Source organism: Bubalus bubalis, chromosome 1 (genome assembly GCF_019923935.1).
Source record: "Bubalus bubalis isolate 160015118507 breed Murrah chromosome 1, NDDB_SH_1, whole genome shotgun sequence".
NCBI classification, from domain to species: domain Eukaryota; kingdom Metazoa; phylum Chordata; class Mammalia; order Artiodactyla; family Bovidae; genus Bubalus; species Bubalus bubalis.
Window position 1 is genome coordinate 162,694,909 of NC_059157.1, and position 72,089 is coordinate 162,766,997.

Sequence of the window (72,089 nt, forward strand, 5' to 3'; positions counted from 1 at the left end):
CCGGATTCAATCCCTGGTCGGGAACTAAGATCCTGTAAGCCAAGTGGGCTGCCTTCCACCATACCCAAAAGATAGATTGGGTTAAAAAAATTCAACTTTGTATACACACACACACACACACACACACACACACACATATGTTACAAGAGAAACCCCTAAAAAATGAAAAGGAGGAAAATGAAGAGATAGAAAACTATCTGCTAGGCTAAACAAATGATAAAAAGCTGAAATTAGGTAAAACAGTTCAAAAGATAAGAATGAAATGCACTGAAAGGAATTAGTAGCAAAGTGACCACTGGGGATCGTGACAAAAATGGTCTGGGGTCACAGTAGGGACTCAATCAGATTGTGTGTGACATGCAGTGAATGGGAGAGAAAGAAGTAGAAAGGCAGAAGGAAAGGCAAGTGGAGGAGGCACATTCCTAGTTGGGGAAGAGGAGTTACTTATCGTTTGTTTATCAATTTGAGCCTGTGTAAATATTGATGCCATGAAGCCAGAGCAGAGCGCCAAGGAAAAGAAATGGGAGAGAACTGAGGGGAAAGCAATTGTGGGGAGCAAGGCTGAGCATAAGATCCAAAGCACCAGGAGAGACTTTAGCAACAGACAAGAAGAAAACATCTTCTATTTTATTTTATTTCTAATTTATTAATTGGTCCATTACACAAACAATACATGAATGCATACTCAAAAACATCAAACATTACAGGTAAAGCTAATGCACTCCACCAAACTACTGTGAACAGTTTGGTTAGTACCCTTCCAGACCTTCTCTATACATTTTTATAATACACAATTAGGTACTTAAGATGTACACTATACAGTATTTGTGTGAATGGGTGTGGTATGTGTTTTAACATCAGTGGTACCATGTGTATTTCATGTATTATCCATTTTCCCCTAAACTTTTAAAAAACTTAACATTGTATCTTAAGAGATCTTTCCATGTCAGTGCATGTAGGACTCTCGATTCTTTTTCACTGACTCCTAGTGATCTATAACATGTACCATGTATAACACGTACCATGCTCCATTCCCTAGATGCATATTTTGGTTTTTCCAGTTTTATAGTTACAACCAAAGGAACAACAGACATCACCGTAGAAGCTACATTATGAATAAACGTATGTAAAATGTGTTTCACTAAAAATTAGAAATATTGGCATGTGAATTTAAAATTGTAATGGATACCATTCGGTTGTCTTTAGAAGTGGCTGTGCTAATTTATATGCTCTGTAGTAAGGTAGGAATTCTGTTTCCTCACACTCTTGATTTATATTTTAAATATTTTGCCAACTGGATCTGAGATAGTCTCTCGTGTTTTAATGTGCATTCCCCTTATTTGTCTAAAGTTGGGCATCTCTTCACAACCTACTTGCAAAACTTCTTATGTACATTTTCACAGGGATATTTCTAAATATGTGTATGTGACCAAAGAGCGTGAGTCCTGCTGGAATTAATTTTTGTGAGTTAGAGATCTAAAATTATTTTTTACCAAAAGGTTATGCTGTCTTAGTACTATTTGCTGAATAATCCATTCTTCGCTTATTGATTTGAAATGTCACTTTTATCATTTACTCAATATGTGTTTCTTTCTGGATTCTCAGCTTTATCAGATTTAATTTTGGTATTAGGTACCTGAGTTATTATTAACTTGGTTCACTGAATGGTAGCTGATTTTGCCAGCGAAAATAATGAATGTGTTGTTTATGAGACAATAGATGATATAATTCATGATGCAAGAATTATTTTTATTTAAATCAATTGTTATCTACAAACTAGAGTATTAAGAAATGTGTAAACTTCTCTTTCAGACTAGTTCCTTTCTTAGGGGATACCTTGCAGGCTAAATATAGAGATGGAAGATCTTTTCGCCAGGCCCCCTTTTTCTAGAAGTATTTGATGTTAAAGCTTTTTGGTGATTTCAAGTTGTTTGCTGGTAATGTCAAAGGGTTTCACATGGCATGGCACTATTACTGTTCATTTATAAGAATGTTTCATTCCACAAATGAAATGAGGTCCACAAATCATGAGATATACTTTGAAAAACAACATGATGCTCTAGCTTTTTACATTGGACCATGAACTCCTGAAGTGTTTAAATCATGCCTCATTTTTCTACTCCCAAACGTTCCATTCAGGTTGCAGGCAGTGCCTGACTTGAACTAGAATTGAATTGCATTTCAAGAGTGTTCCTATAAAATAAAAAAACAAAACTCAAGTTTCTAAAAAAAAATTTAGGGGCGTAACAAAGTTATGCATATTTTTTTCTGTCCATCTGCCACCTGATTAAATTATATATATTTTGTGAATTTTTATTGTTTTCTTAACGTAGGAACACTAGAATTAAACACTGACCTGACAGTTCACACCCAAGCGTGAGAAAAATGTTCCCTTGCTGTTCATGGACTGCCTCAGGTATGATCTATCTATAGATACACTGCTTGTCTGCTAAATGACAGCAAGAACTGAGCTTTGGAAAACATTCTGAATTAAAGTGGGCAAGCATACTTTATGGTTGTTATACAGAAATATATCAGGCATGCAAAAGAATGAATTAAAAAGGTAAATTCAACTTTTTATGAGAAAGCAAAAGTGTTACATTTGCTATATTTTAAAATTCAGCTATTTTTATGATCAAAGTTAGCACACCTTTTCCTTCTTTCAGAGGAGTAACTTTGGCTCTCATGGGTAATACCTTAGTTCATAAACTTCAATGCTCTATTTAATAGCTCAACGTAAGACATTAGACCTTGGGAAAATTCCCCAAACTATTTAATCTATCAGTTTCCCTGATGAGGAGAAGGAAAAATAAATCTAACTCACACGATCCAAGAATTTTGAACAAGTTCTATGAGTCAAGTAGATTGTGCCAGTGCAAAATAGCAGCTTACTTTACCATTATCAATCCTGAAAGGCTGTCTTACTTTTATTTTTGATGATTCTGTTAAAAACAAAAAGGACATCTAAGGCCTTTAACTTTCTTTGTATAGTGCCCCGCTTAGCATTTTTATTTGTGAACACGTCAGTCCAATTGCAGACTACTAAGGAAATCATTAAGAAGCACTTTTATAAGAATCTCTCTACTGATGAAAGGAATACATGCTTATAAAGAGCTGATCTTACCATAAAAATTCTGAGACCTGCTAGAGAAATAAATGAAACTGGAATGCATTCTGGAAAGTCAAAAAGGGAAAAAATAGGATGCAAATATACATCTCTAAATAATAAACTATTAGTATTGCTAGAATATAGAAACACGGATTACTAGCCAGGAGGAAGTGGAAGAAAATGTCCAGTTTTGCTTAGGCAGGGGCTCATTGGGCAGAAAGAAACCTGAACTGAACTGTGTCAAAGAACGAAAGGCTACAGCCTAGCAGAACCCATTCTGATTTGGGTTGTCAAATGTCTGCAATGGAGGTAGAACCCATATTATCCTTTCTGGGGAGGAAAAGAGAGCTCTGAGGGGCAGACCTTGAATTCATCCTTCTGGGCCACTCTAATCCCTAGTCACTATAAAAGGGCTAAATCTGGCTTACCTTTAGGACTGGATTTACACAAAGGCATGAAAAGACAGCCAAGGCTCGTCTAGTCCCCCCTACCCTTTACTTAAATTCTTGAAATTCCTTAAACAGGAAACAAAGCCTTTCATTTCATAGAGATATAGGGAAGCAAAAGTCTTACTCAAACTTTCTAAGACTTAGAGTTCTCTTTGATCTTTCCTTGGAGCAAGAAGCACCTGATGCTGGGAATGGAATGTTCATCATGGAGGAAAAGATGACACAGAAAGACTCACGACCAACTTCCTTCACGAATGTCAGAAGATTGCCTATGTAATTTTGCCTATCCATCATTTCTTTTACATAATACTATTGTCCTTCCTAAATTATCTGTCAGCTTCTAGTTTTACCCCTCAATGACCTCTTATGTACTGCTGGAATGATTAATTTTCCTGAAATGAAATTCTAATTACAATCGCATTGCTTAAATTCACTAAATCATTCCTGCTTTCCTAATCAATGCCAGACTACCCAGGTGAGTGAGGCAGTCATTGACTGCCTGCCTCCTAGGAAACAACAGTTCTGTAGCTACCCAAGCCTTGCTTATACTCTCCTTTGAACACTGTTTTTCTTTTGTGAACTTCAAGACTCAGGTGTCACCTGTATGAGGAAATCTTCCCTAACAAAGCCATCCTTGATGGTGCATAACAGATCTTTATTATTGTCATTTTATCTCTTGGTTTGTCTATATCCTTAAACTCTGAATGTTGAGGGGTGGGCTTTGTCCTTTTCAATTGAATTCAGTTATTAAAGAGAATTGAGTCACATCATAAAGTGCCTGCCATTGAGCTGTAACTTCCTTAAAAAAAAAAAACAAAAAACTTCATCTTAAAAATTTGCTTCCAGAAAACCCAGTGATATTTTAATTCTGGTTCTACAAAGAATTTTCATGAACAGATATTTTGGTTACTATAATCTTAAGTACACTGCACCCCTTTTCCCCCTTCCATGTTTTTTTTTTTTTTAAAGGTCCAGAAGTGACTAGTGTTTGGAACTTGGAGAAATACCCTCATCTCTGACCCATGACAGAATAATGAGTTTTAATTATCCATCATTGAGGGCTTGATGATAAAGCATTTGTGTCTTTATACTTGTTATGCTTAGTTCAGAACACTGGAAATAGAAATGGCAATATCCAGCTATTTTTGGACAAAAAATTATGAGTTAAAATAACCATGTATTTTATATTTCACAACCCCTTTTTTTGGGGGTGGTATAGTAAGCTATAAAATCACATTGTAGCTACCTAATTTTGGGGGGGGGGGGGCAATAAAGTTTGTACACACTGCCGTATCAGAAACAAAATGTCCTGATTTTGCAGTTGACTAAATAAACAGAAAACGTCTGTGGTACCCTGGCCTATGAGCATTTCACTGAGAAAATTACAGATGGCATTCATACAAAGAATGTGCTTCTAAACTGGCATCTTAGTAAATTAATATTCCAGCTATGTTTAACTGGAGACCCTAAATATCAGAGGTAACACTGAAATTTAAAGATTTAATCAACTGGAGGAATGGCTGATGTTGCTTTAAAATACAGTCTATCTGATGCAAACAAGCATATAGCTTTTCCACCCTAAGTTGTCCCTGACTTTGCAGTGAGGGACTCATGAGACTAGGTATGGATGGTACAGGCTTCCTTCACAGGTCCAAAGGGAAGGCAGGGAGTTGGGAAGCGAACGACAGGCACTACTATAGTTTCGCATTTTTGAACATGGCACCATTAGTTATCTTCTCACGTCATTAAACTGAAAAGTTTGTTAAGGCTCACTACATTTTTGCCAACTTACTTTTTAGACATTCACAGGAAGCTTGCCTTTCTACATTAGGTCCTGCTACTTAAAGACAAATAATTTTGTTAAATATTAATTTGTATTTCTTAGATTACTAGAGGTTGAACACTTAGAAACTGCCATTTATTTCTTCTGTGAACTATACATGTATTTTACTGTGATTTTTAAAAAATGTAATAGTAATAATTGCTTTTAATTACCATTTTAAACATATGAATCATTTCCTTTGTGACTATTACTTAGGAATTATAGTGTTTTTCTACTCCCAACACCAAAATCGACATTTTCCGAAAAATCCCAACTTTTTCTAATGCTAGTTTTTCTCCACCTGTATTAAATATACTGTTCGCACTTCAGGGGCACACCCAGAGAGCCTTTTGGTAAACATTCCAACAAGGAAGTTTCACTTTCTAGCTCATCTGATACAGCTCTACTTAGCAATCTTACTCCATATCTTCGGGTTGCTTCAAGCCTAAGGACTTAAGTTCCTTTAGTTATTTCTATTAACATTAAAATTCTGTTTTTAGTGAATATATCCTGCAGCATAACTAGAATATAAAATAATTGGAAGTACCATGTACACTCTGATTTTATGCATTTAGTTTGTGGCTTAAGTTTTTATTTTAAATAAAGAACATTTATCTTCTTTTAATGCAGAGAGCTAATTATTGATTCTCAGTAACTCCTGATTAGCTAGTTGGCTATAGATATAGAGCATCTTAATTTCTACAGGCACCTTTCTGAATTCAAGTAAAAGTTTTGGTAGACAAGGATTTCCTACTTAAATGTCATTGACATGAGTATCGAGTACAGATATTGCTCACTGTTCTTGCATTCTTTAAGTTATTTTACCTTGAAGATTTAAGAACCATCCTTAAGTCATTAGTAACAGGTTTTCATTGAAGGAATATTTGGAACTGTGAAAATACAAATCTAATCAAATTAAATTTTGAACACATATAGAGCCAAATATTTCAACAAAACTGCAGTTTAATTTCAGAAAATGTGTTAAAATATATATTTATACATCAATTTCTGACATACTTAATGTGTTAGTATACACAAAATGATGCTTTCTCTTGAAACTGTATTTATGAAATGTACATTTTAATTTAAATACTCAGTATACACTGCACTTAATCTGCATGTTGCATTTATTAAATACATTAAAATCTGCAATGTAACAAAACGTTTTCTGCATACGAAATTCAAAACACCATTTTAAATGAACAAAAGATGGCTCACTTCATTTTTATTTTTACAACTAGTGTATAATACACTAGCTCAGCTCCACCACACTACCTGTTCGTTCTTTTTTATTTGACATTGTTCACAGACTAGTACATATTACAATAAGAGTGCTGGATAAAAACATGAGGTACGAAAGTGGTTCAAAGATTATAGGTCATGCAGATCATGCTAGACAGCAAAGAAAATTGTGACCGAGAAAACACTAAATAAAAATACATAAAGAATGTGCATTATAAAAAAAAAAAAAAAAAAACTCCATTACACAGCTTTGCTTCTTTGGTTACAAAGTAGGTTGAACAATTTCACAGCTTTTTATTCCCACCCGAAAAAAGTCATACGAAATGTCAAAAAGCAGAGGAATCGTGGCAATTTCTCTATTAGAAAGTAGAAACAAATGAACAAAGTTTTCTTCATCAAAATAGCCCAATTATTTATTATATCACAATAACTGGTGACTACCTGTACAGTTGCACTATGTTCTTCATACTTACACTATACAAAATTTACATTCAAGCTGGGTCTTTACTACTGAAAATAAATACCGAAGGTAAATTGCCATTAGTGTTAGAAATATGCCAGGATTCTTTTGTTCAATTATTGCCTAAACATTTTATCTATTAAATGCAATCCTGTCTTTCAATTCCTTTACTGATACTTATAATTATTCCAAAAAATTAAAAAAGTTCTGTGACATTGTTCATGTACATTATGAAAATAGCAGCCCTGTAATAAATAAAACACAAATAAATGAAAACTTACGTAGGCAAATGTTACTGATATTGAAAGAAAAGTGGCTCTTTAGATGAACTGTTATTTATAATGTGATAGGAAGGCTCAGGGAAAATCCATGGGTAATAGGAAACACGGGAGAGCCACCAAAGCTCTGAAAAGACCCCACTCGTGCGCACCAGGTAAAATGCAAACTCTGCTCACTTTAATACACCTCATCTATTACTCTCCTTGTGTACTGATGACAGAAATTGGACACCAACAGCGCTGCATGACATCTCAAAGAGAGGAAAAGCTCTTGTAGAATGATTGTCTAATACTGAAAGGGCCAAACACACAACTGAAGCATGGCTACTTGCTTTCGTATAAAGTGGAAAGAACACCAGTGGCACACAAGGATAGATTGCTTTCAGTTTTTTTCTTAATGAGGCAAGAAAGCTTTATGCTGAGGAGACATTCGGCTGCTGTGGAGGTTGCGTTGGCTGCGGAGGCTGTGCTATCACTGCTTGCTGTTGAGAAGTGCTACCAGGATTGGCCTGTTGGGCTGGGAGTTGGGATAACTGATCATTGTTTGAAAGAGATTTTAACAGTGCATTTTCTCGTTCAAGTAAAGAGTTTCTTTCAACTAATTCTTTTATTTGTTCCTTTAGAACTTCCACTTCTTCTCTTACTGCATACATCAAATGGCTTTTCACCAGATCCTGTGAAAAACAAAATCAGGAATATCAAAAAGAGTGAAAGGGGAAGGAGTTGCTATCTGGTTCTCCTTATAAACACAAGACGATTGTGTTGTGCCTTATAAACACAAGACAATTTTATGCTAATTTTTATGCTAATTTTCCTGCTCTTGCTTTTTATGTTTCTACTGTTTCCTGACTGATCCTGAGAAGATGGGGTGGAAAAAATCCAGTTCCCAACTGGGGCAGCAAGTCCAGAATTTTCTTTTCAAAGTCTGGAGTGATTAAAAAAAAAATACCAGCTCCTTAAATTGTCTATTAATAAAGCTTAGAAAAAATCATATACTTAGATGTCAGATGAAGAGAACAAAGGAAACTAAATTGCTATTAAACTAGTTATAGTAATGCTTTAAGAAATAAAGTGACCTGCAATTTCCAACTTCAAAATCTTAGGATTAAAAAAAAAGCAGATTAATGGCCTTTATTTACAACCTATTTATGGTTTTAATAACTTGAATCAAAATATTTTTAATAATGTTGAGTATAAATCTTTAAGAAAAAGTGAAACAGCAGAAATCAGAACCAGAGTCAATAGAAACAAGTCTATTTATAAAAGCTGAGTAATACACTCTCTGTCCACTGGAGCACCAGAGAAGTCCAGGTCTCTAAATTATTCTTGATGCTGAGATATTTAGGGGATCAAATGCATGTTGATTATATATATCCCCCAAAATGGTCCTTATCAATAGCATAACATGAAATGTAAGATGTTCAACTAGGACAAGTATTTACTCCAGTGGTATTTCTAGACTAAAAATTCTCAATGTTTTAGCATTTTCAACTAAATCTTATTATCGAAAAATATACTTTGGTCATCTTGGTTTAAAGAAATTAGACACTTGTTTTTTAGGACTGATAAAACCCAAGAATGTATGAAATGAGAAGACTATAAATTTTTACTTACCATTGCTTGTTCTATTTTGTTGTCAATGGCTACACCACCTCCCCCAGATGCACTGGAAAAAATTAGAATATTTCATTAAATTATTCTAAAAAAATGTAAGCTCCCTTCCAACTCTTGAATAAAAACATTTGTGTTTTACTTAAAACCAAAATAGTAATTTAAAATAGACTATTAGTCTATTTTCAGAATTTCATACTCAGAGCTCTCACTTTGAAAATTGAGGATCTCAGCAAATAGGTGACTTCTAAAAATCCTTTGTAGTTTCACTATTTCCAACTTGCCTATGAAATATATATGCTACTTTAAAAATTAACTCCCAGTTCTATTCAGGAGTTCTCAATTCAGTGACCTTAAGATATATTTCAAATGAGCAGTATTTGTTCCACATCTCTTCATTTACTAACTATATATTCTGATTAACTTTCATGCAAAAATTTCAGTGGTTACTTATTGTAGTAAATTCAGATGATTACTCCTCTTCTATAGATTTTTATGTTTTTAATATCTCATTTTTAAATTTTAAAAACTGGCTTGTAAAAATGATTCAGAGGGCTTTTGGGCAAACAGTACTTGGAGGGTTAGTTAACAAGGAACTCAACCGTCTGGCAGACCCACATGCTTTGACTGTAGCTTGCAAAAATCTTGTACCTGGCAAAAATCACCAACTAAGATATGTGGTTTAGCCCAGTTTTTTCCTAGAAACAAATTGGAAACAGTCTAGCTGGTAAGTACATCTCAAGTTCAAGCATCATTGTAGCATGTATATGATAATGACACAGAAGGCTGAATAATTATCCTCTTTGGCAGTTTATATTGTCCTATGTATATAGCAAGGACCTATATCATTTTCTTGGTGTTTTTGTAAATTTTAAAGAACAGTTATTAGATTTTTCTTGTAAGTATAAATCCGATATATTAATCTACTGTATCAATACAGAAAAATGTCTTTAAATTATTTTTATGTAAAACTTTACTACACATTCTTCATTTAGTATTTAGTGATAAATTTAGGTGCTAATATATCTGAAGACTATTTTACTTTAGATGATGGGGACCCTCAATGTTATGAGGCTCAGAAATACCCTATCTGATGTAGTGGTGCATTTTATATTGTAATCTAAGTAGATATGGTTACAATCCTGGTTTTGTTACTCACTACCTACATCAGTAAATCATCTATTTAGCTTCCTCTGGCCTCAGTTTTCTCATCTGTAAAATGAAGGGGTTGGTATCTATGCCTCAGTGATCTTTGAACTTTTTAATCCTCTAAACTCTGTGTCAATGCATGGAAAACACTAAGCTTGTTTATCTGAGCATTTACAATATTAATTACAGCATACTACTTCACTTCCTGGTATTGCTAAGATGAAAAGGAGCTTCTGTATACCTAATAACTGGAAAGGATATATAGATCATTAATACTTATATATGTTAGGCTTTAAATGCTTGTAGAGACTAAGTATGGCTTCATGTAACTATAAACTACAGAACTATATAAACTTTAGTGTAAAGTTTAGTTCAGACACCATATGGATAAAGTCACCAATACTGGCCATAATTTGGCAAAAAAGATGGTAATAGGCATTTAGATTAGAATTTGCCTGAGAATCCTAGATTATACTTTTTTATTCTGTATCAAGGGATAACTGAAATCATTTCATGACTTAAATACAATCAATTCTTTTAATATATCAGTTTAAAATAGAATATTGTAAATGCTAACTTTAATACCAGTTTTACATACTAATGAGCAAACAAAAAATCTAAATAAATCTCAAACTCTTAAAAGATTTCTTCTTTTCTGATAATTAAAATAAAACCTAATCAGTTTTCAAGCCATTTCCTCAGCTAAAGAATAGTAATTAGCATCCTCCTCTTTGTTGATAAAATAACCTCCAGTCCTGATGTATATATCTTCACATATTTCTAATTCACCTGGCTTTCTTCTACTTGTTTCTTAAGATGCTCACTGCCATCTCTTCTGGAATGCCTTCTAGTTTCCTAAGGTGAACCAATATTCCATCCCTTTTGTGGTTTCACTAAAATAATCACAAACTTTTTACAGTGCATAACCATGAAATTCTGGCCCCTCTATATACTCACTGTGAATTCTAGGAAATTATTTAACCTTCCTAGATCTCAGATTTTTTTTTTTTTTTTAAATCTAAAATAAGGATGGTATCTTCAGGATTCTTGCCTGGGAAATCCCATGGACAGAGGAGCCTGGCGGGCTACTGTCCACAGGGTTGCAGAGTCGGAGGTGACTAAGCAAGGAGCAAGGATTATAAACCCCAATTCACAAAACTCCTGTGAGGATTAAGTGACTTTAAATACTACCACTGTTAACTCTATCAGACTTGAGCTCTTTGAGTGAGGTTCATTATCATCTTCACCTCTGTGAAGAGAACAGTGCTTGGCACATAGGAGCTCAGATGTGTACAGAAAGAGTCAATATGACAAGTTACTGAGTATATTAGAAACAATTACTGGTTCATATTAGGAAACCATTATATTTTTTTGAGTTTAAATAAATCAGCAGTTCTCCATGTGGTCCCTGGACCAGGAGCATCATCAGCATAATCTGGGAACTTGTTAGAAATGTAAATATTCGGGTCCACTCAGACCTACTTTTGAGGTGGGATTCAAAAAATCTATTTTAATAACTCCTCCAGCTGATATGCGGAGAAGGCAATGGCACCCCACTCCAGTACTCTTGCCTGGAGAATCCCAGGGACGGGGGAGCCTGGTGGGCTGCTGTCTATGGGGTCGCACAGAGTCGGACACGACTGAAGTGACTTAGCAGCAGCAGCAGCTGATATGAAAGAAACTAAAGTTTTGAGAACTACTGCTTTAAAAACAAAGATACAAAATGGGCTTCCCAAGTGGCTCAGTGGTAAAGAATCTGCCTGCACGACAGGAGACTTGGGTTTAATCCCCTGGACATGGAAATGGCAACTCGCTCCAGTATTCTTGCCTGGGAAATCTTGTGGACAGAGGAGCCTGGTGGCTCAGAAGAGTTGGACATAGCGACTAAGCAAGCAAGCACCAATATGGTAGTTTTAAATAAAAACAAATAGGAGGGTATTCTATTTGATGATCCCAGAACATGGGATCAATGAGGGTAATAAGGTGTTTTCTATTGTGTTCAAAGTCAACATAGTGGTTTGGGGTTTACGATCTTTTAAAATGAGAATGATTAGCTGCAGCAGAATGAGTAATTTTCTTTTATTTGCTTCCTTGACCTAACGTTACAGTATTAGGCCTTGTTTTCTTTCTTATTGCATTCACTACACTATAACTGGATGATTAATAACCAGTTTCCGAACTTAAGTTCCTTAAGAGAAGGCTTCCTAACACTTTGTAACTATTCTGATAAACTATACAGTGCTACAAAAGGGGATAATTTTCATAAAGAAACTTTCTGTTTCCTATGGGTCACTCTTTTAGAATCAAGTCATACGTGGATTAGCATTTATTAGATGAATAAAAAATTGTAGGTACTGAGGGAATGGACAGAAATATAGAACTGTGAGAAAAAACACAAGAATGACTATTACTTTTTTATATAATGAATGTTCATTTCTTGGAATTGTGGCTCCCAAAGGAATCAAAAGGAGCTTGATAATGCTCTAAATAAAGTAAATTACAATCACATTCATAAGAAAAGTAAAACTTAAGAAAAAATTAAAACTTAAGTATCAGTGTAGGACAGACTTCCACGCTGTTCATCTTTTAATTCACCCCAATTGGTTCCCCACCATAGTTTTTCTCCCCAGGCCTGCTTACTCTTATCACATTAGATTACTTGCAACCTCACTGAGAAGATAAGGGGCCAGATAGGAGACTCCGCTCCGTCTTCACAAGTGTCTTATATTTGCATCCTTCTTAAACAGGCTAACTCTTTCATCCATGCTCTCAGCTCAGTGACTGCAAATCATCCCGTCTTTCCTCTCTAAAAATTAAAACCAGTGAAGGCAAAGTTAGGCTTAACTTGATCTCATATTTAAGAAAAATTCCTTATGAGAAATCAAAATTTTTCTTTATTAATGTGAAGAGAGACATCATGACTACTGTTTAAGACAAAAATAGTGCAAATTTCTTCACTATTACACTTTGACTACTGTTGTCTTTCTTCTCAACAGAAATGCCATTTAAAAAATTAATTATTTTTTGGCCACACTGTGCAGCATGTGGGATCTTAACTCCCCCACTAGGAACTGAACCCGTGACCCCTGTAGTGGAAGAGCATAGTCTAAACCACTGGACTGCCAGGGAAGTCCCACAAATGCTTATTAACAAAGCAACAAGGTAGAGAAAAGGAACACAAATGACTTCTCACTTCATGGCAGCACACACATTTTAGTGAGTTCTTACTCCAAGCCTGAGTAATACTCTCATTTTCCAGTTGAGGAAACTGAAGCCTAGTAACTTACTCAGACACAACCCTGCTGCTGCTGCTGCTGCTAAGTTGCTTCAGTCGTGTCCGACTCTGTGCAACCCCATAGACGGAAGCCCACCAGGCTCCCCCATCCCTGGGATTCTCCAGGCAAGAACACTGGAGTGGGTTGCCATTTCCTCCAATGCATGAAAGTGAAAAGTGAAAGTGAAGTCGCTCAGTCGTGTCCAACTCTTAGCGACCCCATGGACTGCAGCTTACCAGGCTCTTCCGTCCGTGGGATTTTCCAGGCAAGAGTACTGGAGTGGGGTGCTATTGCCTTCTCCAGACACAACCCTAGGGACAGGATTAAAACCTAACCTAATTAATGTCAAAACACATGCTTTTCCTATCACAACATTAAGACTGTGAAAGGAAGAAAGGAACTATCTATAATGACCTAAAAGAAATACAGAGTTGTGTGCATTGTGAAAAGTGCTTAAACTTAGTTGTGAAACCATTAAGCATGGATCCAACTATGTTCATAACATGGCATTCATCTTAGCATATTCCTAGAAGAAGTTCAGGTCTGCAAACAAGGTAGGTAGCTTCTAGGAAAAGGCACTTGCTCAGTGATCTTTAGACAACCAGCATAGTTTGATTCTCTGCTAAGGATTAAAATGTTCTTTTGTTAGAAAGTTGAAGGTACCTTAAGACTATATAGATCCATATGCAGAATATTATTTAAAAAATTACCTTGCTTTACTCAAAGACCCTCCTAATCTTCTCTGTTGAATCACAATACAATTAAAACAGGAATTCCACAAATCACAAAATAAAATGATGTGTGATAAGAACTTATTTGACTGAACTGGCAATCTCACACACTAAGGTTCAAGCACCTTTACCCAAACCAGGTAAAATCAATTCTTTTTAAACTTAAAAGTAGAAGCTATAGTCTTTCTTGGAGGCCAGTCCTCAGGAATCACATACTGTTTCCAATACATCATTTACAATCTTCATCCCCTTGCCTGCCCCTCATAATAAACACTATATCATTAGTGCTAGGAATGCTTTAATTCTAACCTGGATTACACTTTGCCTCCTCTCAAAGAAATGTGTGTTTTATTTTTAGAAAGTAATTGTTAAGTAGCTGATTGCAAAAGAAGAAATCCAATGAATCTACAGCTCAGCAAGCTTATCAAGGTCAAAAAACAACAACAACAACAAACTATCACCCTTTCTGTAAAAGGAATTTTAAAAATATTTACATTTTCTCACAATTAAGAGCAAATAACAATCCTCCTTCCAAAAAAGAGCCTATGTAGATAAAAATTCATATAGTCAGTCTCTGGCTAAATGCAAACCTCTGTGGTTAAGAATAAAACTGTTAGACAAAATTAACAGAAAATTAAGCTAAGAACTCAAATTGTATGTATCCTAATTATTAACCGTAAGTTCTACCAATGTAAAAACAATCTGTTTAATTTCATGGTTTAAAAAACATAGACAAAAGACCCCATGGAAATTTTTATTCTCAGTAACACAAAATAAGTGATTTCTGTGGACCATAAAAGCTATTATCATGCTAAGCAAGCAGGTAAAATGGCTATTCACAAAACTAAACGTTATCAAGTACTCAATCTTACTGTGAAAAAAGCTTTTTACCAAGGAAATATTAAAAACCCAGCTAAATATACAAAGATTGATATTTGTTTTTAACATCTATAAATACCTTGCTCACCAATGCCCTTAGCATATTTTACATTCATCTAATTAATTTCAGGTCAAAATCCTGAAATTTTCTTCCAGAAGAGAATATTTAAAAAGAGGAAAAAAGGATACACACTGTGGATTATACCAATGTCAGTTTCTGACTTCAGGTGTTTTATATTATAGTCATGCAAAATTTTACCACTGGGGGAAGAACTGGGTGAAGGGTTACATGAGACCTCCCTGCACTTCTTTTTTTTTTTTTTGAGCAACTTATCTATAAGTATTCCAAATAAAAGTTTTAAAGGAGATACTAGTACATGGTAAAGAATAAATTCAGTGAAAGGAAAGTGAAAGTGAAGTCGCTCAGTCATGTCCGACTCTTTGCGACACCCCCACCAGGTTCCTCCATCCATGGGATTCTACAGGCAAGAGTACTGGAATGGGTTGCCATTTTCTTTCCGGGGGATCTTCCCCACCCAGGGATCGAACCCGGGTCTTCCACATTGTAGGCAGATGCTTTACCATCTGAGCCACCAGGGAAGTCAAATAAATTCAGCGAGTACACACAAAAAGGTATACCATCAATATAAAGTCCCTCTCCTACCTCAGATTCCCTTTGTCCAAGTCAACCACATATATGTATCAGTGACCTTAAAAAAGTCCATTTAGGAAGGAATTCTTTACTGTTTTGGAGTGGGAGAGGCCTTTCTAACTATATGCCTCAAAATATATGAAGTACTTCTATAAATCTGTAAGACAAGAAGCCCCAGTAGAAAAATGGGTAAAATACACATGAACGTTCAACAAGACATTAAAAATACTCTATATCTCATAATAAAAATATAGACTAAATCTATAATATGTGATATTATTTCCCTAAACACACTGGCAAACATATTAAAATTTAACACAAAATTAGTGAGGCTGTGGGAAAATGGGCCTTCTCTTACTGTGCTGGTGAAAAATGGTATAATGGTATAATCCTTACAGAGAGCAATTTCGTTACATCTAATCAATTTTGCACATACATACACACCCTCACTCTTCAAGTCAGCAATACTACAAGTAGGTATTTATCCAACAGATATTTTTACATACATAGGAAAAATGTACTGACAAAACTACTCATTACAACGTTGTTCGTAACAGCAAAGTTTCTGACTAGCAATAGGGAAGGGCTTAAATAAATCATGGTATAGCCATTCATTTAATACTAGTCATTTAGTAAGAGAAAAAAAAAAAACCCACAAAGATGCTGTTCTGTGTACTGAGATGGAAACTGTATGATGTATATGCATTATCATTTAAGTGAAGAGGGAGATTATGTACTTGCTTGTATATGCAGACAGACCGGAAACACACACAAAGCAAGTTATCTGTTTGTAAAGGCGGGCACAAGGGGAACAGGGATTGAAGGCTACTTTCACGCACTTGGAAGAATACTGAAAAACATTTTCCAAAATGAAAATGACTCATAAAGGAGTTATTACAGTGTGAACGTAAGACATGACCAAATGGCAGACAGGAAACAAGAAAGGAAGAAAGGAGGGAAGAGGACCAACAACTCCACTTGCTTTTGGAACTTTTTCTTTCTGAAAGATTAGGTACTATGTTTAACACAGGAAACTATTAATATACATGATACTTGTGATTTGCAAAATTTATTTCCTTGGCTTAGGGTGAACTAAAATCACTTAAAAACATAACTCCCAGTATAGTTATTTCTGTTTAAAAGTGATGCTGGTAACTAAATTGTAAAAGTCTCTCGGATAAGTATGTAAGATACAACGGGCTACATAAACTTACACAGTGTTGCATTAAAAAATGAATTCCAAATAAAGTATTGGTAAGATCTTTTTTACTTTTTACACTTCAAAGTTATGATATTCTGGAGGAATTATTATTTGATAGTAAAATTCTGATATAATTAGATACATATTTTTCTTGAGCTACTCTAAGGAAACAACTTAAAAACTAGCCAAACTATTTTTCTGTAAAAACAGTCAAGATGGAAGATATAAAGATTTAGTCAGGAGACTTATATAAAAGGAAGACAGCATAGCAATTTTACCATTACAGTCCAAACATTCCAATACACTAAGAAAGTTTAACATTCTATTACTTCAAGTTAAATACTTAAATGTAATAAGTACATGAAAAAATCATATCTACATAAGATAAATTACATAAGATAAATGAGCTTATGCACTAACTGTTATTTCTTAATAGACTAGCATAAGGCAAGGTTTGACACAATGAAAAAGTTATTTCCTTCCTCTGAGTCAGACTGAAAAAAGAAGGGTGTGAGAAAGGGGTAGGAGGAGGGTAGCATTTTCCCCAATGTTGGAGTGCTTACATTTAAAGGAGACTCTCTTGAAAGAGATTTCATTTTACTGTTTACAAAGCAGCAACTGGCAATTTGGTGATAGCATAATTACAGCGGACACATAACGGAGGTGTTTAAGCCCAAATTTAAAATTTGACACTACAGTCCTGGCTAACTTTACTTCCTGGAGACTGGGAAAACAGTATATGACCGACAATTACCTAGACTGAGATGTACGCTGGTATCTGAGAGTAAAAAAAGAAGGAGAGAGATTAGGAAGGTATTTTTCCCAATTTATGTTCAGAATAACTAACAAAAACCTATTTAACGTAGTTATGCTGAAAAATAACATAGTGGATATAGTTCCATATATTCATTTTAGATATTCTAAAGCCATTCCTTTTAGTCTGCCGGGATAGAAGCTGATAGTTAATCAACATCTAAAAATATCAGAATTTGGTGATTAAAGTACCATATAGGTTATCCTAGTAAAAGTTCTATGGTTTCTGATACTGATTTTAAGACCTATCTTTCCTACAAAAAACAAAACTTCAGTAGAAGAGAAAAAGTCAATAAAAATTCTTAATATGAATGAAGACATTACAAACACATAAAAGCTCAAATTTTTCCAGCTGTGTTAGGAGAAGGATAAAGATTAAGAAAAAGACTTTCAGGGAAAGGACTACGTTTAACAGCCATTTTGTAGTTAAGATCAATTCTCCTTTAAATGGTTAACAATATGACATTCCTTCCCTTTGACTATGAGTAAATAATAACACCGTCACCAACTAAGGCAATTTTCATGGTGTAAGTATATGAAAATGAACAAAACTGGAGAAAGAACATAATAAAAAACAATGTCAAGGGCAATAAAAGCAAAAATGTAAAGCTCTTTAAGATTTACATTTCATTTCAGAGGCCAAGAAGCATTGAATAAATTTTTACCTAGCAGTGGGCCTATTATAAAACAATCTTTTTATGTAGCTAAATTCATCTACAATTTTTAAAGTAACTTCGAATTCTTTGGCAATCACATACAAATGGGCCAAAGTGTGTGTGGCAGGAAAAGTGGGGGAAGAATCAGGAACTAGCTTACTATATGTATCTCTAATGCTAACCTTTACATTATCCCACCTCACCTCCCCCCAACTCCAAATGCCTGTAGCTTTTGAACTGAAAAGCCTAAACTCCTCAAGATGCTCCGCGGTTTACTTTTATTCTCTTTGTTGATACTGCTTTTCACTCTCTAAATACTCTACCATTCTTTTAGAGCTTTCTGTGCAAATATTTTCTCTTCTGGAAAGCCTTCTGTAACTCGTCCAGAAGTAATAACAGTAAGTCATGCTTCACACTACACTTGCAGCACTCTGCATCTAGGGTGTGTTCTACCAGTTTCATCAATCTCCTACCACACAAAGCCCTAACAATCTACCATGGGGCTGGCAGACATTTAATAAACAGTGCTATACGACTGAAGACTCAAAACCTGTATACTTGGAATTTGAGTCCTGAATACCTTATCTGCTATGCTGACTCTGGGGCCTTTTTTTCCGTAAAGTTGTAACACAAAGTAGCTGTACTGGATCACCTCCAAATCATTTCCTACACTTAACAGCAAAACTTTTCCAACATTCCTTGGTATTTAATAAACTTGGGTAACACTACTATTTTAACCAAACACAAAACAAATAATTGAGGAAACATTCCTTACTCTCATTTCTCATTTTCAATTTGAAACTAAACTTGCTGTATGTTCTTGCTAATATTAATGAAATAATCCATACACCTAGGTAATTCAAATACCTTTGGTGGTAACAGGTGATAAATCCTGAACAAACTTCTGCCTCTTATTTCCTAATAGCCAAATCTCAGTAACATTTACCTTTCTAGATGACACTTTTGTAAAAAAAAAAAATAAAAATCGAATCTGTCTCCTCTGCACACACACAATGCTCAACAAATATTGGGTGAAGAACATGAAGTTAGACAGTGTTCATCACAGAAGACCACTAGATGTGGAATTAGCAAATATACATTGCAACTTAGCCTCACCTCAGGTTTACTATGTCCAGAGGCAAGTTACTCTTATTGGGCTTTTTTCCTTCATCATTTAGTTTTAGAGACTTATGAAACACCCTAACTACTTCAATGTGGTGGTGTGTGTGTTTGGGTGGGTATGGGAGGGGAGGGAAGGGAAGAGGGGTGCAGATTCAGTGAGAAGAAAGGATAGTAACATTCAAGACAAGTCTTAAAAAAGTTACCCAAGGAAGTAAAGGAGTAAAGGGAATAGCGAGACACTGCAAAATGCTCGGTCACAGGGATTAAGCAAGGGAAAATGAAAGTTTTATAACTCAAGCACAGAGAATCTTTGAGAAATCAGAGGGATGATAAAAATGAGAGTCACCTATAACATAGAAAACACCAAGAATGTAGTTTTTAGTATGGAGCAACTCAGGAGTGGGGAGATAGTTAATGTGTCATAAGTAAGATTGTTAAGATTTTTTGAGGGGTGGGGAGTGGCAAAGAAACTTGCAGATGGAAATGAGACATTTTAAGCTACATTTGGGACTGCTGACTCTAGGATATAGATCACGATGGAGAAACAAAAGTTGAGAAATAAGGTTACTAGGAATAGGTATGTAGAACTCTATAGAGTAGTCTCTGGCAAGGAGTCTAGATTTGAGAGTTGTCAGAATGTGGTAGGCAGCTCAAACTGTGAGAGATAAGCCTAGTTAAAGAGTGAAGACAAATAGGGCCAGGACACTGGAGAAGATCAGCAGGTAAAAAGCTACAGAAGAAGGGCTGGGAAGAAACTACCCTTTCTTGAGAAAGCTAATTATTTCTTTCACTGAATAGACTCATAATTGTCTCTTCTTTCTCAAGCATTCCACATATTAATTTTTTAAACTAAGCAGCTATTCTTGAACAAATCCTCTCAATCCCATTTCCACAATGAGACCTAACCAAATGAGTCAAAATGAGACTATCCCCTTCAATATCAAATGTCAAATATCAGTGAAGAGATCATAATTTTTGCTTGTCTTACAGCTAATCTCTTCATTTATGCCTGCAGAGATGTTATTTAAAAAAGCTTTTATAGAAAAAGCGTGATTCTATGGACAATATATTTGACAAAGTAAAACTGTATCAGGTTAACCATTAGGATTATCTGGCTAAAACTCAGCTTTTGTTCCCAGGTTAAAAATTAACCTTTCTTTACCATATTATATCCCTTTCTAATCTGTCCCCAAAGTCCAAGAATAGTAATAAATAAGAATGGAGGTTATCAAGGAACTGTTTCAAAATAGGGATAAACCCAGAAGAATAAAAGTAAAAGTATCATGAGGTTTTTAAAGAGATCATTGCTTCATTATGAATTAGACTAAAGGGACAGCTCCAAGCATGGTCATTACCCTTCAATAAAGTGAAGAGAATACTGTATCAGGGGAAAAAAATCTGGTCTGTTTTACTTTTAATGTATCAATTAATGCTTTGCATTTGGGATGTTTTAAAAATATAGGTTGGCCTGGGTTTGAGCAAAGAATTAAGTTGCTCATCTTCAACAAATCTAAGAAGAGTACTGTGAAGGCATGCCCTGAAGATTTAAAACTGTCTAGGTTGTCACTTCACTACCGTTTGGCTTAACTGTCTTTTGCTCTCTGCTTCACTCTGGGGTAAGACAGTTGACTTCTTAGTAGCTGCCTAAGCAAAAGGCTGAATTCTCCAAGAGTAATAAAGAGGTTTAAGAACATAGGCTTTAGAATTAGACAAGCTCGTTTTTAAAATCCCAACTCCACTACTTACTAATGAGGTGCTCTTACCAAGTTAACAACTGAAACCCGTTTCCTTATCTGTAAAATGGGTCATGGTTTGTACCTACCATAAAGGATTGCTGTAAGGATTATATGAGACTTTTTACAATAGTAGTACTTAAAATTTTTTTGTTCCTTCTATTGTTTGGATCAATTTGGATTTTGACAGTGTTTAAGGTTTACTATCCCAGTGTATCTTGGATTAAAAATGAAGCAGTAAGGTATAAACAAAAATTATGATTAGTATTAAGAAACAGCCTTTATGGTCTTTCCCAAAGAAAAATAATGCTAGTTACGCTTTAAATCTACTTGATTTCTTTGTACTTCTTTGATTATTTTGTACTCTTTGTTAAAGATTCAATGCAGTCACAAAATATATGCTAATAATAATTGTTTGACTTGAGATTTAAATTCACATCAACGTTTATGAAGCACAGCATTCCTGTGAATTGAACATTAGTAAAATTCTTTGATCTTTGATAGGATCTTAAAGTTTCATTGCTTAGATATAAATAATCTTAACTTACTGTAAAAAAACTTTTCCAAAAGCCACTAAAATATAACTTAATCAGTTTAACCCAACATAAAAACTTCCAAAAGCCAGTTTAACCAAAAATATGTGTTACATGACATTTCAACAATATTACTAAAAACTCAAAAGAGTGGGATAAAGTGTTGTTTTGCTTCTAAACTACATTTCCCTTAGTTGAGAATCACTGCTTTAGAATTACTTAACTCAAAAAGGGATTCTGGGACAATAAAGAAAAGTATAAAGTAGCAGTATTATAAAATTTAAAGGGTTACAAGGTTTTCTCACTCATGGAGAAATGCGGTAAAAAATGCACATCTTCAGTGGCAAAAGTTTTAACAGCTAATTACTTTTTCTCATTTCTTCTTTTTAATCTGCGCCCTTGGCAGTGAAACTGTCATGTCCTAACCACTGGACCAACCAGGGACTCCCTGCTTTTTCTTATTTCAACCTAGATCCATATCCTGAATTATTACAGGCAATAACAATTCTATAAAATAGACATGACTAGTGACAGAACTTTACAATAGTTTGTACACATCAATTTATGTAAAATTTTTATGATGGTTTCTAGACTTACATCATGACCTGAAATTTGTTAAATCAATTTAAATTCTAGAGATAATAAAATGAAATGGTATGCTTTACCAACATAATCTTTGCCCTCTTCCTTTCTTGCCAATAGGCCCTATCCCTCTGACTCTTCCATAAATAATTGTTTTTGCTGTCTTCACTGAATGTTCTTCTTCCTTGAATTAAACCTTAAAGGTAGGAACTGTGTCTATCTCGAGGGTCTACTTATTACAACACTCTGCATATAATTGATATTGAACATTTAACTGAATAAAGGATGGAATAAAACATATAGTATTTAATATATTATCTAATTATATTTTGTAAGTTCAACATGAACTTATGGCAAGTTGAGCTTACTTGCTGGGAAAAAGAGTTAAGAAATCAACCAGATACTTAAACTGTTAGAAACTAAAGATATCACAGGAACATAATAATAAAGAGAAGACTTCATTAGAATTTTTTTTCCTCCCTGACAAAGTCAGCTTAAATAAAAAGCCAATAAACTTTTTTCTGATATTCCTTTCATCTGGTTGTTATTCACTGAAAAGGAAGAAAGTGTAACAGTTTCTATATAACATAGGCAACCAAAGTAGAGAAACTCTAAGTATGAGGAAAAGTCAGTGCTATGGATTTTCAGGTTACTTCTGACAAAATTAAGCCAGTGAAATTTAGCAGTTCTATGGGGATGACAAAGTCATAGTAGACTTTGTGGAAAATAAAGTTGGACTTTAAAATTCAATCATAGGGAAGAAGAAAACGAAACCAAAGGCTATCCTGAAAGTGGAAAGAGGAGTTAAAAGCTTGCTGGTTTGGTCAGGTCAGAGAAAGCTGACAACTCAAACTGTCATGTCTTTAAGTGTGTATCATGAACAAGTAAAAGTTCTAAGTGAAGTAGATCCAGGATTCTGAAGAAATTCAGATATACTTCACTCTTTTTATACTGGGGATCAATGCACATATAAAGGAGTCCCATGAAACCCTTGTATCACCTCTAGAATCAACAATTAGGAAGAGAGGAAACATCCTGCGATCTCTAAGATGTTAAGCAATGTTTCCTTATCCACTGAAAAAGAGCTTCAGAACTAAAAACCATGACTCATGGCCATGAACTGGAACCCATATTCTTGACTACAGCTGCTATGAAAACTAACAGAACTACAGAATATTCTCAGTTCAATGTTTCCATAGAATTTGTAGTACAGCTTACATTTTTACATGAACCTAACCTCTCTACTAAATCTTTAAATGATGGCAAGGTATTTTTTCTGCTTCACATTTTAGAGTCTCTGCTACACAACAAGGGTTTATAAAGGTTTAAACATGAAATGGAAAAAGAAAGAAGACCAGGAAGCTAAGATAAACATCACTGGAGGTGTTCAAAGGCTAGATGACAACTTGGAAGGTATGTGGTAGACATAATTCAAGTATAAGACAAATGGTTTGACTAAGTGGCCACTACATTCCCTTCTAACTCAGATTTATAATTCTAGACTCAGAAGTGGTACCAAATAAAAGGTTTTTGCTCTGAAGTCATACCCAGGTTTGAATCGCATTTGATTTTACGATATGACTTCACACCAATTATTTAGCCTCTCCAAAGGATAATAAATAGGACCAGATGCTAGGATTCAGTGAGATAATGTATTTGTGTCTGGCACATGGTAAATACTTAACACATTAACTACATAATTTGTATTAGTAAGGTACAGTTTCATTTGTTTTTGCTTTAAGCAGTAATATTATCATAGATTTATTAAGCCATATTTAGACACAGGAACTCTGTTACAAACACTTAAAAACAGGCTAAAGGTTATAAGGTTTGGAGTTCATCTGAAGATAAAATTAAACCAATGAAAAGGACTTGCACCAAGTAGTTGCTCAACAAAAAAAATCCTGTTTTTCCAACCCCCAAAAAATAAATGTTACATAAATATTTTAAAAGTAAATATAAAATAGGTTTCTTAATGGTCATTCACAACTAAGGGCAAATGTGATGTAGCTTAGCAGGGGGTTTTACATTTGACTCATCTCCCTATCCCAAAATTTGCAGTCTGAAGTAGCTTTTTAAACTGCTGATGGTGTTTCCTATTTATAGATCCTAAATACTAAAGGGTGAACTCCTTAATGGTTACACTTAGTATAATACTACTCCAGTAAGTACTAAAACTTTCTAATACATATATACTTGTTTATAATTATAAGCATTAAATTTAAGTGGATGTTATTTTACAATGCAATAAACAATTTTAGATAGTAAGCAACCTAACAAATTTATTTTTTGGCAAGTGCCTTAAAAGATGCTTTTATAATGAGGATGACCCCCTGCTACTAAAATTCAAAGGAAATAAAAATTATGTATTCATATCTTCATACAATATGATATTCTCCCTTATCTTATCCTTCAAGTTTACCAGGGTTACTCTCTAGACCTGCATACAACTGAGAGCCCAGATTCCACTTAGAAAGCTAGATCTGAACCCTAGTTTCACCATTTAATGGCTATGTGACCTGAGAAAGTTCCTTAATCTAAGTTTTCACTTTCCTTCTCTATAAGCTGAGGCTATTGATAGTATATATACATCTGCTGTGAAAATTAAATGAAATAACAGATCAAAAATACTTGGCATGTTATCATGTTGCGTATTTTTACTTAGCAGTCCCTGACATATAGTAATCCCTAAGTAGCAAAAAAAACAACTACTCTGTGGAGAAATTCAATCAGCACTTGATCACAGAGACTGAAAGGATATACTCTAAACTAAAAGCAATTAGGCTCTGATTTGTTCCATCAGTCTAACGATCACTCATAATAAACTAGCCTTGGATAAATATCAGTAAGAGTTACAGATTAGTGTACTCATTAAAAATTTCTTTCATAAGTCACGTATTTGGGTGTCTAACAAGGCCTGTTCCTTAGACACAAACATTCACTAGCAATGTTACCCAACTATTTTTGAAAACCTGGCAAATGCTCTGAACCTTTCACTGAAAACATACATAATGTTCTACCCAAAATTCCACAGGCTTCATGACCCTCTGAAGCCTACCCACTGACTACTAAATATAGATATCTTACTAAAGAAATTAGAACGTATTAAAAAATAAAATGAAAAACATATATAGAATAAGGGACAACTGCTATTAGTTTGTTGTATTTCCTTCCAGACTACCACTGATTGCTATTACTGGTTTAAGAAACTTTTAAGTTTATATACAAAATCTCATCAAAATTAAGTCATGGAATACTGTTATCTGAAGCAATTTAGAATATAATTAAAAAGAATTAGTATGAATATGTACAAAAGAATAACATACTTCTGATTAAGATTAAGGTTAGAAATAGATACCATAGTCTATTTAGATGACGCTTTTCAAATATCTGACAGGCTTGCAAAATGTGTGTACCATATTTTAATGAAAAATATTAATTCTAATATTTTCTGTATAACCTTGGAAATATATCTTAACATAGATTCTTTTTCTTCATATGAAAAATATGATGATCAGGTTGAGGATTAAGATATCCTAAATCTAAACTGTATTATCCTAATCTAAACCATATTATTTTCAGAGTTCCCCTACAAAATACAGCTATGTAAAACCAAGCAAAATTAGAAGACCTATTATAACACAAGTTTACAAATTTCTGCTTTCTAAGCAGAACACAATTCTGAAAGGAAATGTTTTTTCAGGGTATACAAATAATGTATAATGACTTCTGATATATTATTTTCATTTGATATTATCATCTTAGGTATTCTCAAGAACTGAGAGAGTTTCTTCAGCTTTTATTTTTAGAGACAGCATGAAAAATGCCTTTTTTATGAAAAATAAAATCCTATAAGTAATTAAATTATATTTTATGAAAAAAATGGATGTAAAACTTTTATAAAAGATTAGTATTTCTCAAATATTTCTTGGGATATTAACTAGAAGGTATATGGGGTCCCTAATTATATTGTAAGCATCTACAGCAGATGCGATAGCAATATTTAAATAATCATACTATGATATAGGATGTCACTTTATTTTTTAAACTGTTTATTAAACACCACTGCAAAGATACAGCCTGAAAGGATTATATACTCCAAGTATTAAAAATTCCAAGTTTTAACGTATATATTTAATACTATACTCTTACGTTATACAATGTGCTCAGTTTGTTCATAAATATTCATCTCAATACAATAACATCAGGTATAATACATAAAATCTAATCCATTAAGTCTTACCAATTTATGACCTGATGAGACACTCTTGTGGACAACATTCAGTCCTTAGAAGCTAGAATAACCCTTCAACCATGTGAGGGCATCACAACTTTTAAACTTTCGGCTTTCGATCATTATTATGTCACATTCCTCCTCCGATGCTGAATTCTAAAAAAAATTCTAGCAAAGAGTTTAAGTAAATAAGTGTTTTAATCAAATAGCCTTTAAAAATCTTTTATAGCAAAGGTTTATGTTCTACCATGATTACACAACTGATATTTTGTACTTAACTTTTTTTTTTAATGTAATATAATTTCATATTTGATCTGGATACTTCAAGCTTTAAATAACATGGACTTTCAGGCCATCAGGAATACTTGTCAGTAAAGAGTCAAGTAGAAATGTAACCCATCAAAGGCTCAAGATCATGATCCAGAAATTATGATTTAACACCATAACCTGGTACAGATAGCTTTGTAGTCCTGCAGAATGGCACTTGAGTTATACTGTTTGGTCCACAACCATACCAGTTTCTAGACTTACACAGCACAGATGGCTGGATCAGTAATAATCTATATGAATCATTAAATGCTCAAGACGGCATTCAACTTAATACCTAAATCCAAGTCTATCTTTATCATCCCCAGTTTTAAAATTAGACAACACGATGGAAAGAATAAAATTTTAGTACGTGTTTTATGTAATAGATATAACAATGTATCCTACTCGAAAGTAATCCTACTGCTCATCTGTGTATGCCGCTGCTGCTGCTAAGTCCCTATGGGCATGGAAGAAAATATGGGGATAGGAAGATTAAATAATTGTAAAAATTACTTCATTGAGAATATAATCTTAAATTTATTACATGTTTATAAAAAAGCTTTCAATTGGGCACCTGTTTTAATCATTAGAAGGTAATATTATAATTTTCTGCTTGAATTTTGTTTGATAAGAATGTTGATTTATATATTTAGTCGGCAGTAATCCATAGAAAGGCAACCCACACATTTATGGGCACATTTCTGCCTACATCAAACCCCTAAATAAAATGGCATAATGAGGTAAAGGGGAGGGGGAAAGAGGAAAGCCCTTATTGAGGAAGATTAGATGTGCAGTTATAAAAAACTCAAAGACAGCATCGTAAAGGAAACTCTGCAGCCATCTCCAGAGATATTTGACCCAAATATAGGGGGCTGGAGTTATGTTGGTATAGATTTTAACTTTTAATGTTAAATTTTCTATTAAATACACACGGTCATTTAAAAGTCTTCTATATAATCTGAAGGTCTACTTGAATTTTTTCAGTTTACAAATATAACCTTTCCAAATGTAACCTGACAACACATTTGACTTCAACAAAATCAAAGATTTTATTTTCAAAGGACAGCCTTACAATGTAATCACCTGGTGAAGGCAAAAATCCATATTTATTAGGATAAATAATAGTTGAAGGTTGTGGTCATTTCATCAACATTACTATCAAAATGCTTTTAGAATGTTTTTATGCAACTCTCATCTCCTATCAACCAAAATTCTACCATAATTTAAAACACAAAATAAGTTACTTTAATGATTTACTCTTTTGAGGGACAAGTCCCATGAGAAGATACAATACACAGCCATATTTAGCAAAGTAAATGGTTCCTGAACTATATAATCAGTAATGCTGGTAAGCTGCTTGTCTGTAAGACTTTGATGCACTGGTCATTTAAATGGCAGACTACTCGGTCTTTTAGTAAAGGACCTACCAACAAAAAGCACTGTCATGATAAATGCCTGGAAAAAAATCTCTGAAAGATAGAATTAAACCAGCCATATAAAGCAGATTTAATTATTTGTACTGTGACACTTATAAAAATGGTACTTTAAGGTGGCGTGCACCATACAAATGTATGGGAAATTTAGGATGTATGAGTTGTACACATTAAAAATATACACAACTTCTGTGTCAATTTTTCCCCAAGCATGCATTCTCAAAATTAGTTCCTACCAAGAACAAGGCTCACAACTGAAGAGTTTCAATCACTAAATTCTAACATGTAGGAAATTCTTATTAAAAATTTGAAATAAAATTGAGTAAATGAAGTGCTTGTAGATGAAAAGAGTTAAGATTAATTAGATATCCTTTAAAATTTAACTTAGAATTCTAAAAGTGAATATTTAGAAGTTATTCATAATCTTCTGGCAAGATTGCTATAAAAAACAAATCTTGAATATTTCCTATAGTTATCACTTCATTCTTTAATTTTTGAGGAAAAAATTTCTACTGAACTGAGAATGAGCTATTAAATGTTCTTTTAGCCCAGCAAGAACCAGGCTAAAGTTTACCATCATTTAGCTAATTTTATGGCAAACTTATATTAACAGAATAAAAGAGTGAGCACAGGGGCAAAGAGGTAGACCATTTGCAATTTCCAAGTCATTATTTGAAAACTTGTAAGTGAAATCAGACAAATCTATATATGAGTTCCTAAAGGAACTTGCTATTTGAATGCATATGCTTAGCTTCTTTTGGTACAAAATTTCACTTTTAAAGTATAAACAACAATTCTTTAAAAAGTTCACTACATGGTTCTGAGATTTCCTACACATTATAAAAATCAATGCTTGCTTCTCTTTAAAAGGTCAGAAATGCTTATTTTTTAATGGAGAAAGGGGGGATATGGAGCAACCCCTCATGCCCCTGATAATTACATACGGACTTCCCATATGTATAAGAGAAACCAGGCTAGAAATATCAAAGATAAACTTATGGGAAAAAAATCGGTCCAAATGTACCTAGTAGAATAAGAATACTGGAAAGACAGTGTTTCAAGAAATTAACATATAAAAATAATATAGCTTTGGGAAAATGAGCTTTAACAAGATAGTTATAGACCGATCTATCATGTTTACTCACAATGATTTATACTTCTCTTTAAAAAAAAAAGTTTATACGGGATACCAAAAAAAAAAAAAAACAAAAAATTGAAATTGGGGGTGGGAGAAGATAAAAATGGAAAAACAAAGTAAGTGGAAGCCAGCAATGTATTACTCAAATATATGCAATAACATTCTGCAGGCTTTGTTAACAGAAAGCTGCATATTTGACTTTGAGCTTTGTTAAGAACAGTTAACATAAAGCAAATAGAACTGTTCTTAAAATTTTAAATATCATCACGTTATGTGTAAGACTTAACATCTAATTTTGTGAAACAAACTATGTTATGACCATTCCAGACATGTATTTAGCAACATTTTCTGGACTAAGTAATATCTAAGAAACAGCTGCTGTAAATACAGAAATTTTCTGAAGATTAATGGTTAATAGACACTGTGAACAGGAGTGAGATTAGTCAAACACAACAACTCTTTTTCCCTTCTTGTTCTCCTTTTAATAGTGCACAGGGCTAGAAGGAGAATACTTCTTTACCTTGATATTACCACCAAGTAGACATGTAGAAAGATGTTTTTGGCTTCCAGGATATAGGTTACACCACCACTATTTCCATGCCAAATATCACAATTAAATTAAAAACTAAAAAAAATACCATGCGGACCCTCCAAATCTTTTCCTATTTATAACTAAAATCTTTACACTTTGACAATAACCAGGAAACAAAACAGCATAAAAATGCTATTTGAGGATATCTATCAATGAATACATATTCTAAATTATTACCATCTATCTAAATTTACTTGTCAAACGTGGAAAATATTTTAGAAGTCGTCAAGTGAAACCTAAACATAGACGCTATTATCTGGTAGCAAATGCATATAAATGATCTATGGCAATCACAAAAATCTAACACATTTCCTGATATGCATGATTTAGAATATTAGTACAAGTACATGCACACACACAAAGAATGTCAGCTGGAATGGAATCAGTCATTTCTCTTGTCTAACTACCTACAAACCCAAATCTTGCTGAAAATAAAAATATTAAAGTAATTCCACTTAATATTTCTTTCTTCTCAATAGGTTGCCAAGGTGTCTGCAGGTTTCAGTACATAGAAGAGGTATGAATTCATATTTTTAAACTCTTAGGAACTAGAATGGAAAAAAACCTCCAAACAGATGTTGTATGTTTGATCTGGTTCAACAATTTCAGGCTATATTTGAATTTCCTTGTCATCTGAACAAATTCATTCAGTCAGAGTCTTTTCTTAAAAAGCTTTGCTACAGAGTTCTAGATTCTGTAGGAAAAAAAGAGATGGGTTTAGCAAATTACACACACATTGTTCTGTTCAAGGGTTTGATTTACTTAAAATCTATTCGGTGAAAAGTTAAACAATTAATATCAACAATAATAAAGAGACCTTACCAACTATTTCCATGTTTTAAAACTGCTTTTCAAGTTTCATCCTAAGAATAACTGTCATGACCTTTCAGAGCAGGTAGGTTGTGGCGACTTATATGGAGAAAATTTACTAACTAAAGAGGAAGGCGGTAAGCACATGCACAAAGAAGCATATTATAATCGATGAGCAGTTAATAATTTCTCATCACCAATTCTGAAGTCCAGTCACGTGCTGAAAATAGTATCAGCATGTCAGGTGTCCCATTCCCATTAGTCACAGAAAAGCTGACAGGAGAACAAATGCTTAGGATCCACTGAAACACCACTTCAGACAATGAGATACAGATCTATGGTTAAAAATCTGGCAGCAAACAATCCACCTTAGGCAACTATTGCAATAAAACTTGGAGGATAAAACAGACTATAAAGGACAGCAAGCACGTATTTTGTAAACCGAAGTGGTGAGTAAGAAATGTCTTCAAATTATACTATTTTTCTCTACTTAATTAAAATCCCAGCTTAATGTATAAAAACCATAGTACAGAAAAAACGGGTATATGAATATACCTCAATTTCTCTTGTAAGGGATATACCCTCATTAATATCTGCATGTTCTTTCTTTGCTGCTCGTTACTAAACTTTAAGAAATACTATTCTTAAAAACTTCTCCAATCCCAGTAGTTGTTTTAGCTGGATTCTAGTCAGCACACCCTTTCATCTCTCTCCTTTCCAACCCCTGTAACATAGACTGTAAAAAGACACGCATCTGTAAAAAGGCAGATGCATTTTCCCCTGTTATTCAAGCAGAACACTGACACTTCCTTTTTTAGTGACTATTTAAACAATCTTAAAGAAGACTGATACAATATTTATTTATATAAGACAGGAGGAAAAAAGACAAATGTTTCATAATTAAATGTAATCTGTGATCTTTTTAGGCTCTTTGATCAGGTAAAGAATGGTCATAAAGGACATTACTGGGACAACCAACAGAATGTGTACATGAACTGTATGTTACGTATTAGGTAAGTCTAACAAATCTGAATTTGGTAGCTATACTATTTTTACATAGTAGGAAATATATGCTAAAGTATATGGGGATTAATGAATATGGTATCTGCAAGTTACTCTTAAATGGTTCCTAAACAGTATGTTAGGGTGATAAAGCAAGTGTGACTAAATGCTCACAAATGTCAAATCTGTTAAGATTACTGAAATGCTTTTGTACAGCTGACTCTTGAACAATATGGATTTGAACTGTGTGGGTTCACTTAATATGTGGATTTTTCCAATAGTCATACTACAGCACTACACAGTCTAAGGTTGGTTGAATCCACGTATACAAAATCACAGATACGGAGGAACTCTGTGGCTATGGAGAGCTGACTATAAGTTACATGGGAATTTTCATGCATAGAAGGTTGGTTACCCCATTTATCCCTGCATTAAGAGTCAACAGTATTATTCTTGTAATTTTTCTGAAACTTTCAAAGTACAGATTCAAACATTTTCCCTTCTTTTTGGGTAAGAATTAATATTCTTACAATCTTTTAGTCTCTAAGACGACTTATCTTCAAAGTTTCCCTCGTTCTCTAAATGTAGATAGTGTTGCCCAAGGCCTGTCCTCCTGGCCTGCCCCCTTTCCACTACTCTGCTCCTAGAAAACATGAGCCTTTCCTAAAGCCTGAATTCTAGAATAAAATAATATAAACTAAGAAACAAATAAATAAAAGATTCTTCAATCTCTTCTAGCCTTAACTTCTCTACCAATCTGCGGGTTTGCAGCTAGGGCTGTACCCTGAATATTTCCACTTTGACCTTCCACTGGCTCTTCAGCTCAAAGCAAAATCTCATTACTATTTTCTTCTTCCCAAACCAACTATTTCACTAATACTAGTAATGGTACCACTATTCCTTCAGTTAGGTCTGACAAAGTCAAATTTGACTGTTTCCCTGTCATACCTAATCAGTAGCAGAATTCTTTAATTCTAACCTTCTGATAACCATTCTTTCGTCAACTTTTCCTTTCATAAGTGCGAGCACACCAAGTCACTTCAGCTTTGTCTCTTTGCAGCTCTATGGACTGTAGCCTACCAGGCTCCTCTGTCCATGGGATTCTCCAGGCAAGAATATTGGAGTGGAATGCCATTACCTTCTCCAAGAAATCTTCCCAACCCAGGGATCGAACCTATCCATGTCTCTAATATCTCTGGCATTGGCAGGCAGGCTCTTTACTGCTAGCACCACCTAGGAAGCCCCTTTGTTCATCTCTATTGCCTAATTCAGACCTTCATTACCTTCCTAGTATCTTTGGTCTCTAACGAATCTACCATCTTTTCCCTGTTATCTTCAAATGTTTTACGCACCAATCAAATTTAACCATCCTTACCATATAGGTCCACAGTGGTTCACAGTATTTCCTCTAACCGGAATGTGCCTTCTCAGTCCTTTAACTCTGCATGACCAAATTCTGGGGCTTCCCAGGTAACTCAGTGGTAAAGGATTTCCCTTCAAAGCTGGATCTACCCAAAGTTTGATCCCTATGTCAAGGATTTCACTAATCCTTGGAAGATCCCCTCGAGAAGGAAATGGCAACTCGCCCCAGTATTCTTGCCTGGAGGAGCCTGGCAGGCTGCACAGTCCATAGGGTCACAGAGTCAGACATGACTGAAGGAAGCAGCTGAGCATGCGCACAACTGAATTCTACCCAGTCACTGGTTTCCCAATTTGTGGCCACAATTTAATTGCCTCTGACGTGGGAAATCTGTCCTAATAGGGAAAGAATTTTATTAACCCTCCAAAGATCTGTTAAGCCTCCGTTCCTTAAACAAATACACAGCTCTCTGAGGTTTTCTAAAACTAATGGGCAACAAAGACAAAACAGAATGAAGTAGATCAATTTCAAAACTTTTCTTACCTCTTTTCTTTCTTTCTTTAGAACTAAGCAGCGCAGTAATACTCTGCACAGTAGGGATTTTAAAAGTAACTGGCTCTAAACCTCAAACATTCCTAACAGCCAGGAAGACCACTTTATTATTTCTAGTGATGGCAGGGCTATTTCCCAGAGGACCCATTTTCTTTCAGAAAATAAGCTCATGTCTTCCTACTGAAATACCCACCTGGCTGTCCAGGTGGAATATAAATTAGATTTTCTAGTTTGCTTTGTATTTAGAGGAACCAGCCTACAGAAATGAAGTACAGTAGGTCTGTCACCATTTTTTCCTATTTATTCTAGTTATATAAATATTGCCTCACATTACATTAGCTTTTGTGGCAGGCCTGTCATTTGCTAAGCAGTAACTATAAAACGCAGCCAACTAGTGTATCTCGGTACTTTTTACTCTACCTATTCAGCTAAGTTTCAACCTTCCTGAATTTACATACACGTTCTTTCACTTTCTGAATTTCTGCACATACTTTAGACGGTTAAATTCACAAATGCTATCATCCAATAATAGCTATGACTTCCTGCTTTAATGTCATTTGAACATTTTATAAGCGTGTTCTTAGGTTTTCATCTAACTCTGAGATCCAGTCCTAAAAAAGGTGACATGCTAAGTCACTTTAGTCATGTCCAACTCTTTCTGACCCCATGGACTACAGCCTGCCACGTTCCCCTGTCCATGGGACGCTCCAGGCAAGAACACTGGAGTGGGTTGCCATTCCCTCCTCCACGATCTTCTCAACCCAAGGACTGAACCCATGTCTCTTATGTTTCCTGCACTGGCAGGTGGGTTCTTTACCACTAGTGCCACCTGGGAAAAAGATGACTGGCCATTAAAAACTTCCTCTAATTTTTAGCATCTCTGATTATTCTCTACTAGATATCCTTAATTGGAATTGGTCAAAATAGAATCAGATAATAAATTATATAAGTACTTAAGGTACAAATTATTAAGAAATGTATTTGGTATGGTTACACAACAGTTTGGGCTCATATCCTCAAAGTACTTAACAGTGTAATTATCAAGAGAGCACACTAACCAGTTACAATCTCTAACAAGTAGCCCACCATGGTTAATTCTTTGAAACTTGATTTTTTTCCATTTGTGTTAATAAGTGGGCATTAATGATGTATCCAAGCTTCCTCAGAACAAATAGTCTCATGGTTTAGTTCTGATTTACTTCTAACTTCAAAAGTGGAATCTCATAACCATAGGAATGTTGGACACCTTTTCTAACACAAAATTTGTTGTTGTTGTTTCACTGCTAAGTTGTATTAGACTCTTTTGCCAACCCATGAACCGTAGCCACCAGGCTCTTCTGTCCATGGGATTTCCCAGGCAAGAATACTGGAGTGGTTGCCATTTCCTTCTCCAGGGAATCTTCCAATGCAGCGATCAAACCTGCATCTCCTGCTTTGGCAGGCAGATTCTCTCCCACTGAGCCACTTGGGATACTCCTAACACAAAATACTTGATGTTATTTAATAAGAACATTTTAATGCAACAATTTAGAAACCAAATATAAATAGAGAAAAGTAAATAATCACTATAAAGACTTAATTGAAATCATCCAGTAACTGAGTAAAAGACCCAAAGACTTATTCACTTTAAGCTAATAATTCATGTGTACTACTTTCCTTATTCATTTCTCTTTTAAATTTTGGTGCTGTCATAAGGAAGGACAAAAAGACTCAAGCGGATGGTGGACCTAGCCACTGTTACTCTAATTGTTTAACTACATTTTAAGTATTTTCTTCATTAAGGCAGAAACATTTCTAAGTGTTTTATAAGGATAAATCCTTACAAGCTACCTGATTTTTTTCTTTAAAGGGAAGAGGTAAAATCTCTTCCCTTTAGTACTCCTTTATCTTCCTGACTCGATATTTACAACAGGGTAAAAGTTGTTTGCTATAAATTCTTACCCTTAGCTTATGCACACAAAGGACTCCTAGTGAGAGCCTATCCCCTAGTGATTATCAGGGTAACTTTCTAAACTAATTCTGTGATGCAACAAAGCAATGCCAGTAATTAAGTTTGGAAAGTTGGTTTTTTAAAGAAAAATTCTCAAGTTACTGTTCTGAAATGCCAACGGGCGAGGCTATCACTAAACACTGGCACGGGGCTTAAAAAGTGAAACCTGGAAGCTACATTATTCATTTTAATAAAACAGTCAATGCACTTAATTTGGGTTTCCTAAGAAAAAGTTGTATTATTTTAGCTATTAGAATCTACTGTTCTTTATTTGGTAATGGTTTCAGCTGACTGATTCCCTGAGGACTCTGCAAATGACAAATGGGGAAGACAGAAAATGATGGCACCTACAGGAAAAGGGAAAGGAAGGCTTGACAGGAGCTTCGACTTTAGTATAATAACTGAATAAAGCACTGGATAGCGACAGAAAGAGGAACTATCTAAATATAGGCAGAGGCCGACTGACACAAAGTCTCTCAGCTTGCTAATTCTAATTTAAATAGTAGAGAAAACAAAAAGGCCATTAGATAGCTCTAAGTCAATGTGAGAAAGATATATGTTACCTACATTTTGATTAAAAGATAGTCTGCTAAAAGAATTCTAGGAGAAAAAGATCCCAGTCTTTTGAGTAAGGCAAACCCAAGGATCTTCAGATATCTAGGGCAGGTTTAATAAAAATTGGCACAGGGCTTAAAAGCTGCCACTACCGAAAATGATTTCCAAGATTTCATAAACGGGAGCCTGAAATACCATATATACACACACTGATAAACAAATTTATACCTCTTAGTGAGTAAATGATGTAAGGAATGTATAGCCCCTTAAATCCTTTAATGGGGTCTATTTAATAATATCATCCTTAAAAAATACTGTTGGAGAAGGAAATGGCAACCCACTCCAGTATTCTTGCCTGGAGAATTCCATGGACGGAGCAGCTTGGTGGGCTACAGTCCACGGGTCGCAGAGTCGGACACAACTGAGTGACTTCACTTTCACTTTAAAAAATACTGACTTGCCAAATTAGTAATATTTAAAAAAGCTTGTATTTGTAATAGTAAAAAATGAACAAGGCAATTTGGTGAGATATTTTTCAAAGCTTAACACACATTAATCTTCAACCTCTGTCTGCAATGAAAAAGAATAAACAGTCCCACAATACTTTACAAGTATTAAACTACTAAAAAGCTTAGAGATATCTGCCAACTGAAGCTGCAGATGCTTAGAACTAACAAAGCCAGCCACTACTCCTCTTCTCAAATGAAAATTAAGCTAGACGAAAAGCTAAAAGGAAACAACTAGTCAGTTTCCACGGGGTTGAGTTTTTCATCTTGGTAACAACATGTCAATTTACAGTGAAGAATGGCTGATCTAGAATAAAAGTTCTGATTATATTTTGGCACTAATACACTATAGACAACTATCCAAGTATCCATTATACTTCTTTGGCTCTGGACAAAAGAGGATCCAAGGAGAAGAGAAAATATTTTCAACCCATGAAAAACTATAGATATAACAACTTGCCTCACTTCTGATACCTTAAATATTTCTAGGATCTAAAAAAGAAAACAGATGTATTGAGTGGTAACGGGTGATGAGGCGGCAACTTCTATGGCTGCTTTATAATGAAAAGAAATCTTTTAATTAGATCCAAATTATAAAAAGTAAAGTTCAAACCTTTCTAAATCATTTTGATGAAAATAATAGGTATTATTCATATTGCTATCATGGTAGCTCATCAAAGTTAGCTATTTCAAATACATTATCTTATATCTAAAAAACATTTTATAACATTTCTAAGGAGAGTGTGATTTTTCCTTTCTCTAAGGGAAAAGTATAAAATACATCCCCAGAGTACTCACCCTGGCTACATTGGTAAGCCATCTGAATGATTAAAACTTCATGCTGTTTCATGCCACAATTTACATTTATGTCTTGATATTGCTATAGCTGTACAATTTAAAAATTGAATCTATAAATTCAGCACTATACATTATACACTTCTTGTTCTACAAGTAACCATTTTAAAACATTTCCAGTTAAGTAAGGAGCACATTATCAAAAAGATAGTTTGTTAGAAAATATCCTGAGTGATACAGTAAATCAAGCCTAAGAATTAAAAGACTGTTACAGACCATGTCTTAGCATGACATGTACATGCACGCAGCAATACTTTATTCTAATGAGAGATGGAGTTCAGTCCATGAGTGTTATCCAAACTATGCCAAAGGACACAAATGCGCTGCCAGGCAGAGTTAAAAGAATCTAACAAAGCTTTGTGTGAATTTTAAAAACATTGTTTGCACTCAACTTCTGTTAATTAGACACAGATTGATGGAGTGCTAATAAATATTCAGCCAAATAAGTGAACACAGCATATACTATCTAAAATGTGTATTAAGCAGAAAGATAAACCAAAGTATCTTTTGCCACATGCGAAGTCCAAGACTTCACTCTATACTTTAAAAAGTTACCAAAAAAAAATTATAGAACATTTCTGTGAGAAAAACTATTTCAGGGGTTTATAAAACTGTAATGCAGATATAGTGAATTCTAGCAAACAAGCTTAAGGTTAAACTCTCTTGCTAAGAATTAAACGATTGCTACTTTGATATCTTAAGTCTTTTCCCTTCCCCAATTTCCTAACATGAAATAACATTCTGCTTTGAGTCACTAAGACTTTTTAGAGAGAAATTATATAAAACAGCACAAAGTTAACTGTAGGTTTTTTTTAATAGAACATATTTTTATATTAAACACACCTGGGTAAGGGGATATTTCATGTAATAAAATCCAATAGAGTAAGCCCTTCAAAAATATACTTTAAAGTGCAAAAAAAGTATGTTTATATTCTATTTAAAATACATATTGTCCTTTTGGTTTATTTTGCTGCTTTGTCTCATGCTAGATACCATGTGATTCTCCCCCTCCCAAAATAATAAAGATCAGTTTTAACGATGAGAAACTGTGCAAAGCAATTCATGCATACATTGTTGCATGTATGCATTTCATATGCAAGTATTCATACCTATCCCAGAGGTTCTTTGATTCCTGAACCGTGTTCAAATGGAACGCTTGGTAGAAAGCAGTTGAAGGATTCCTGTGAGACCCAAGAATCAAATGGAAATGAAGTTGAGAAAGTACAGTAAAATCACTACTTTTCAAAAAAAGAAGGAATATTTTAGATTTCTAACACAGTGCAACCACTTTAATTTAAAAAAAAAAAAACAAAACAAAACCCATTAGCTTGATTAAAAACATTTCAAAAGAAATTTAAAAACTGGACAAAATCCAGCAGACCCCGACAACAATGCAGGAAAAGAATGGGGTAATACAGATAAAATTAAATACTAACTAACATCCAGTTTCGTGTGTGTGTTTATATGCCTATGAGCGTGATCAACTCATAGCTTAATCAGCAACTATTTCGTATCAGATGCCTTTATAAATCCCTACACATGTCAACAGTTTAACAAAGCTGTTCTCAGGTATAGTGTTCACAAAATGGTGCTGCAACTAGAGGGGAGCTTTCTAATTTCTCGCATTTGTACAGTGTCCCCTTAAGGGGTAAGAGCTTATATGCCTTTATCACCATCCAGGTCTAAGAATTCCCTGGAGAAATACTCCCTCGGGCTATCCTATAGAATCTTGAGGGGCAAGCTCCCAGCATGCTTGTTTCACTTCGCATCTCAGAAGTTGTTTCTCAGGTGACTGCCCGTTTCTCTGCCACCCCAGCATATTTCCAGTCCCCCCAGCTCCCAACCTGCACACCTGCCATGCCACTTCCATAATCCCTGATGCAGCTGTAGCAGTGTCACGGCAGCAAGCCAAGACGAAGCAAGCTAAGTGCTGACTACCTACCAGACTCCGTTCTAAGTGCTTTACATTTATTAACTCAATACTACAACAGTCTTAAGAGGTAGGTGCTATTATTATTCCCATTTCATGGACACAGGAACTGGATCAGAGAGAAGAACCTGCTGAGTGTCACAAAGCTAGTTAAGTGGCAATCTGATCCCAGAATTTATACTCAAACTACTATGCTAAGCATACAGCAGAGTTAAATTTTAACCTTTCTAGGTCTGTCTCTTTATCAGTTAAATGGTGATATTACCAGTTAGCCTTGCAGGGTGGTTCAAGAACTGAGACTATATATAAAGTTCCTGGCATTCTGTCAATGCTCAGTAAGTGACAGCTATTATCTTTATCATCAAAATGAACTTCAGATACAACATGGAAATTCTGAGATCCTAACTAGTGCCTTAGGAGAGTCTGCAATATTATTAGTACAATAAGAAAACTATTTCCAAGTTCTACTGAAATAACAACCAAATATCAACAAGTATCACTGATCACCAAATAAAACACTCAATAAATTCCATGATTACAAAACTCAAGTTAAGATATATTATCTACTGAATTAAAAAAAAAAAAGGGGGCATTTTAAATTTTAACCAGAAGGTACCTTTTAGATGATCCCAAACTAAGAAAGACAGATAGACACTAGATGCCAGCATGTCACCAGTGCAACTGTTTGATTAATTAGGAGTCTTCAGTATGTGTTCTTTTCGCTTTCCCTACTTCAACTCCTTTCTATTCTTTCTACTATTCCTGCACTTTTCTCTTGACTAAGTCCAAGGTAACTGAAGGCACTGACTAGACCGACTAATATCAAGAAAGAAAGAAGAGGTTGTTATTGTTTAACAACTTGTACCCTCTCTAGATGTATTTACCATGGCTTTTTTTTTTTCCCCACTGTACTTAGAAAATCTGTCTGCCAAATTAAATGAAAGCCAACTAAACCAACTGAAAACTCAATTTGGCTTTCTTTAGCAGTCTCACCCAAGATCATATGGGAACAAGTTTGCTATTCACACAGGTCTGTTTGGAGACCTTGGGTTTAAAATAAGCAAAGTGACACAAAGAGGAAAGTAGTGAATACAAGAAAATAACAAAGAGTAAACTTAGAAGTTACTCTGTAAGTCTGGAATTAAAAATTCATTAAAGAATATTTACAATATATTTTTAAGGGTGATATACTTTAAAAGACCTTTAGATCCCAATTTTGGGAAAATATAAACATATATATTTAATGTGAATTAAATCCAAATGCAAATAAATTGGTTTTAAATAAAGTCACAAGACTTTAGTTATGAAATTCCAGCATTTTAGCATAGATACTAATAATGAAATGTTTCTCTTAAGTCAAAGGCAGAAGTGTTAAAGAATGTATCTGCAGTTAGATGTGTATTCTGGGGGCAAGAAAGAAAAAAAATCTGTGAAATACAATACTATAAATGTACTTAGAAGTCTTTAGAACATGTCAACAAAAACATTTAGGTTGCAAGAGCTGGCAGTTAACAATTCCTTTTTACATATATATTCAAAATAAATAAGCCATATGGAGTTATACAATCTATGCAGTATAAAATTTTTTAAATAGTTGAGATTCCAGGGATAAACATTTATATAGTCTTAAAAATATGAATTTTTTCGTTTCTTAAGCTGAGATGTTATCCATACACGGAGAGCTTTTTAGCAAATAGCAACAATTAATCTCAAAACACTGATTAGCAGGCACAGATTAAAGGAGTCAAGTCTATGAAACCTAGTTGATCACGAATTTCAAAAGGGCCATTTGTAAATACTGAAGGGCCAGATCATTTTGTTTTGGAACGGTGTAAAATTGAGGAAATCAAGAGTCCAAGGAAAACACTGTTAATAGAGAGCATTTCAAGTTTATAGTCTATGATATTTGAATCAAGAAGCAACTGATATAAAAAATTCGTTAGAAATACTAAATTTTATGGAGATTTGGACACAAATGCTCTTCTGCTCAAGAAATAAAATTTGAAACCACTTTTCTAACATATTTGATGTCAATGTAAACTAAATATAAAGTATTTATATATAAATATAAGATATTAATTTAAATATAAAGCCATAGAAGCACTTCTTTAAAGACTGAGGTATGGCTTACTCTCAAATTTCAGCCTGCTACAGGAAAACATCTGTTTTTCTATTTGTAAAAAAATTTCAAAACCAACAGACAATAAACATTCTGAGTTTATATATTGAATAGTCTGTCATGATAATTATCAAGTACATGAATGTAATACCTGAGAAAGTAAGTTAAATGTGACCTATGTCTACCTGCTAAAGATACGATCTCTGTAGGGTTGCCAACTGTAATAGCAAGAAAAAACATATGTACCTCAACTTCAGAAATCTCTCAATAAAAACCAAGGAAACACAGTAAGCAAAGGAACAAGGGCCATCTCTCCAACATTATCATCTACAAACTTTAAATGATTTAAAAAACATCTTTTAGGTAAAAGGTTACAACACAACAGATCAGTGTCTACAGATGCTTTTCCTTTACCCTATCTCATAGCCAGGAAAGTAATAAAATTAACCCTGGGACTATCCAAGAGCTGGCTGTGGAGTCAGAAAGCCTGAATCTGACCCTGTGCCTTGTTTGACTTAATAGCTATGTGACTCAAATCCTCAGTTTCCTTAATCCATAAAAAAGCGGAGAAAAACAGTCACTACAATTGCTGAAAAGATGAAATGAGATTATGTATACACAGGCTCTAAAACAATTAAGCCTGGTCTGTGTTTAATACAGGGTTATGATTTCTAAATGTGTTATATAAAAATCAACTTTTGGTAGAGTGTATTAACATATACCAAATACTTTACCATTATTAAGGTACTACTGGGGCAAATAGACTACTTAAGGCAAGCAGAATACATGAACCTGGAGCCAGGTATATACCAAGTTATTTAATCCATTCCATTGGAGAATTCTACCTCTGGGATTCAGATCTCCCCCAGGATTTCCTTATATACAACTTTATCACAAGATTTTAATTAAAAATACAATAATCACTATAAACGAGTATTGAAATGGTTCCATGATACATGCTACTTAAACAATAAAAGCTTTAAGAAACTTCAAGAACAGCAATCACAAACTTAAATTCCTTTCTGTGACATTTAAGCCCTTAAACATTCTGGTTACTGTTAAATTAATCACATCATGTTCCACATCTGACAGTCTTACTCTTCCACATTGTTACACAAAACTGCCCTCCTACTTGGAAAATCATCTGCTTCTTTCATCAGTGACCCAACCTGAATGACTCTTAAGATTCAGTTCAAGAGTTAGCTTCTATAGAATGCAAAATAACGCATTGCTTCTGAGGACAGAAATTGGGTAGGACAGAGGTGGCAGAAAGGCTTTCAATTTATACTTGCATATTTTGAATTTTAAACTGTATAAATGTATTACCTATGCAGAGAATAATTTAAACAGAAATCAATCTAACTATTCCCTCCCTACACAAATCTGACTTGATGTCCTAAATTGTTCCCATTAATAACTTAAATATTCCATCACAGCCTACAATGAAGTATACAATTGGTAATTGTTTCCATAAATCCTGAGATCTTAAAGGAGAAGATAAGTCTTATTTCTGTATCTCAGTTTGTACTACTCAGAGAACACAGAGAAAGTTGAATGATTGACATACTGCCACTTCAAATGTTTTTCTGGGCATTCAACCTGCTTACAGAGTATTTGTAAACTTCATTTTTGGGGTCACACATTAGTCTAAGGGCAGGAAAAGGGTTTTACCAAGAGGAAGGTTTAAGTTGGCAGCTCTCTCATGTATGGACTTAGGGAATCTTAAGTCTGACCAAAGGCTCAAATTTTAATTTTACCAATGAGGAAAACCAAGAAAATTAAATGACTTGACCAAATAAATCAGCTAAATGGTGGAAAAGCCAGAATTAGAACACAAGTTTCTGAACCACTTATTATAACATGATTTTTTCTGGCCTGAACCAATGTCTCCTTTTCTCTAATTATATCCATGCCATGCAATTTCATTTTTGGATCAAAACCGAAGACTCTTGATTCCATCATCTGTAATGGTCACTCATGATATGCCGTATGGTACATAACTAAACACACTATAAATTATTTGATCAAGAACCCCCTCTCCTTTGTTTTCAAAAGCTAGGTAGACCATATAACATGGATTTGTTTTGGTTTACTTATAATACCAATTATTAAAACTGAATTCTAGTTCTATTTTAGAAACTAGTCAGCCTTAAACTTTGAGTATCCTTCATACACAGATTAAACAATTTACTTGTGTAACAATGAAGATGGACAGCCTAGATCTTTACAGATAACATTTAAAACACACTAGCATTATTTATAATAATTGACAAATTAATCATAGTTTCTCTTCTAGATATCTATATTCTTTAATCAGATTTTAGTAAGAGTTTATGGGAAAGGATGTTTTAAGTAATTTAACATTTAGACTTCACTTATTTGTCTTGCCTACTGTGATGAGTATAAATTATCAGGACGTTGACTAATCGTCTATGTCCATGGTGAACATTATTAACTCAATGATCTACAAAATTTTCACATAACCATCATATATAAATGTACAACTTAAAGAGTATGACTTTATTCTTTTTTAACAAAAGGTAGCTTGAATACAAAGACATAAAACTAAAACTAAAAACTTTAACCTGACTTGAGGCTTCAAATTGGAGTGGTAAGCAGTCCAAAGTAGCCTAGATGAAATTTAATTCACCTGATTTAAAAGGAGAACCAATCACATACTTTTTAGAGGTAGAGCAGATAATCAATATACCTTAATGTTACCAGTCAAATCAGAAGAGTATACATTAAAATATATTATGAAAAATCATGTAATAATGTATAAGAATGATACAAATTACTGTTCCTAAATCTTTACAAAGGAGTCCCAATTTTTACCCTAAGCAAAGCCAGGTTAAGAATATAACAAATATTGAATAATCTGGTATGTTTAAGAATTATTCTGGTAAAGACCTAATTATACAAATGACTCAGGAATGCATATTCTTTGTGGATACAGTAATTTGTATTACATGATTTAAAAGAACAGCTTCAAATCACAAGACTACTGATTTAGTATAAAGAAAAAAACAAGGGATTTATTACAATTCAGAAATTTTGCTACACATAAACCTTCAACACTGTCAACAATTAAGACATTAAAAATCTGCTCTTCCCACTAATAAAAAGATTCCTTAGAACATTATTATTCAGGCTACATTTAACCAGATATACCTGTTTTTGTAAAGCCTCTCTTCTATTTAAAGAGTAATTCAATTAAGAAATAAACAGTATCTTTCTGGAAAAGCAAATACATACTGGTCTAAAACAATTATTAAAAGAAGAAATTAGACCATTGCTCCTTACTAGTAACATGGTATGGTTCCTATTCCTTTTGAGACCATATTCCATATTATTTCACTATATTTACTTCTGTCTTGGTTATCTGCTATTACTTCCTACTCCCTAAACCCCTCAGCTTCTACCATTTTAGGGAAAAAAAGTCAATATTCTTTTATACTCCCCTATCAAACCATTCCTCAGGGAAGAGATTCATTTTGGTTTCTTTACCATCTGATTGGTGGGGCAGCTCTTTGTTACTAGAGGACTTTAGAGGCCCTCCAATTTCTGGTGCTTAGAAAGACTAAGTGTGTTAGTCGCTCAGTCATGCCCGACTCTCTGCGACCCCATGGACTGCAGCCCACCAGGCTCCTCTGTCCAGGAGATTTTCCAGACAAGGATACTGGAGTGGGTTGCCGTTTCCTTCTCCAGGGGATCTTCCCAACCCAGGGATCGAACCCGGGTCTCCTGCACTGCAGGCAGATTCTTTACCGACTGAATTACGAAGTACCAGGTCATAAATCTAGTATCATGTTTTATTATTTCCAAATTAGTGCTATCAAAATTCCCAAAGAACAGACTGGTCTTACATTTATTCTCATAAGGGAGAAAATATATACCCCACTACCAGTACTGAAAAAAAAAAAAGAAAAACTTCTCACTATAATTCAAAATACCCTCCATCCCTTCCAAGAAAAAGATTGTTAATAAATTAGTTAACTTGGCAATGTATCTTATCCACACACATTAAAGCCCTTATATTTTCTAACGAAGTTAACCAATGTTCAGTCCATACAATTTAGTTCACAGAAAATTTTAAACAACTGTGTCACCGTGAATAAAAAAGGCCATATGCCTGCTGATACAATTCCTGGTTTTAAGAATTTCAGGCACTTTTTGATTATTGGCCTTTCTGGAAATGTATGATAATTTCCTTGACTTAGAGCCAGGTTTTATGACTAAAGCATACCAGTGAGGCACTCTGATGAATGCATCAATATCAGTTTTTATACTAAACAACAATGTCACTCATTTGATGTCAATCAAACTTTGATTACAAAATCCTTAGTAAGAGTACTTAGGCATAAGATGGTATCTAGTATGTGGTTTACATATCAACTATAAAGTCACAAGGCAAAATTCAATATCGATAAGGAACCATAAGCTCCCAAAGAAATACAGATTCAAGTAAGGAGCTTTCACTTTTAAAGACTAAATGCAGTTTTTTCAGAGCTCTGGAAAATTACTTACAGGTTTTTAAAACACAGTAAGAGTGACAGTTTTGCCTCCCGATACACATTTACGTAATTCTCTTAAATGTCAAGTAAAAAAAAAAAAAAAAAACTTCATTAAAAAAGTATATGTATATCTCATACACGTATCTATATATACAACTATACAAACAAAATCTGTGTTTATAGCACATACCAGGACACACCACTTAACACTCACAATTTATACTCTTTTATCAGCAATCATTAGCAAACTACACAAAACTATTAACAAGATATAAAGATATCTGCCACTAGAGGATCCTTACAATCAGGTTTTCAACAGTCTTCTGGTTGCAGTTGACAGTTCACAATTGCAGCCATTCATGAGTTCCTGGAATGTGGCCTACAGAGTTCACATTGGTCAGTTATCTATGGAAAACGATCTGTGCTGTGTTCCTTTTCCAAAAGGGCCAGTAATATTTTGCACCTCCCCCTTTTAGCAAATTGGAGTCTGTTAAGCCTATAAGTAGTTTAAAAATTTTTTGTAACCTTTACTGTAGAAATGTCTATGCATTTTTTATGAATCATGTTTTCAACCACTATTACATCCTCCAGTTTATGCAAAATCAATTTAAATAATCTCAACAACTGACCATTAAGCGAGAATGATATAAAATGTTACGCTAATTAACAATATAAGGTCAATGGGCAATGTTAACTGAGAACTTCAAGACTTTTCTTACTTGGCATACAAAACCATCAGTCCCTTTAAAGATAGGATAGTACATAAGGTCTGCTTCTTTAAAATAAATGGTCTCAAAATGAGCCAATACAGATCCTTGTATTAAGAAACAGAACCAATATCTACAAGATAGTGTTTAATATGTCAACTTAAACCACCTGAATCTTTTTATCTTCCATTTTCCTTCCTTTTCTCAAAGAAATAGATTGTTGTTTACTAATGTCTTAATGGTTTTTTAAAAAGCAAACATCTTTTAAAAAAATATTTAAGGATTTGAAATTTGTCAACCTATTAATAATTACTCAAGACCTCTCACTCCAATATTTTGTTTACATCTGAATGACTGCAAATAAAACTGTATGAAGATTTTAATTAAAGGCAACTTAAAATCATATTAAAAAACAAATTTAAAAAGACCCCAAAACTATTTCTACTTAATGGATTTATTCCTTCACCAGGTGTGTTGGTTCAGTGACAAAACAGTCAAATGTGTAAGATTACATCTAGGAAACTGGCATGTTAAATTAGAAACCAATGAAAGACTATAGCAAAAATTAGAAATGCACATTTGAAAAGCAATGAAGATTTTAAAAGACTGGGTGGGGGAGTGAAGTGCCACATTTAAAATAGGAGGATACACACAGGAAAACCCCAGCACTGGTTAACTGTTAAAATGGATAAGAACACTGATACAGTAGTATCTGTAATTCAGATAGTCGTAGGTTTGGAAATAAGATTCTTGAAATTACCAACTCTTTTAATAAAGAGAAGAAATAAATGCATCTTTGAGGTCATATCCTAAAGGATACAACCCAGAGTTCCCATTTATCAACAGATCTCTCTGCTTCATACCATATCATCACGTTAAAGTTCTGGCGAATATAAATGCAAAAAAACTGAGAGGTATGAAGGAGAGAAAAATACATTCAGTTCACAGGTGTGCATGTGTTTTTTTGGGGTGCTGAGGGGCTGAGAAACCAGTCATTATTTCTTGAAGAGATATGAGGTGGGGGGATGTACAACAGGAACAGAGAGGTAAGCAAATGATTATTTACCAACTCATCAAAAAAACTGGCTTCTGGCAGCTAGAAAAGGGAAAATGCCTGCTGATTATTACCAAAGGTGAACAAATAAACTCAAGTGGCATTTCAGGTGTGCACCAATGTGTGAAAAGTGAAATATGGCAGAAAATGTAGAGAAGGATTTTTCTGAGTGGCTTGTGGAATCAGTCTTTACTTGGTAGTCCCATCCACATAAAATTTCTCGGTGACTATTTGAGCTCATTTATGGACATGTGGTATTCTCTAAGGGTTCTCAAAATAAAGACACACCACAAGCAAATCTCCTATTAAAAAAGATGAACTCTGAAGAGAGGATGAATTTCAGTGAGCATTTCAAACCTACAGAAGTATGTAACAAAAATACAAGGGTAATTCAAAATGAAAACAATGTGAAGAAACTCAGAAGAAAAGAAGAAGAAAAAGTTTTAACAGGTCTCATCGTATTCTAGATACCAATTACTCCAGAAATCTATAAGGTACTTCTGATCCTTTACCACATATAAAATTAAACCTTTCTCAAAACAAAAAACCCCAGAAAATAAATTTCTAACTGTGAAGTATCTGAAACTTTCTCTGTGATTTTTAAATGTAATTTTTGGTAATAAACTAGTTTTATAAAATTTGCATTATACATACTACGTCAAATTTTCATGTGCCATTTCCTCAAAACCACTTAAAATCCTTATTAAACTATAACCAAACATCAACTGTAGTGGACTTGGTATGGCAATACACCAATCTGCCCTTGAGCTGTTTAAAAAGCATCCCCCCTAAACAGAGGGAACCAGTTGTTAACGTTCATATTTTTACTATAAAATCACCCTAATTTTTAAGAACTACAGCTTTCCCTTCTGTGTGAGTCTCACATCTCCCCCTTTCTACAATAAAAAGATTGATGGAAAATAAGAACATCTTTCCAATACACTTTCTGCCTTTAAAAAAAAAAAAAAAAAAAAAGGCGTCTTAAAAAAAGTCACTGGGAAGCCTCCTGGCTTGTCCTTTTATTAAAGGGCTGAAGACAGGATCTTCAAAGCCGAATCTGACATTTCATCATTATCTCTCCACCCTTTCCAGATACACTGGAGATACCTTACATGGTTATTTCTCTATTACAGGGCCTCCTGGTTTTCCAGAATGGGAAAGTCTTAACTCATTTTATGTCTCAGTCTCAAAACTCACACTGACAAAACACTCTGCCATTAAGTGTTCAAGTGTGATCGACATCTAATAAAGGGACAATCGTACGGGGCATAACCTACTAGCTACCACTTACAAATCGAGAAGATTAAACTAATATCCACCCTTTCGAATCAACAGTGCTGCATTCCTATCCATTTTGGTGCTTAAACAGCTATGACATCAATTCTATCACTTTTTATATCAGTGATTTAAAACGAATGTCTTTTCAAGAACCGATAAATCAATTTTATTAAATACAAACTATCTTTAATATTTAGAAATGTTAAGGTCCTCAAATTGGAAAAAAGAAACAAAAGAATCTCCCACAATTGCATCCTAAACTACAATGTTTGGTCAAGCATTCCCATCAAATATTTCAAATAAGATTTCCATACCTGTCTTCATCACCATCAACAGGAATAGCTATGCTGAATACAGAGGTGGCGAGACTGTTCATGGGTGTTAACTGAAGGGGGTTTGCCAGGGCATCTGCAACAGGAGGCTTCACAACAGGCTTATTTTCAGCAATGAGAGAAAGTGGTGGTTGAGGTAGGGGTTCTGATTTTCTTCTAGTATCGTCAACTTGCCCGACTAAAGGCTGGGTCTGAGTCTGAAACTGGCTCAGGTCAGACTGCGGTAGACTCGTCGGGGCACTGGCTGTGCCGGGCGCTAAGGGCAGCCCCACGTGCTGGATGCTGCCGCCACTCCTGCTGACCGGAGGCTGGCTGCAAAGCTGCGGCGCCTGGCCCAGGGGCGCGGGAACATTTGGCATAGTAACAGAAGTCGTCGACACACTAGGCACGCTGGGAGCGGGCGCGGCTGCAGGCACGTTGGCAACTCCGGGCACCACGGCGAGAGGGCCGCTGGGCACGACCGACGGCGCGCCGCTACCACTCATCTGCGGCGGAAGCGCGGCCTGCGGCTGCCCGACCCCGGCGGGAACCAGGCCCGACGGCGCCGTGCCTCCCACGGCAACCGCGGGCACTCCGGCCGGTTGACCCGGCGCGGCCGGTCCTCCGGGCGCGGGGCCCGGCCCAGGGGCCACCGCTTCTCCGGGCAAGGAGGGCGCACCCATCATCTGCGCGCCAGTGGAGGCGGCGTTCTGGCCGGTGCCCGCGGGGAGACCGGCGGCCGCGGCGAGACCCGCTGCTGCGCCCGCGGAAGAGGGCTGCGCCGGGCTGGGCGGCTGCAGGCCGGCCACGTGCGGCTGCAGGTACTCACTCTGGGCGGCGGGCGGGACGGGCAGCAGATGGCCCGGCGGCATCTGAGGCTGAGAATACGCGAACTGCTGGGGCGGGGGCGCGGTGGCAGCGCCCACGGCAAGGCCGGGCTGCGCCAAGGTTACATTCGTCAGCGGCAGGCCCTGTCCGTTGGGCCCCGGGGGCCCGGCGCCCTGGGCCTGGCTGGGCGGCGGGGCTGCCAACCTCTGCGGCGGCCCGGCCGCGGCTCCCGGGAACAGCGGCAACGAAGCCGAGCTTGGAGCCACAGCCCCACCTACGGGCGGCGGCGGCGGCTGCGGCTGCCCAACGCCAAAACTCTGCGGCGGGGCCGGGGCGGGTTGGCTCATTTTCTCCGACTGGGGTAGCTGTGACACAGCAGTCAAGGAGCTGTCAGTTCCCGAGTCGGGCCCATGCGCGCCCGGCATGGAGGCCACCACCACCACCACCGACCCTCCGGTGGCGCCCAGGCCGCTGTCTCGCTCCGCAGTCTGGTCAAAAGTATTGCTGTGCCTAATGCAATCCCCGGACCGGGTCAGGACGCTGCTATCGGAATCCCGCTCATAGTATTCCATACACGTCCATCGGCCGCGTCTATATGGCTCCCCGCTGCCGTGATCCAGCTTGATCACGCGAAAACGCGAACTACAAGTGGTGGGGGGCTGTGATGAGGCGGCAGTTCCTGGCGTGGCGGACGGGCCTGTGACCGGGGGGGCGCCGGGGGCCCCCGAGGAGGGGACTGAGGTGGCGGCCGGCGACAGGGTGCTGGCCAGCACCCCGGCCACGCTCCGGGCCGAAACGGCTCCTCCTCCGTTGGCCGGAGCGGCTGTAGCGGCCGCCAGCTGTCCGTCCAGGAGGAGGTTGGGGGAGACGGTTCCGGGAGTCTCCGCATCCCCAACATTGTTGAGCGTCTCTTCGGAGGAGCTGCGCTCGCAGACCTCCTCGGGGCCGTAATCCGTGGCCCGAGAAACGTCGAATATCTCGGAAGAAACGTCCTCCGTGCGTGACTCATCCGGGTCGTCCAGGCTCTCGGTGTCCTCGGTGATGCTAGTAGCCACCTGGGCCGTAGTGACACTGGTGATCTGGAAGCAGCTCTTCTTCTTGGCCGGCATCTTGGACATGGTGAGGAAGGCTGGAAGGGCAGAGAGGCACCCGGCTCCTCCGCGATCTTGCCAGAAACCAGGAAGGGCAGAACACTGGCCCCCAAAGACAAAGTCCACGTCCGTGCTGGGGTCTGAGGCCCGCCGCTCTAAGAGTCACGGGCTGATCCGGGCGCCGGCCGCTCCGTGAGACATCCTCCTCCCGTTTCCTTATCCGAGTCGGTCTCTACGGCTCTGCCCCCGTCTCACTCGTGCGGCGGCTCCTCCTTCCTTCTCGCCTCCCGCAGTCGAGGCGCCTCAATTCAATCCCCACAGTGGCGGCGAGAGCACTATCCCAGGGGCGGGTCGGCTGCTTCCTCCTCGCGTCTTCGGGCCGCCGTGGTCAATCCAGCTCCGCGCGGTCAGCAGGCCTAGGCTGGGGGTGGGAGTGGGAGGGAGAAGGGGAGGCGGCGGCGGCGTGAGGGGCGGTGCTGCCCCGCTCCGGCTCTTCGAACCAGTGCCGGCGTCAGCTCCGGGCTTTCGGACGCCGAGGGAAGCAGGAGTAGGAGTGGCGAGTCCGGAGCCAGGGATTCCTGATTCAGCCAGGAGCTGCGGGCGGGCGGCCCTCCCTCCCCGGCTCTAGCCGGAGCTCAGTCCCAGGGACATGTCGACTGTCTCAGGCGGAAACCTGCTCCGGGGGAGGGGAAAGCCGGCTCGGTCCTCCCCTATACAGGGGGAGCCACCCCCGCGGGCGGGCGGTGGCGGCGGTCTCGGCCTTCCCCTCGCGGCTCCTGAGAGAGTGAGGGGCGGCGGCCGGCAGGCCGGCAAGCGACGGCGCGCCGGCTGTGTGAGGTAGCTGCGGTAGCTTCTTCGACTCTTCCTCGGTGCGCCCGGTTCGCAGGCCCTGTAGAAACTGAAATTCAAACTGCTGAAGCGGCGGCTGCAGCTCCCTCCCCTCGGCCAAGATGGGGCTGAAATGGCCGCGCCAGGGATGCTGGGAGGAGCAGCAGCCCCGCTGCCGCCGCCGCTGCCGACTAAAATGCCGCCGCTGCCGCAGCCACCGCCAGCGTCGCAGCCGCCGCCGTTCCGTGACGCACCGGCGTCGTGACGTCACCGCCCCGCCCCCTCCGGTTTCCTGCAGAGTTTCGCGTGGAGGCTGGGGGGTAGTGGGCGGGGCTAAAGGTTAAAATGGGGGGCGGTTTTTTTTTTAATTTAAATTTTTTTTTAAATTTAAATTTTGCCCTGTAGGTCTTTAAGAGTTGAAGAACTAAAGACTCTTAAATTCCAACTCTAGGAAAACTTACAGCCGCGCCAACTGAAGGTTTTTATATCGGTTTATTCGGAGGCATTGGAAACTGGAGGTCATGTGCTTGCTGTGTCTAATGTTTAGCGAAATCTTAGTGAAAGAAGGCTATAGGAATGGAGGTTGGGGGATTTAGCTAGAATAAAGAGGGAGACGGCTGGAGGAACCGAATCACTTATAAAAAGCCTTTCCTGAACATGAATGTTATCCAGTATAGTCAGAAGAGTGAAATGTTGAGAGAAATGGGGACGATTAACCAAGAATAGCAAGCCAGATTGAGTCAGAAAAAGGATCTTTCAGCCAGAAATTTTAGTCTCCAACAATGGCATCAGGAGATGGTTACTTGCCCAGGATGAGGTCAGTTTAAAAAAAGATTAGAGGTTACCAATATATTCCTAATTTTCCTGAGTTTGTTGTGATTCCAGCATCGAAGAGTTCGTTTAAACATCTTGAGACTGTTTTTACTTTCAGCGTGAAATCAGCTTATGGGCTCCATAAATGTAGAACCTACTGCGTTAAATAGTTGTAGTTCTTTCTTTTGTTTATTCTGAAACTCTTAGTTAGAGCCAGAGTGTTAGAAGGCTTGGATTGGGCCATGAACAATTAGAGCAAGTTAGAAAGCACTCTTTCCTGTCCAGAAAGCAGCTATGCAAGTACTGGAGAATTTACCATCATTTAGTTACTCTCTGGCAAAAGAAAATGGTAACGTCATTCTTTTAAGTAGTTTTTTAAAAAAAAGAGGAAGGTGGCTCTTTGACACATCGTTTAGGTAAAGTGTCTTGATGGAATTCAAAGTTTATCTATTACAGCTTTAGCAATCATATCATGACTGACATAAATCAAGGTAATTATTGTATTCAGTTCTCTAATCTTTGAAGAATACAAATATTTTTTATCCCAAAGGATCTTTTGATAATTTAAAATTTCAGAGAACTTTTTAGGTCATTAGTTGAAAATAATATACAAGGATATGTCTATATCATTAAACGTTAGGAGAAATTATGTATTCCAAACCAAATGACTGAGGTCAGGATGTGAAATAAGACCACATAATAAAATCCCTGCTTCTTAAGGGGGTGGGAGAGAGTAAAGGAACCAAGGGTAACATAATGCTGCTATTGTGGCAAAAATAGCTAATGGAATGTTTCATTACTAAATCTGTAATTTCAGTAATTGTTAGAGACAGTTTTCCATCAATAAGTTAGATCAACTGGTTACATCAAATATGACTTAATAAAAACTTCATTTTGGATTGATTTACTAGATTGTTAAAAGTGATGATCAATGGGTGATATTATGTGTGCAGCTTTTGGAAAAGTAAATGTTGTATGCCTGCTTGTCCAATTACGTTATATTATTACATCAACTTCGTATATACATATATGTCTATCACTTCAGTTCAGTCACTCAGTCGTGTCCAACCCTTTGCAACCCCATGGACTGCAGCATGCCAGGCCTCCCTGTCCATCACCAACTCCCAGAGCTTATTCAGACTCATGGCCATTGAGTTGGTGATGCCATCCAGCCATCTCATCCTCTGTCGTCCCCTTCTTCTCTCGCCTTCAGTCTTTCCCAGCGTCAGGGTTTTTTCAAGTGAGTCAGCTCTTCCGCATCAGGTGGCCAAAGTACTGGATTTTCAGCTTCAACATCAGTCCTTCCAATGAACACTCAGGACTGATCTCCTCTAGGATGGACTGGTTGGATCTCCTTGCAGTCCAAGGGACTCTCAAGAGTCTTCTCCAACACCACAGTTCAAAAGCATCAATTGTTCAGCACTCAGCTTTCTTTATAGTCCAACTCTCACATCCATACATGACCACTGGAAAAACCATAGCCTTGACTAGACGGACCTTTGTTGGCAAAGTAATGTCTCTGCTTTTGAATATGCTGTCTAGGTTGGTCATAACTTTCCTTCCAAGGAGTAAGCGTCTTTTAATTTCATGGCTTCAGTCACCATCTGCAGTGATTTTGGAGCCCCCAAAAATAAGGTCTGCCACTGTTTCCACTGTTTCTCCATCTATTTGCCATGAAGTGATGGGACCGGATGCCATGATCTTCGTTTTCTGAATGTTGAGCTTTAAGCCAACTTTTTCACTCTCCTCTTTCACTTTCATCAAGAGGCTCTTTAGTTCCTCTTCACTTTCTGCCATAAGGGTGGTATCATCTGCATATGTGAGGTTATTGATATTTCTCCCGGCAATCTTGATTCCAGCTTTTGCTTCATCCAGCCCAGCATTTCTCATGATGTACTCTGCATAGAAGTTAAATAAGCAGAGTAACAATTAACAGCCTTGACGTACTCCTTTTCCTATTTGGACCCAGTCTGTTGTTCCATGTCCATTTCTAACTGTTGCTTCCTGACCTACATACAGATTTCTCAAGAGGCAGGTCAGGTGGTCTGGTATTCCCATCTCCTTCAGAATTTTCCACAGTCTATTGTGATCCACTATTTATTTGGCTGTGTCAGGCCTTAGTTGTGGTGCTTGGACTTGGTTGCCCCATGGTATGTAGACTCTTAGTTCCTGGACCAGGGATTGAACCCATGTCCCCTGCATTGGAAGGTGGATTCTTAACCACTGGACCTTCAGGGGAATCCCACATCAATTTCTCGATTGCTTGTTATGCTACTCTTACATTTAAAGGAAACATTTAAGATGTTAAGCAATCCATAAGACTATTTCTCCTTAAAGGATGTATTATGAAATGAAAGTGATGACAAAGGTAACTTAGAAGACGTCAGTAATGGGCTATACTTCTAGTAAGGATAGAGTTAAAGATGTTAAAGGCATCTTAGCAAAAAATAAGATTTATAAAGTTAGAATTTTTATTTATCTGTTGAAGGATTTGTGTGTGTTTAATAATATAGTTATCTTGAAAATAAGTTTTCAAAAGCTTTTAAGGCCCTAGCTTCTTTTATACATTTTCTATTTAAAAATGTAAGGAATTCATTGCATAAAATTTCTATTAAGAAATGATAAGAATTTTGCTTTATGTAAATAAGTTTGAAATTTTATATCAAACAAAAAAATCATATAACTGTGATGAAACTACAAAAAGCTATGTAATTTCTGGTTGGCCCACAAAAAATTAAAAGCCAACATGTAACTAAAAGCACGAAAGTGGAGAGTGAAAAAGTTGGCTTAAAGCTCAACATTCAGAAAATGAAGATCATGGCATCCGGTCCCACCACTTCATGGGAAATAGATGGGGAAACAGCGGAAACAGTGTCAGAATTTATTTTTCTGGGCTCCAAAATCACTACAGTTGGTGACTGCAGCCATGAAATTAAAAGACGCTTACTCCTTGGAAGGAAAGTTATGACCAACCTAGACAGCATATTCAAAAGCAGAGACATTACTTTGCCAACAAAGGTCCGTCTAGTCAAGGCTATGGTTTGTCCTGTGGTCATGTATGGATGTGAGAGTTGGACTGTGAAGAAGGCTGAGCGCCGAAGAATTGATGCTTTTGAACTGTGGTGTCAGAGAAGACTCTTGAGAGTCCCTTGGACTGCAAGGAGATCCAATCAGTCCATTCTGAAGGAGATCAGCCCTGGGATTTCTTTGGAAGGAATGATGCTAAAGCTGAAACTCCAGTCCTTTGGCCACCTCATGCGAAGAGTTGACTCATTGGAAAAGACTCTGATGCTGGGAGGGATTGGGGGCAAGAGGAGAAGGGGACGACAGAGGATGAGATGGCTGGATGGCATCACTGACTCGATGGACGTGAGTCTGAGTGAACTCCGGGAGTTGGTGATGGACAGGGAGGCCTGGTGTGCTGCGATTCATGGGGTCGCAAAGAGTCGGACACGACTGAGTGACTGATCTGATCTGATCTGATCTGACGTCTGTGTGTGTTGGGGTGGGGGGCGCTTCCCGAGTGGCTCAGTGGTAAGAATCTTCCTGCTGATGCAGGACACATGGGTTCAATCCCTGGCTTGGGAAGATCCCCTTTAGAAGAAAATGGCAAACCAATCTGGTATTCTTGCTTGGGAAATCCCATGGACAGAGGAGCCTGGTGGGCTACAGTCCATCGGATTGCAAAAGAGTCAGACACGACTTAGTGACTAAACAACAACGTGTGTGTGTGTGTGTGTGTGTATAAAGTTCATAATAAGTAACTTGGTAGTATAAGTCACTGGAACTGGGAAGCTCCCTGGAGTACCAAAACTCAAGGCTGGCTGTATTAAGGCAACTATCCTTGTTTCTTGCCTGACCCAGAAACTGCAGGTGGAAACTGTGGGACTCCGTGGTTACTGCTCTAGCAGTTCCAACTTGACTGTCCTGTGCTTGATTCTTCCCTCAAAGACTTAACCTGAAACAATGCAGGGGGAAAAATGACTTAGAAACTAAGGAATATTTCCACTGATTGGGAAAAAACAAAACAAAACACGAAACAATTATGGCAGAAAGGTCTTTTCATCACGTGAGAGCATCATACCCCCAAATTTTACTAGGTTATCATCTACCCTTATCAATTTGTTGTTCAGTCACTAAGTCATGTCTGACTCCTTGGGATCCCATGGACTGCAGCATGCCAAGCTTCCCTGTCCTTCTCTATTTCCCCAAGTTTGCTCAAACTGATGTCCAATGAATCAGTGATGCCATCCAACCATCTCATCCTCTGTCATCCCCTTCTTCTCCTGCCTTCAGTCTTTCCTAGCATCAGGGTCTTTTCCAATGAATTGGCTCTTCACATCAGGTGGCCAAAGTATTGGAGTTTCAGCTTCAGCATGAATGCTTCCAATGAGTATTCAGAGTTGATTTCCTTTAGGATTGACTGATTTGATCTCCTTGCAATCCAAGGTACTCTCAAGGGTCTTCTCCAGCACTACAATTTGAAAGCATTGATTCCCAGATGGAAAACTATTTTATAGTCACAAGATCCTGGGATGTAAACCAGAGATACTCAAGAAAACTTGACTTTTTTTTTTTTCTCAATGAATGAATATTATATTTAAAATAGTAATAGTATATAATCTAAACACTCTGGGATAGAGAAAAGAAAGCTATACTTTCAGTAAAAATGAAGCAATTGCCTAGGTAAAGAGAAGTAACTCTTTAGAATTAATACTACCAGTCAGACAGTGACATTTATTGAGCATTATCTTGTGTGAATTAGGAATTGGATGGTTTTTATTCCAGCAAAAAAAATTTTCTGGAATTTAGAAATAACTTGTATTTATTTTCCATACTAAAAAAGTTTTGTTTTTTTTTTTTCTTGACTGCACCATGCAGCATGTGATACCTTAGTTCCCTGACCAGGGATCAAACCTGCACCTCCTACAGTGGAAGCACGGAGTCTTAACTACTGCACTGCCAGGGCAGTCCCTATTTTCTATAATTTTATCACTAAATTGTTAGAAAAACACAAAGTGGAGGACTAATTTTCAGGTTCCAAGAGCATTTGTTAGAAATAAATATCAGTTGTCTAAATAATAAGTACTTCATTTATTACTATGATTTACCTTGGGTCTCATTTATGGAATAATATCTTATTAATAACCCCTTACAGTGAAGCCATTTTATACTCTTTTCCAAAAAGGAAAGAAAGTGTAACAGAAAAGGACTAAGGCTAGTGAAATTCCATGAATACTTTTATAAAGAAAAATATAATTGAGATGTACAAACTTTGAGAACGAAGTATGTAAAATTTTCACATTTAAGACAAGTTCTATTAGGTACTCTTCTAAAGTTTGATGTACTAGCAAATAATGATGTCCTTTTTTAATATTGAAGATTTCCTTGAGTCCCAAAGATCTTTGACGTTCAGGCAAAATATAGCAATTTGATGAAAGAAAAGGGTGCATCTTGAACTAAATAATAAATATCCTATTAAAGCCTACTTTCTTTTATTATGGAACTTAATTTAGAATCCAAAACATTAATTCTGCGGTTTTGAAATCTAGGTTAAATAAGAAAATCTATTAACGACTATATCCCCCCCACCATTTTTTTTTTAAACATTATGTTACCACTTGGAATACAATTAATCTACATTGCCTAATTGGAGAGAACTTGAGATCAAGAGTAATCTCCAGTTTTGCTATCACTTTGTTTTGTGATCACTGACAAGTCTTTATTAATCCCTCAGTTTTCCTGTTACTAAAAAGAAACAACATTGTGGTAAAGGGGTGTTAAACTTCCAACCCCAGAGAAAAAATGGATGGAAAAAGATAATACATGTAGCACTGTTTTGGCATCTTTGGGAAGATAGTATCTTTGGCATCTTTGGTAATGTGATGCTATTGGTAGTAAAATTTTCAATACAGTTTGTTAATTAAAAACAAAGTTATGAGGTGTACATGATTTTAGGAAGAAGACGTATTCTGTCAGAGATGAGCTATTTATTTACATTTAATAGCGTATCCTTTGGTATGTGAATCATCACTGTCTATTCTGTCCTTTGTATATGAAGTTGGTATATGCACAGTTGTGATTATGTATCATTTCAAGTGATGATATACCTATAATTTTAAGTTATGACTTTAACACTCACAAAAGAACATTGAAAGACATTGCCAGTTTCTAGACTTCTGGATTATAGTTCCCTCTGTATGTTAATATTATCATCTTACAAAGTTTTTTTTTAAATATGTTTGAGTAGAAACTTATATACATGTTATTTAGACATAAAGGATGGTCTAAGTGTTTCCAGTAGTCAAGTATGGATGTGAGAGTTGGACTATAAAGAAAGCTGAGTGCCGAAGAATTGGTGCTTTTGAACTGTGGTGTTGGAGAAGACTCTTGAGAGTCCCTTGGACTGCAAGGAGATCCAACCAGTCCATCCTAAAGCAGACGAGTCCTGGGTGTTCATTGGTAGGACTGATGTTGAAGCTGAAACTCCAATACCTTGGCCACCTGATACGAAGAGCTGACTCATTGGAAATGACCCTGATGCTGGGAAAGATTGAGGGCAGGAGGAGAAGGGGACAACAGAGGATGAGATGGTTAGATGGCATCACTGACTCAATGGACATGGTTTTGGGTAGACTCTGGCCGTTGGTGATGGACAGGGAGGACTGGCGTGCTGTGGTTCATGTGGTCGCAAAGAGTTGGACATGACTGAGCAATTGAACTGAAGTGTGGTTGGCTAATAATCTGATGGTCATTCTAACCTGGATGATGGGACTACTTTTAATTTAAAGGAACAAAAGGTTGAAAGGCACAGCTGGAATCTTGACTACTTTGTATTTGAAGTTATGTTTTAATTCAAAACTAACTAGTTCTTTAGTCACTGGGAACAAAACACTTTTAGCATTTAACTTTAGAATACTTGAAATCCAAATCTGACAGCATTCATTCTCATTAAAAGCTCAACTCATGATCCATGTTTGTACAAGGATTTGTATGTTACTTAAAATGTCCATGTAACAAGCTGCTTCTCTGCAAATTAATACTTCTCTTTCCATCTGTTCCCTAGGATCTTTGGAAAAGAAGGGAAATAGGGGAAAAGTGCAAAATCAAGGTGAAATGCTAACCGAAAGGTCATTCCAGTTATGGCCATCAAATCCCTAATGAATAACCATATTGTGATTATTGTGGCATCCATTTTGTGGTACTTACCTATTTTTAAACTAAATTGACCAGATACAAATATATTTTCATCTTCAAACATTTAGGATATTTTCTCCATCTTCACCCTGTCTTTTTTGGACTTTGATACTAATTTTTCTTTTTTTGCATATTGCATACGTTCATTCACTGACTGATCTAATTCTAGATTTTTTTGTTTATAAAAATTTCATTCTTACTTGCTGTATAGGTACTCTGTCAATACAGCGGTTCTACCCTTGAAGGAAAAGATAATCAACCTTTTCCACAAAAATGCATATTTCCAAGAAAGAGAAATTGTGTGGTAATGATTCATTCACATTATCCAAGTATTCTCCACTGAATTTCTTTCAGCTTAATTACTATGCTTAAATAGTTGTGCTTTTTAATATTTCATCTGAAATATTATATTTTGATGAAAGAAAAAAATCTCTTGGTAACATTAGCCTTATATTTTGAACAAACAGCTTTAAAGATTTTTTTTTTTAATGTGGACAATCTTTTAAAGCCTTCAGTGAATTTGTTGCAACATTGCTTCTGTCTTATGTTTTGGTTTTTATGGCTGTTAGGCATGTAGGATCTTAGTTCCCTGAGCAGGGATGAAACCTGCACCCCCTGCATTGGAAGGTGCAGTCTTAACCCCTTGGACCACCAGGGAAATCCCTGAATAAACAGCTTTAAATATCTATTTGTTTCTTCATTCAAAAAATATTTAGAAGCCCACTATATGCTGGCCTCATCTCTAGACTTGGGAAAACACTTATGAATTAGACTAGAAAAGGAAAGTCCCTTGTTCTAAAGGTCTTATGTTTTAATAGGGAAACAGACACTGAAAAGCAAAAAAAAAAAAAGTTGTAATTTCAAATATTTACAAGAGTTAAGAAGAAAGAAAACAATCATGGGAGGTGGGAGGCAGGGCACCTTAGGTGTGTGGCAGGTGGGCCTATGGAAAGACATTTTTGAGTCAAGGGCAAGCTCATTGTCAATAGCCAGCATTGAAGAAGGAGAGACAGGTGCAGACAATGACCCTGAGGTGGAAACCAGTGTGTGGTGGAGAGGGAGCTGGAAGCATCTGCAGGGAGCAGGGGCCAAGCAAAAACACTTGTATTTTATTTTAAATATAATGGAAAGCCACGGGAGGGTTATAAGCAGAGGATTAAAGTAACCTGATTTACATTTAAAAAGAAACCTTTTTTTTTTCTTAATCTCTCATAGTTTAGAATATGTTGTGTATTATGTTTAGACAAAGCTAAGCTTCTCATTATATAGTCAAAGACAAGTTTATAGGGCTATCATATTGTGTCATACCAAAGTGGTAGAAATATCTAACAATCTATGTGACAGTTCTTATATAGAGATTTAATAGCTTCATATCAAAATGAAAGGTTAAATCAAAATCAAAATGAATGATTAAATCAAAATCAATACTCATAAATCTTTTTCTCAATGAGACCCTAACTAACTTAATTGCAGTAATTTTGATTACTCAAGAAGAATGTGAAATGCCGCATATAAAGAAAAAGAAGCCTCTAAACAATGGTGAAAAAAGTTGCATTTTGCTTAAATGCAACATTAGATGAGTGTGATAGAACCCCCTGACAAGAAGAACTCCTAACAAGTAGAGCTAATTTTAGGGAGGCTCAGAACTGAGCCTCATTTTTCCAATGAGATAAAAATATCCATAGATAAATCTAGGGACACTTTGAAGCATTCAGTGAGTCGTAAAAGAGCCACAGAGGAGGAACCGTTCTGTAAGAGGTAGGAGGCAAGGCCATACATTTTGGTATTGCTGGGTTTACTTTCTTTAAAAGATTACTATCTAATTTCCCTTTCGGGAGTTTTACTTGGTTTCATGGGCTATTTCTTTGTTAGCAAGAGAACACTAAGATAGCATTCTTTAAAGAGGTTTCACTCTGGTGTATTAGTGGCCACAACTGGCCTAGCCACTTTCTTCACCCCTTCCTTTGTCTTCTCCTGATTCCAGTCCTTTGTGTAAGAAGGTTAAATTAATTCTTACATGCATGTGAAAGTTACACAGTCGTGTCGACTCTTTGCGACCTCATGGACTATACAGTCCATGGAATTCTCCAGGCCAGAATACTGGAGTAGGTAAACCTTTCCTTTCTCCAGGGGATCTTCCCAACCCAGGTCTCCCTTATCGTAGGCTGATTCTTTACCAGCTGACCCACAAGGGAAGCCCCTTACTATGCATGCATGAGTGCTAAATTGCTTCAGTTTTGTCTGACTCTTTGCGACCCTATGAACTGTAGCCCTCCAGGCTCTTCTCTGTCCATGGGATTCTCCAGGCAAGAATACTGGAGTGGGTTGCCATGCCCTCTTCTAGGGGATCTTCCTGTCCAGGGATCCAACCCACCGCCACCCCCACCCCCATCTCTTATATCTCCTGAGTTGTTGGCAGGGGGGTTCTCTACCACTAACGTCACCTGGGACGCTCCAGTTCTTACCATCAGTTCAGTCCAGTCGCTCAGCCGTGTCCAACTCTTTGCGACCCCATGAATCGCAGCATGCCAGGCCTCCCTGTCCATCACCAACTCCTGGAGTTCACTCAAACTCATGTCCATAGAGTTGGTGATGCTATCCAGCCATCTCATCCTCTGTCGTCCCCTTCTCCTCCTGCCCCCAATCCCTCCCAGCATCAGAGTCTTTTCCAATGAGTCAACTCTTCACATGAGGTGGCCAAAGTATTGGAGTTTCAGCTTTAGCATCAGTTCTTCTAATGAACACCCAGGGCTGATCTCCTTTAGAATGGACTGGTTGGATCTCCTTGCATTCCAAGGGACTCTCAAGAGTCTTCTCCAACACCACAGTTCAAAAGCATCAATTCTTCGGCGTTCAGCTTTCTTCACAGTCCAACTCTCACATCCATACATGACCACTGGAAAAACCATAGCCTTGACTAGATGGACTCTTGTTGGCCAAGTAATGTCTCTGCTTTTTAATAAGCTGTCTAGGTTGGTCATAACTTTCCTTCCAGGGAGTAAGTGTCTTTTAATTTCATGGCTGCAGTCACCATCTGCAGTGATTTTGGAGCCCAGAAAAATAAAGTCTGACACTGTTTCCACTGTTTCCCCATCTATTACCATGAAGTGATGGGACCAGATGCCATGATCTTCGTTTTCTGAATGTTGAGCTTTAAGCCAACTTTTTCACTCTCCTCTTTCACTTTCATCAAGAGGCTTTTTAGTTCCTCTTCACTTTCTGCCATAAGGGTGGTGTCATCTGCATATCTGAGGTTATTGATATTTCTCCCTGCAATCTTGATTCCAGCTTAGACTCCAAAACAGGGCCATCATATCAGAGTGCTTCCACAGGGTTAGATGCATAGGCCTATGGAGCACACAAAGTTCATCTGTCTTCCTAACTGAACACGGGAGAAGAAACACCTTGATGTTTTGCACTAATAGGCCCCTGTGTAAATGTGAACACACTGGTATAAATTCCAAACAAAAAGGAAAAAGAAAGTTTGCTTACCTTATCCAATACTTTTGAAACATACTATTTGTTATTTGATGGCAATTTTTTTGTTTATTGAAGAAAAAAATGACAATCCACTCCAATGTTCTTGCCTGGAAAACCCCATAGATGGAGGAGCCGGGTGGGCTATAGTTCACGGAGTCACAAAGGGTTCGACGCGACTGAGCAACTAACACTTTTTGTTTATTGAATTTAAGATGTAGATCATAATGATTTGACTTGCATCATGAAATGATTACCACAGTAAGATTTGTGATCCTCCATCATCTGTCATAGAATTTGGTGTTTTAGAAAGTATGATTATAAAGAATTAAAACTAAAAAGAGGGAACTATAATCAATATTTTGTAATAACCTGTAAGGGAAAAGAATCTGAAAAAAAAATGTTTAAGAGCAGAAAAAAACAAGACTAAAAAGAGAAAAAGGATAGTATGCCAAGGTTATGATGCAAATTATTTAAAAGGATTTCATATGTTTCAGTGTTGCATTTTTGTTAAATATTCTGAAACTCTTAAATGTTTTCACAATTTAATTATGAAGATTATGAATATTGATCAAGTTCAGTTAGTTGTTCAGTCTTGTCCAACTCTTTGCGACCCCATGAACCGCAGAACGCCAGCCAGGCCTTCCTGTCCATCACCAACTCTCAGAGTCCACCCAAACCCATATCCATTGAGTCGATAGTGCCATCCAATCATCTCATTCTCTGTCGTCCCCTTCTCCTCCTGCCCTCAATCTTTCCCAGCATCAGGGTCATTTCCAATGAGTCAGCTCTTCGCATCAGGTGGCCAAAGTATTGGAGTTTCAGCTTCAACATCAGTCCTACCAATGAACACCGAGGACTGATCTGCTTTAGGATGGACTGGTTGGATCTCCTTGCAGTCCAAGGGACTCTCAAGAGTCTTCTCCAACACCACAGTTCAAAAGCACCAATTCTTCGGCGCTCAGCTTTCTTTATAGTCCAACTCTCACATCCATACATGACCACTGGAAAAACCATAGCCTTGACTAGACAGACCTTTGTTGACAAATTAATGTCTCTGCTTTTTAATATGCTATCTAGCATATTAAAACTTTAAAATTTTAATATTTAATATTAAAAGGTCATAACTTTCCTTCCAAGGAGTAAGCGTCTTTTAATTTCATGGCTGCAGTCACCATCTGCAGTGATTTTGGAGCCCAGAAAAATAAAGTCAGCCACTGTTTCCACTGTTTCCCCATCTATTTGCCATGAAATGATGGGACCAGATGCCATGATCTTAGTTTTCTGAATGTTGAGCTTTAAGCCAACTTTTTCACTCTCTTCTTTCACTTTCTTCAGGAGGCTCTTTAGTTCTTCTTCACTTTCTGCCATAAGGGTGGTGTCATCTGCATATCTGAGGGTATTGATATTTCTCCTGGCAATCTTGATTCCAGCTTGTGCTTCCTCCAGCCCAGAGTTTCTCATGATGTACTCTGTGTAGAAGTTAAATAAGCAGGGTGACAATATACAGCCTTGATGTACTCCTTTTCCTATTTGGACCCAGTCTGTTGTTCCCTGTCCAGTTCTAATTGTTGCTTCCTGACCTGCATACAGGTTTCTCAAGAGTCAGGTCAGGTGGTCTGGTATTCCCATCTCTTTCAGAATTTTCCATAGTTTATTGTGATCCACACAGTCAAAGGCTTTGGCATAGTCAATAAAGCAGAAGTAGACATTTTTTTCTGGAACTCTCTTGCTTTTTCCATGATCCAGCGGATGTTGGCAATTTGATCTCTGGTTCCTCTGCCTTTTCGAAAACCAGCTTGCATATTGATCAAATTACTCTACAATAACACTGTGTTATTAGTGGAAAAAAGTCACCCAGACTCTTTAGCCTACCCTAGTAATGAATTTTACGTTTGGTTTACTTTTATTTCCAAAAATCAAAACCATTTTTAAAAAATTTATTTATTTTTTAATTGACGGATAATTGCTTTACAGAATTTTGTTGTTTTCTGGAGCTGGTGATAAATAACCTGCCTACCAATGCAGGAGACGTAAAAACATTTAAAGATGAACATTTGGCATTATTTGATATTTAAAAAATGATGGTAAAATAATCAAGTTAAAATACATTAAACAAAATTGTATCTAATCTTTGGGATAAAATTACATGTACACATAGGATAAGAATTTGGGGGAAAATATATCTGCACTTGGTGACTGTCTCTGGGTGATAAGATTATAGGCTTTTTTGTTTAATTTTTAAAAATAGTTTCCAAATTTTCTGCAATGATCACATAAAATTTTCACCTAATGTATTACTATCATATTTATAAAATGTATTCACACACACTACCTAAACCAAAAGAGACTTCATAAAGGTATAAGAAGATATGAGACTACAATTTTACTTTTGTGTTAGATGGCACTTCATAATTGCTGTCCAAAGACAAAGTGCCCGTCATAAGCACTATATATTTGAATGCCATCAGAAGATAATAGTTGGAATGATTAGTGCTTTTTCAGATGAATTAAATTAATGCAGAAACATTTTAAAGAACAAACTTACGAGATAAAAAAGGAATTCAAAAAGGAATTAAAAGGACATGAATGGAAAAATATTTAAAATATGAGAAGTAAAGCTGAATACAACGGGTGTGTCAGGACACCTTTGTTATTGTATGCACTGCAGCTATCTTTCTGTCTAGCTATGTGTCCTTGCACAGGTCATCACCTCTTTGGGTCTCATATTCTTTATCTGTAAAATAATCAGGTTGAATGAGAGGACTATTTTTGGTTTTGATGACTTTTTGGTTTTAAGATTTTATAAATCTAGACTTCCAAAAAACAAGATTGGAGCCTTGGTTTTGCGTGCAACAGCCAACATATACATGGATCCACAAAACATTTTCGCTTTAGCTTTTGTGTTGTTGTTCAGTTGCTAAGTCGTATCTGACTCATTGCAATCCCGTGGACTGCAGCACACCAGGTTCCTTTGTCCTCCACTATCTCTCTGCTTTTTTACCACCAGACACATCCACAACCGAGCGTCATTTCTGCTTTGGCCCATACGATTCATTCTTTTTGGAGCTATCGGTAACTGCCCTCTGCTGTTCCCCAGTAGCATATTGGACACCTTCTGACCTGGGGGACTTATCTTCCAATGTCATATGTTTTGCCTCTTCATACTGTTCATGGTGTTCTCCAGGCAAGAATACTGGAGTGGATTGCCATTCCCTCCTCCAGTGGACCACATTTTGTCAGAACTCTTCACTATGACCTGTCTGTCCTGGGTGGCCCTGCATGGCATGGCTCATAACTTTATTAAATTCCATGAGCCACTTTGCTCAGACAAGGCTATGATCCATGAAAGATGCTTTAGCTTTGGAAACACTCGAATATGCTAGTTATTGGCTGATTCCCTAAAGGTACCCTTCTGAATCAGGACTTTTGCTCTTACTGTACCTTCTGCTCCTCCTCTGAGATATTTGCATGACTAATTCCTTCACCTTCTTCAAATCTTTGCTCAAACGTCACCTTTTCAGTGTGACTACCCTGACTATTTAAAACCATAAGCTCCTCCCACATCCATCCCTATTTCCTGCTTTTTCTCTATTGTACTTATTACCTTCTAATATATTATGTTATTTACTTCTTTTATTTATTGTCTATCTTCCCACACTAAAATTAAAAAGGGAGAGGGCAAAGTCTTTTTAACCTGTCTTGTTCATTCTTATATTTCCAAGATCTATAATAGAGCCTGGCACATATTAGATTCTCAATAGATAGTGTATAAAAAAATGAATTTTCCATTTTTATAACATCCTACATTTTCATTCAGTATTATGAAAATAAAACAATATGCCTAAAATCATGGAACAGTGGGAAATTCATTGCAATAACATGTATCTTTAAAAGAAAAAATATTTAAATTAGATAAAGATTTTTATTGAAGTGATTTTAATTTTTGCAGAAATTTCAGAAGATATGCAAGCTATATATATTGGATCATATGCAGAAGTCCTTGAGAATACAGCATCTGTAGTATTCTGTAGAAAACAGAAGGTTGAAATTTTGATCAAGAATACACATTCCTTTGACGCTAGTCATTCTTAATCATATTTAACTCAAGGCACATTGAAATATTTTAAATATTTGGTATGTAATAGTTTAAATAGCATTTCTTTTACATAGGAACACTTAATAAATAGAATCACTCTAGGGGTTAAAGACCTTATTTAGTTTTTAAAATATAGGTCTTATAGATATGTCACTATAGTAACAAACATTGGAAAAACAAGTCTATTTTGAATTCATAAAGTCTAAGTGTTATGGATTAATGAATACCTAGACTAAAAAACTGTCTTTTTTATAGACTCCTTGGGCTTTGTTTTCATGTTTGGTTTGGCTGCTCTCATTTACATACTTGTTCTCATTAGGGTTTCAATTTCAGAGCTGGCCTCACTCTGCAGTGGGAACAAATGTCTTGCCACGTGATACCAACTTTCCATTACATCTTGAAGCATTTGCAGTCCCAGAGGCAAAGAATTTATGGTTGGTACACGAGAGATGGAACCGTCACATAAAAAGGCAAATTTGAAAACATTTTTTCTCGGTGCCAATATAGTTTTAACATAATAAGATCTCAGAATAATCATCTAATGACCAAAAATGAATCATTGTTAAAACACTGTTTTGGGCATAAAATAGCTAATGTTTCTAGTTGACTGATAATTTTCATAGCAACCATGGTATTTGGCATGTCCTAAACACCTTTCATTAGAGGCCTTCAGACCTCTTTGAAGCAGTTCATTATACTCTGAAACAGTTCAGAGAATAAGAGAGAATAATCCACAAGTTTTGCTGATATTCTGTAGCTGTGTAGAGGGCATCACGTAGCAAATACTGAAAATGCACTATGAGATTTCTCAGTAACTCTCTAGTCAAGTAGGAAATGGAGCAGATGCAGCAAGAGACATTCAGAATAAGTACTGAAAGTCAAGTCCCAAGTTAGAGTTTGGTCAGAATTCCAAACTTAATAGTTTTGTTCTTTTTTAAAAGTTGAAGTATATGAATTGCTTTAGTCTTAAAAAAAAATAAGTAGATGAATCATGGAGGCTATTTCAATGAGGTTGAAGTGAAGTCGTTCGGTCATGTCTGACTCTTTTCGACCCCATGGACCAGGCTCCTCCCACGGGATTTTCCAGGCAAGAGTACTGGAGTGGGTTGCCATTCCCTTCTCTAGAGGATCTTCCCTGCCCAGGGATTGAACCCAGGTCTCCTGCATTGTAGGCAGATGCTTTACCGTCTGAGCCACCAGGGGATAATGAATCATGGAGGCTATTTCAATAGCAGGGTCACTATTAATATCCATAAAAATAACATGGCACCATATTCCCAAAGAGTTCTCTATACTTCCCATTTCTCCGTATTCCTTACTGTTTTAGAGGCAAGCATTATTTTAGTTTTGGCTAGAAAATCAAGGGAAAAGAGTATTGAGAATAGCAGTCAATAACTGTAAGAACTAATTGTGTAACTGTTCACAGCTCTGATCATACCTTGCACTCATTTTACACTTTATTGTTGTTAAACTCTTGCCATGTATCATATCATTTCACCCTTATAACCATATATCTATGACTTGGGACAAATCATTCAGCCTATGGCCATGCTTCCTGTTTTTACCAAATGGGTTGCATTTAATAGATACCCTTAACTAAGTCTACAGGAATGTTCCAGAATTAATAATAGAATAGTCCAATGCATTATGAACCCTTTAAAAGAAAGGTACTATTGTAAGTGGAAAGTATTATTATTTATCTAACTTGGGAAACCAAAATTTAGAGAGACCAAGTGAGTTGGCCTTAAGCATTTAACCACATTAGTCCCAAGAAACACACAGAATCAAGGATTAACATGTTTATATTTTATAGCTTAGGTAAAAAGCATGAGCTCTTATTACAAAGGGCAAAATATTGGCTCTTAAGTGGAAAATAGTACTTTCCAAAAACAGAAACAAATACTTATTCTGAACCATGAACTAACCAATTTTATTTAAATGTATCAAACTGAATATGATTTCATCAGTTGTCAACATTCAGGCTACATACATATGACAGCTGATGACAAAATCAGTTTATTTGAGGGACTTCCCTGGTGGTCCAGTAACTAAGACACCACACTCCCACTGCAGGGGGCCTGGGTTTGATCCCTGGTCAGAGACCTAGATCCTGCATGCTGCAATGAAGATCAAAGATCCTGTGTTCTGCACCTAAGACCCTGCATACCCAAATAAATAAATTAATTTTAAAAATAAGTATGGAAAAAACCCCTTTTATTTGAAAAGATACCCAATTTGAGCACTGACAAAATTATTTGTAGATAATTACAGAATTATCCTGTAATTATTCTGAATTATGTACACTGAAAGGAGAAATAGGTAATATTTTTGATAAAAATAGTATTTTCCAAATATGTATATACATCAGTTCAGTTCAGTCACTCAGTTGTGTCTGACTCTTTGCAACCCCATGAACTGCAGCATTCCAGGCCTCCCTGTCCATCACCAACTGCCGGAGTCCACCCAAACCCATGTCCATTGAGTCAGTGATGCCATCCAACCATCTCATCCTCTGTCATCCCCTTCTCCTCCTGCCCTCAATCTTTCCCAGCAACAGGGTCTTTTCAAGTGAGTCAGCTCTTTGCATTAGGTGGCCAAAGTATTGGAGTTTCAGCTTCAACATCAGTCCTTCCAATGAACACCCTGGACTGATTTCCTTTAGGATGGACTGGATGGATCTCCTTGCAGTCCAAGGGACTCTCAAGAGTCTTCTCCAACACCACAGTTCAAAAGCATCAATTCTTCAGCACTCAGCTGTCTTTATAGTCCAACTCACATCCACACATGACCACTGGAAAAACCATAGCCTTGACTAGACGGATCTTTGTTGGCAAAGTAATGTTTCTGCTTTTCAATATGCTGTCTAGTTTGGTCATAACTTTCCTTCCAAGGAGTAAGCATCTTTTAATTTCATGGCTGCAGTCACCATCTGCAGTGATTTTGGAGCCCAAAAAAATAAAAGTCTGACACTGTTTCTACTGTTTCCCCATCTATTTGCCATGAAGTGATGGGACCGGATGCTATGATCTTAGTTTTCTGAATGTTGAGCTTTAAGCCAACTTTTTCATTCTCTTCTTTCACTTTCATCAAGAGGCTTTTTAGTTCCTCTTCACTTTCTGCCATAAGGGTGGTGTCCTCTGCATATGTGAGGTTATTGATATTTTTCTAGTCAATCTTGATTCCAGCTTGTGCTTCCTCCAGCCCAGCGTTTCTCGTGATGTACTCTGCATATAAGTTAAATAAGCAGGGTGGCAATATACAGCCTTGACGTACTCCTTTTCCTATTTGGAATCAGTCTGTATATACATGATCAGAATAATATTTCATATGTAATAGTTAACTTCATCTGTGAGTATAGGCTTACCAAAGAGTTTACATATTGGAATAAAACTTCCTTAAGAACATTGGATATTTATGTCTCAGTTTGAATGATATGATATTCTCTAGTTTCTAAATTATCATTCTCTTTACAACATATTATTACCCAAAAGTACAGGCCTAAAAAATTATTTACTTGTTAGCATTTACTAAACATTGCTAACATTCTCAAATGATCATTTTAAATTATTTTATTTAAAACTTTTTTATAATGGAGAATTCCAGTATATATAAAAGTAGAAAGAATTATATAACAAGTGACAACAATTGCATATTTAGCAGGGTTCCTTGAAAATGGAGAAAAAGTGAGAACAGAGAGAGATGGAAAAGAATAAGTCTTTAGCATGTGCCAGGCAGTGTGGTAAATGCTTAAATGTGTCTTCATGGAATTTCTACAACAACGCTATGGGATAAGCATTATCACCTCTAGTTCAGAGATGAAGATGTTGAGCCTGAGAGAGACTGAGGATTTCCTCAGGGGTTTAGAATCAGAGCCACATTTGAACTGGATCTGAGTGCCCCCGAGGTCCATGTTCTTGCCATGGCTCCATTTGATAATTTATCAACCACCAGATTAGGTGTTCCCAAACTTGAGAAGAGAAACTACTTTCTGGATTTTTGTTTTGTTTGGAGATCTCATAATGGTGAAAGAAGAGGCCAAGAGAAAGTGGTTAAATCTGTTACAGATTAATTTAAGAAGGGTTGCTGTTGTGAGGTTCTTGAGTGGGGAGGGAAGTGGGGAGAAGGCAGTTCCTTACCAAATGAAAGAAGCAGCACAGGCTTTCGGGTATGCCAGTCAATTAGGCTGATGCGTTGGGAACCTATGCTGAGG

The 72,089-nt window shown here is 36.7% G+C and overlaps 1 protein-coding gene across 5 annotated transcripts; it reads right to left on the reverse strand.

The window, feature by feature from the left end:
* Positions 1 to 618: 618 nt before the first annotated feature.
* TSC22D2 (TSC22 domain family member 2) lies at positions 619 to 52,480 on the reverse strand. Of its 5 annotated transcripts, XR_006552364.2 has the most exons (6): positions 49,550 to 51,494; positions 38,743 to 38,814; positions 26,541 to 26,699; positions 12,761 to 12,926; positions 8,975 to 9,026; positions 7,975 to 8,034 (listed from the first exon to the last, which is right to left on the reverse strand). XR_006552364.2 is itself a non-coding variant. In XM_025289977.3 (4 exons), exons 1-4 carry the CDS (start codon positions 51,490 to 51,492, stop codon positions 7,774 to 7,776), a joined length of 2,328 nt encoding a protein of 775 aa, XP_025145762.1. In that variant the 5' UTR covers positions 51,493 to 52,480; the 3' UTR covers positions 619 to 7,773. The 5 variants fall into 5 exon arrangements, 2 of the variants coding, with proteins under 2 accessions (XP_025145762.1, XP_025145767.1); XR_006552360.2 differs by lacking the exon at positions 12,761 to 12,926; XM_025289977.3 differs by lacking the exons at positions 12,761 to 12,926; positions 26,541 to 26,699 and having other exon boundaries at positions 619 to 8,034; positions 49,550 to 52,480.
* Positions 52,481 to 72,089: the final 19,609 nt, after the last annotated feature.

What these genes read in the sequence shown, in the direction of transcription:
- TSC22D2 (XM_025289977.3), bottom strand. Translation starts at nt 51,492, where the DNA reads ATGTCCAAGATGCCGGCCAAGAAGAAGAGCTGCTTCCAGATCACCAGT. An exon ending in GTTGATGGTGATGAAGACAG is followed by an intron (nt 38,815 to 49,549) that starts GTATGGAAATCT and finishes TGGGTCTCACAG; the next exon opens with GAATCCTTCAACTGCTTTCT. An exon ending in TCAAAGAACCTCTGGGATAG is followed by an intron (nt 9,027 to 38,742) that starts GTATGAATACTT and finishes AATTTTTTCCAG; the next exon opens with TGCATCTGGGGGAGGTGGTG.